The sequence below is a fragment of the Opisthocomus hoazin genome, chromosome 6 (genome assembly GCF_030867145.1).
Source record: "Opisthocomus hoazin isolate bOpiHoa1 chromosome 6, bOpiHoa1.hap1, whole genome shotgun sequence".
Lineage (NCBI taxonomy): Eukaryota > Metazoa > Chordata > Aves > Opisthocomiformes > Opisthocomidae > Opisthocomus > Opisthocomus hoazin.
The window spans coordinates 43,948,359-44,020,447 of record NC_134419.1 but is presented as its reverse complement, the minus strand read 5'-3'; positions in this window follow the sequence as shown (position 1 = coordinate 44,020,447).

Here is a 72,089-nt window from a genome sequence, read left to right as displayed (position 1 = left end):
TGAGAATAGATCTGCCATTTACTACAAAATCTATAAGCATAATAAGCACATCTGAATTTTGGTTTCAGCACGGACGTGAAATTTAGATGAAATATTCTTAAAAATTTTAGTCTTTAGAATTTAATATGGGATTTTTCAGGAATAAAGGACCTTTTTAGATTAGCATGTTTGGGTAGCAGTTTTAAAAGGAATTGAAGAGAATGTTTGTTTTTTCAGATGGAGAAACAAATAACTTCACAAATCCCTTTTACAAAAACATCAATCCAGCAGAAACCACAAATATCACACAGAGAAATAATTTAAAACTTATGAGTTGTGAATCTTGGACTATTAACAGCTTACAAAAATTGCAAAGACTCAGTAACTTTATTAGATACAGCTATTTCGTCTGGGTTGTCTACCTGGAACTCTTATCCCTTCTCTGAAATTGTCAAAACAAAATGATAAAACAGGCTCTCATCTGTTTAAAACCCAGTGCAGAGACTTGAGGGAGATCTTTCTTCTGTCCTGCCTTCTTTTTTCTAGCGTGACTACAAGTTAACTGTCTAAAATTGTGGTTGCAGTAGAAGCTCCTGTCATTGGAATGGAAAGGAAAAAATATTTCTGCAACTGACTGAGTAACTTTAACCCAGAGCACATGCGTTACTTAATGTTTGGTCAGAGTATTCTTCCTAAAGTTCACCAATGTGAAAATCAAACCACCTATTTGGGAGCTTCCAACTGTGAGCAAAGAAGGAGTTTCCTACAATTTTCCAATTGCATTTTGAAGGACAAGGAAATTGCAGCATTCACTTATTTCTGGCATTGAACCTCACTTCAAAATTACAGAAGACATTTTTTTTTAACCAAGCGTTGCATATATCATTTAAACGTAACTCTCAAGAAGACAATTAATTTGTCAACCTGGGAATCTAGCAAAGAAAGAGAGATTAAAAAAACCCCATATAGATGCAGCAAGCTATAGAAAGGTCGCAGAAATGCAGGCACAATTATGTAATGTGCAAGTTAGGAGCAAGATGACCCAGAAATCCTTAGTTGCACTGAATACAGAGACTCAGATGAAAGGATGAAGTAGAGAGCAAATCCTCCAGGAGCAGACTGGAGTGAAACACAAAATTCCCCCAATCCTAAGGTTATGTCCGGAAGGTCCAGGCACGCGTCCTGGCGCCTCTGAGGTCCTTTGGCATGTGCTCAGAAAGCAGTTGTGTCTGGGCATGAAGAAGGCAACTCCAGCCTCTACCTGCGTGGGCTCCAGCTATGTTTCTGGTCCGCGGTCTCTCCCAGGAGCCACAGATCTATTCCTTCCCTCGATGGAAACCTTCGCCACTTATGAAGAGCCATGCAAAGGTCCACTATTTTCCCCGTGTTATCAGTCCAGTGTGCTGTTAGACACAACCTCACACACAGAAAGAGAAACAAATAACACATAAACATTGTAGAGGAGGTTTTCAGCTAGAATGGAAAAACCTAAGCCCTTGAAGAGTCTCACAACATAGGTCTGCATGTGCACACACTGTTTATGAGTAAACACTCAATCAACAGCCATGGTCTTGGATGAAGCAGGCATCTTCTGAGTTTCTAATTCCTCTGAGGGATGCTGAATATATGGTTTCCTCTGTAGCAGGACAGATCTCCTGAAGCAGCCCCTTTCCACACTTTTGAAGGGACTGGACATAGACAAGTGCATTGTGTTTGCGCTGCAAGATTTTTGTAACCGGGCGGCTACAGGGGCGGCTTCTGTGAGAAGCTGCCAGAAGCTTCCCCCATGTCTGACAGAGCCAATGCACCAAGGCTCTAAGATGGACCCACCACTGGCCAAGGCTGAGGCAGTCAGCGATGGTGGTGGCGCCTCTAGGAAAACAGATTTAAGAAAGGGGAAAAAGCCTCCAAACCTGACAGCTGCAGTGGGATAGAGGAGTAAGAATATGTGAGAGAAACAACCCTGAAGACACCAAACTCAGTGCAGAAGGAGCGTAAGAGGTGCTCCAGGCGCCGGAGCAGATTCCCCTGCAGCCCGTGATGATGACCATGGTAAGGCAGGCTGTCCCCTGCAGCCCGTGGAGGTCCATGGTGGAGCAGATCTCCACCTGCAGCCCGGGGAGGACCCCACGACAGAGCAGAGGGATGCCCAAAGGAGGCTGTGACCCCATGGGGAGCCCGTGCTGGAGCAGGCTCCTTGCACGAGCTGTGGCCCTGTGGAGAGAGGAGCCCAGGGTGGAGCAGGTTTGCTGGCAGGGCATGTGTCCCCGTGGAGGACCCATGCTGGTGCAGCCTGTTCCTGAGGGACTGCACCCCATGGAAGGGACTCATGCTGGAGTAGTTCATGGAGAGCTGTCTCCTGTGGGTGGGACCTCATGCTGGAGTAGGGGAAGCATGTGAGGAGTCGTCTCCTTGAGGAGGAATGAGCGGCAGAGACAAAGTGTGATGAACTGACTGCAGACCCCATTCCCCATCCTCTGCGCCACTCAGGAGGAGGAGGTAGAAAATCAGAAGTGAAGTTAGGCCTGGGAAGAAAGGAGGGGCGAGGGGAAGGCATTGTAAAGATTTGGTTTTGTTTCTCATTACTCTACTCTGATTTGCTTGGTAATAAAATTAGACTAATTTCCCTGAGTCAAGTCTGTTTTGCCCGTGATGGTAATTGCCAAGTGATCTCTCCCTGTCCTTATCTCAACCCACGAGTCTTTCGTTATATTTTCTCTCCCCTGTCCAGTTGAGGAGGGGGAGTGATGGAGCAACTTGGTGGGCACCTGGCATCCAGCCATATCAACCCACCACAGAAAGACAGCATCGCTATTTAGTAAACTTTAGCTAAAGAGGGTTGCTAAATAGCTGTAAAGGAGAGTTAAAGAATTCACTGTTTCTTATTTCTAGCAGAAAGAGAGGAGTTTCTTGACGCTGCTTCAGAAATGGGAATCTTCTCCAGGGGAGAGGGAGGGGGGGAATGGGCAGCAAGGACAGAATCACAACAGCTGAGTGTCTGTGCAATTTATGGCATGATTTTTCAGAGAGAAATACCCTGTCTGTGCAGACTACAGAAGCTGCCAGCACCAGAAACAGACAGGGGATTTTTTTTCATACTTGGAGGTGCTGGTGACATTTCGCGCTTGAAACTAGGGACAGAAATGTGCGATGGAAAAGTAATGGTAGAATTATCCCCTGACATATTCAGACATGGTTTCCACAACTCTAGGGCCAGGGTCACCTAGGCCATCTACATTTTTACTGCAACTGGTCATTTGGTTTTAGCATGTTCTGAGAGTTCATACCCAGAATTTCCATCCTTGCTTTCCCCCTATGCAAATGCCAGCCCGTTCTTCAACCATCAATACACGAGCGGTGAATTTGCACTCTTGACTTGCATGTAAGAGACATACCAGAAAGTGGGTGAGTTTTGTCTTTGGCAGTGCAGCAGAGCTTTTAAGATGTCATTCACTTATCAGCCTCACACCAGCCTTTGAGAGCTGCTGTGGTTATCCTTTATCTTAAAAATGTGATGTCTTTTCCTACTCTCTTGCTGGGTATGACAGAAAAGGACATTACTCAGGTTTTGCTTTCAACATCTCAATAGTTCAAAGGAGTACATAAAAAATAATTACAAGAAACAAAGGAAAAATCTCAAGCAAACCTCATCATTATTTTCTCCGACCCAAACTGCCTTGATGGCATTTGGAATTTCCTCCTGCTATCAAGATAGCACCTGAATTTCCCTTCCCATTGTACGGTTTAAGCTTTCTATATTTTTTGTGCACTCGGAGCAAAAATATCTGCCTCTGTGCCTTTGCAAGCAGAATTAGTAGAAATAAACTGACGATACAGTAGGACGTTGGCAGTTTCCCAGTGAAATCAAAGCTGGGAATTGCTGGGGACGCAGCTGGTGAGTGCCGTGACCGCGCTGGGCTGGCAGCACCCGCAGAGGAGCAGGGATTGCGGGGCAAGGCGGAGCAAGTGAGGGGGAAAGGTGGCTCTTGGCCAGCTCAGGGACCGGAGCTTGGGCTCTGCTCTACATGTGTGACAGGTACTGCGTTCAGCCATGGTCACCGTGCTGGAAAGGGAGGTGGATGTTGGCCGTATAACTGCTTTTCCATGTACCACCCGCCACAGAGTCAAACCAAGCAAACCCAGGAAGCTGGCTGAGCTTCGGGCAAGTCAGGATGGTTATCATATCCATAGATCATATTGTAGTATTAACCTTGGTTTAGCAAAGTAGTGGTTTTTTGTCTGAGTCACTCAAACACCAAAAAATGTGCTTGAATATAAGCCTGGGACTAAATGCAACTGAAACACTGTTTAGGACACAGAATAGTGACCATGAGCAGTCCTACGAAAAGCCAGATTAAATTTAGAGCAATAATATACATATTTTTTAATAAATGCAGGTAATGAGACCTAGCAGAACAGCAGGAATTGTGCCTGGCTGGATGTGTTTGTGCAGCCATAAGATCTAAATTTTGACAAGAGCAAACATAAACACAGAAAATCTGTAGCAAGTTTTTCTACTCCCCTCGTTTATACATGTCATGCTTTTGTCCCACTCAGCATCCTGCTCCCTTCCCAGTCTGGGTGCTGCTCTTTTTTTGTTCTCCACTGGAAGCACTTAATTTTGAGGAGCTGCTGGAAGCGCTCTATTCAAATTTATCTTCTGCCAGGCATCCATACAATGGGGGACTTCAGCTATGGAAATGGTGACCCTGTTCTTACAACTACATTACACAGACCAGTTCAGATACAAACTGTAAGTGAGGAGTTCTGCAGTGGGGTGGTATATGTTCATGCCAGCATCATGCATTCAGAAATCTAGATTTAGTCTTCAAAATGATAAATCTGGCTTATAATGTTCTTTAAGAAACAGATGTTTGTCGTGACTATCACAACCCACACAGAAACTGAGCTCTTCGTAAGAGAAGACAGGCTTCGTAAGTTTAAAGGAAGAAAAATCAAGGCCCAGTTAAAACTATCTTGACATCTGAAAAATGAAAGAATGAACTGGTAAAACCAACGCTATCTAGATCATAAATATTCTGGATACTTTCCTGGAAGGGAAAAAAGTAGGAAAACAGGCTCCTTTGTAGATATATGTAAAAAGTTGAAAGTTTTGATTTGATCAGTTACTGGCATGATGCCACAAACGACAAGATCCTTCAGTAAGTTAGATTATCCAACACTAAAATCCTGATATATAGGGTTATTTAGATCCAAAGCCTTGCTGAAACCAAAGGAATTTAGGATCCAGTCCTTAATTCAGTTTAGATTTACAAGGTAGGACTCTCTATAGAGTTGAGAATCAATCCTGTGGACAGGTAGTTCTGGCACGGTTCCAGCTCTTGTAAAAGCTGCGATGTCTCTGCTGGGAGGTCCAGAAACCCATGCAGCTTCTGGAATGTCGTCCTTTTGAAGACATCTATGGAGTCACAAATGCACTTGCTTCCTAGACCCCACTAAAAGAACAGCAACTCTTAAAAACAGTCCGCTGATAATAAAGCCTCTGTCTTAAATGGGGATTTAGCTATAAAGTACAGAAATGGTTTGAACATTCACAGCTTTTACTACCTTCTACATGCCCAGTACTCAAAGTTCCACGATACGCCTCTTCTTACACGTGTACTCTGTTTCTTAAAACTCTCTGTCTCTGCACTTGCCTTCGTTATGAAATTCCATTGTATTTGGACTTGACATCATAATGACCGTAACTGACCTGTCAGTGTGGGTCAGAGCAAATCGCATTCAGCACGGCAGGTACCTGTGGTTAAACCTTGCTCCTATTGCACTATACGATCAAGCGTCTCAAGACCTGACTTGGAAGGGTCCTAATAATCAGACCTCCGTTTTCGAAGGTCCAGAAATTCTGTTGGTAGAAGACAATAATAGGGAGACGAGAATTTGAAAACTCAAAGGAATTAATGTGCTGTGCATGCTGCAGACTGTAGCTCGATCTTTGAGAAACACAGCTATCTGCAGCATTATTACAGAGGCATATGGGAGATTTTTAAGGCAACAAATGGGAAAGGAAAGTATAACTTGCTTTCAGAACATCATCCTGTACATTTAAAGTCACTGCTGGAACAAGCCAGTGCTTTCAGGCTGCTCTCTGCAAAATGCCCAACGTGTCCTATGATCTGCAACAGCGCGTGCTATTCTTTCACAAATCAAAGCAGGTATTCAAAATTGGACACGTATGAGTAACAAGTAGAATTGTCACATGCAGTATTCTGTGCATGTGAATGGAGCAGGACCTGAATATGGCTCAGGAAAGATTTTCCGTACCTTAAGATCTGAGCATTTTATTCTTTTGGAAGCTATTTGTTGGTGATTTTTTTTGTGTGTGTGTGCAACATAATATTCTCAGGCACGGCTCAGAAGTTAGCATCGTAACCATAGGAGTGAATGGATCTACATCTACATGGCCTCACTAGACACTGATCGTGTCTTCTGGGAATATGCAAGAAAAGAAAAGAAGGCTTTTTCTCTTTAAATCTGTGTTAGGAATTATACAGTCCTCCAGCGGAGCCCCTAGCTGGCTGTATGTGCTGCTTTGTTTCCTGTAGGGAGAGGGATATAAAAAGTGCAGATAACGAAACCTAACTAGAAGGGTAGGCCTCTCAAAAGTCTTCATTGTCTGGGGAAAGAGGGAGGAAGGAACTCACCTGACCTTGACCACCCAAGCTTTTAACACTCAAAAAGACTTTCAAAGCTTTCTGAGGGAGATTTATAGCTGTGAAAGGACGCTGGAATTGCACCGCGGCAGAAAGAACATAATTCGGCTTTGCTTCCTCCCCTCCCCCAAAGCACCCAAGCCACTTCTGCAACTTTAGAAATTTAAACACATTGTTTTGGGAACTGATAGACAGAAATAAAGGAATTCCTGGCTTAACACCCTCACCCAGTCCCTCCTGCCAAATTTCTAGCACTTCTCTAATTCTGTCTGCCTTTGCTGTGAGAACCAGTCTCCACGTCCCCTCTCCCTGTGCCCTCCGTAACAAATGAACCCATTGCCCAGGGTCTGTAGCTGGTGCCATTAACACATTGCAGCCATGATAAGTTCCTAAAAGCCCTTTTTGCACTGATAAAAGCAGCTGCTGTGGGCAGACCGGAATTCTCAGCCTTCTGGACTCTTGCTACCAACAACAGTTGAGTCTGGATGCTAAACTATGGCAATGTTACTGCTGGCTCTAACCACAGAAAGTCCAGACAGGGTTAGAGACCTACAGTGCCGCACACTCGAAATTCAAAATGTCATAATTGTGTACAATATTATTATTGTACTAATATGCCCAAATAGCAATAAACAACAACAATGTCCACTTCCAGAAACGGTGAGAGCATGACTCCAGCCACAGCAGATCTCCCTTGGAGCCAGCTCAGCCCTCTGTTCAGACCTCCAGCAGAAGCCGTTTTGTCAAAGACTTCTTGAATAACGGGGAATACACAAACACAGCTCCTTGACTTCTCAGCGGCTAAAGATCCTGTTTCAGTTTTAATACACACAAGCCCAAGATTGTTCTGGTGGCAAAAGCAGGTGCTTTTTTATTTGTATTGTATTTGAACAATTTCAGGGTCTTTGGGGTTTTAGTGCCTCAGGTTACAAAACAATGATTCAGTGCCTCAGAGAACATATCTCTAACAGTTTCTTCCAGTCAGAGATGCCACAAAACCAGAAGAAAGTTTTATTTGTTACACTTCTTTCCACACATCAAGGAAATGACGAGAGGCTGGGGCAGCTCCGGGCCAGTGCAGCTCCCAAAGGGGCCCTGTACTACTTATCTCCGTGGTAGGCGATGTGTCACATACTGTGCCCAACCTCACCAAGTCCCAGCCTGGCTTACCGTGCTGCTGCCCAAAGAGATGTTTTGGAGCGCTGGGATCTCTGAATCGGCTTTGAAGTTCTTTACTGAAGGTACAAAACACCACCACAAGCTACAGGAATGTGATCTCTTTGCTTCGCTTCTCTCCTCTCTCTCTACTACGATGTATTTTAATGAAGATCCTGGGGTAAACCAGTAGAAAAACCCTGAATATAAGCTTGTGTGAAAAGCAGGAATTAGGGATCTGAACCTTTCAGCGGACTCCTACACTTAAAATATCAAAATGGTAGGTAGGACTGTGTTCCCTGATTTTTGGAAAAGATTCTACAAGTTTACTTGCAAACTTTAGAGCTAAGATCTTCCTGAATTATTTCATTCATTATGTTTCTTCTTTACAATCAGTATTCATTTCAGAAGTCAATAACATATGGGATGTATCCATATACTCAAGCGAAGATGACATGTTCATAACTCACGCAGCTGCTTTTTCACACCTGAGACAGAATATAATGCTCCATATCAGTGCTCAACCACAGCTGCACCACATCAATAAAAAAGCAGAATGTGAGGAAAAAAAAGAAACCACGACTTAAAAGAAAATTCAGCTTTGTAACCGCAGGTTGTTGTGCTCTGTTTTAGGAAAGCTAAGAATCTGTTAAGCGCAGTGGTGAGAAGTTGTTATTTCGACTTTAATTCTTTCTCAGGGAACACCGCACTGTGGACTATAAGCTGTGTGATTCAAAATGGGATGTGTAAGGTGGCATGTGTGGAAGAAAGTACCAGGAGGAGAAACGACTCTGCCCCAGGCAGGGAGCGCTCCCAGGAGCTGCGCTACATCCCCTGGCCTCGGTCCTTTCTGGACCAGGAGGAAGGGGCTGCAGATTTTGCTCTGTGTGCCTGGCACTTTGCCGAGGCTCAGCTGTGTCTTCCAGACCTCGCTGCAATTCTCCAGGGGAACTCAGAGAGCCGAGACCTGCATCCCTCACAGCCGCCCTTCCCAGAGCAGAACCAACTTGCCCTTTCACCACCAGCCGCTTCTGCCAAATGCTAAACCCTCCCCTTTCTCATCTTTTCTGCCCTCCCTCCAGCACGCCTTGCTCCTAAGGCGATGCTCAGAGGCAGGAGCCTCTGCTCACCAGGCAGCACCCAACCAGTTCCGAATGTTTTGTTCAAGATTGTTTGTAAGTGCTTTCCACTCTTGTTTTTTTGCCAGCACTGTTTGATTTAAAAACAACATCTGTAGAAAGAAAGAAAGAAAAAAATCTGTCTTTTGAAATATCTGCTAAATATGAGACTTTAGAAGTACAGAAAGAATTAGCCACTGTTTATATCAAACCTAGCCAGGACCAAAGCTGCATGTTCTTGCAGCAAGTATGTTAATAAATGCCCCAATCCCAGAACAGCGCTGGCCTTTGTTGATCGTGTTCACGAACAAATAAAGTAGCAGACAGAGAGCATGGTAATGATCACACTCCAGCAGGCACAGCCAGAAGGTAATCGATATTTGCCAGATAGACTGGGAGACAGCTGGAACTGACCTTTTTCCAACCTTTTTTCAGGGTCTAAGAAAACAACGGAGGCAAAAATAACTAGGAGTAAAATTAATCTACTTAAGGTTTATGAAACTCCTTCCTGTTCCTTCTTCCCTGCTGTCTGTTACAACCCATTGTGGGACTGTGACAGCGTTTAAGAGTTTAATGCCCATGGAATAGAAAGTTGTCACAGGTTGATGGGCTCCTGCTGCTAGATAGCGTCCACATCATTAATCATCGACACTTATCTCCTTTGCCTCACAGGAGAGCCAGGAGTGACACTTGCTCACTGTACAGCGGAGGACACCAAAACCATCATCTACCAGTGGTAAATTTACCATGAGATTGTGACAAGGATCATAGACAAATACGGGCTGCCTCGCAGCTCCAGAGCATGTTTCTCACCCAGCGATGAGGACTCCTGGCCTTCCCCACACATCCCCTCTCACACCTGCAGACTCGGCATGGTCGCCCGGCCCCCGCGCCGGGAGCCGCACTGGGTGCGGTGAAGTGTGGTCCCCGAACCGCCGCTGCGCAGGCATCTCGGTTTGCAGTTTGAGCCGATGGACCAGTAAAAAAAACCACCACGTTTAATTTTGAGTAGAAGGGAACTTCTCTCTTTGCATTAAAAACTCCCTTTGCTTTCCTTCGACAAAAAACAATTTTGTGCAAAAAAAAAAAAAAATTGCTTTATTTTCTTAAAGACATTCCTGATGTAATTAATACGAATGAAAAAAAAGGCTGATTTTACGCTGCAATCACAAGAGAGAGGCGGAATGAGGGGTTCTAATTCTTCTTAGAGTCAGTACCCCAGATGCGTGGAGAAGTAGAAAATGAGTCAAAGATGCTAGTAACCCAGATTAGCTGAAGTTCTAAATAGGATTTAAGTTTACAAGCCCATTTTCAAAAGACTATAGTAACTAATATGTTCTAAAACCTTTAAAATGCTGTTAGTATTTTCCCTTCAAGCTGCCCAACACTATAGGGAGAGCTCTCAAATACTCATTTAATGAGAAAAGAAGTGAAGGACAGGTAGTCCCTTGATAATCTGGTAGTCAAGTCACTTTGAGATTTGGGAGACATGCATAAAAACCCGGCATCTGCACAAACCAGAGCAAACACCTGAACCACATTATACCAAGCTACCAAGACAAGATGCAAACACACACATTCTAAAATATTCTGGGTATTTCTTTAGCACTAGCTAAGACAGGGACTGGAACCCACTGCGTAACTTACTCGTCATAATGGAGAGAATAGCACTACTGCTATCCCTTCCGTCTCTGGTTTTTGGCACCCATCCACAGAATTTTTTAAAAGCAAATTCTTCTCGCAAGTGCAACATAAATTCTCCAAGTGGGATGAGTTATCTTGGAGTCATAGCTTCAGCACATACAATACCGCTAAGAAGAAAAAACTAATAATTACCCACTTCCATGTCTTACAGGAGGGAAGGTAGATGGTGGCATATTTTGTTTCTGGAGATATAGAAATCAAACTACTTTTACACAGAACATACCCAGAAATTTAAAACAACTAGATATGAGTATTTGGGGAGAATTTTCGCATAGGAGGTTGGGGTAACTCTCACTCCTCAAATGTTTATCAGTCAGTTGAATGAGACTTTGTTTCTGCATTCATCAAAATTTTAATGTTCTGCTGTACTACGCATTGCTTAATGAAAAGAATCCTACACATTGAAACAGAGTAAGCCTATGAAATGGTGCGGTGTTTATTTTTTTTTTCCTAGAAAAGATTTTTTTTGCAGGCCATACTTCTCTGTAGATAGCTGATAATTGAACCTTGGACACTTCCCATTACATGAACCAGGAATTCCTTAAGATATGGAGTAGTACTAATGAAATACGACACGTTTATAGCAAACAGCTCTCTTGACACTTGCAGCTTGTATCAGAGGGCTGGTCAGTGTTTCTCTCTGTTTCTTTGGAATAGCTTTTGCATTCAGTAGGCAGGAACCGGACATCTTGAATACCACAGAAAGTCACAACTGATTCTGTAATTTCAAAGAGAATGATGTTTTTCTTCATTATTTTCTTATCTATTGCTTTGACTTGTTCATATGATCGATGATGTGTCCCATAAATAGCAAAAATAAGCCAATCCTTCCTGCTTTTTAAAACTGAAAAAAGATCATGTTAGATGACTGTTCAAACAAATGAAGAGAAGAACACATTGATGAGGATGAAAAACTTTGAAATGATTTTGCTTAGAATTTACTGTTAGAAACACCAAAGGTGGGATTTTGATCTCACTATCGCTTAAAATTGGTGTAATTTTGCCAAGTTAATTTGACTATATTGAGACATAACCGAGGTCAGAACTGCATCTTGATGCTGTTGTGAGTGAATAAAAGATAAATCGATATTAAGTTTGTTCTTTCCACATTTGTGGTTTGTTGATGGCCTGTAACAATGAGACACCAGTGTGCTACTATTACCCTTCATAATGAAAACTTCTCTTGGCTTGGACCTTACATTACAGATCTTCCTTTTGATCTTTTCAGATAGTTTCTCTGCAAAGATACGCATACCAAGCTATGTCGAAGGGGAGCAGTAAGATATTGTTCTAGCTGAGATGCTGATACAGCTGACTCCTGGAATTTATTTTTTCCTAGTTTTGCCTTCATGAAATTCACACTGCTTGATCCTATTTTGAAAATGAAGTCAACTCAGTGATACCAGATCACAGAAATAAAAGATCCTCCTTCTTTCTCTCCATAAAACAATTCATTTCTGCATAACATAAAAAAACATGCAAACCATACACAAAAGAAAAAAGAAGGGTTATGTTCCCAGGTTCTGACCTGATCAGCTATGATCACTTAGATGCTGCATATAGCTTAATCTTTTGTGCCATTGGGTATCCATACTATAATCCATGGTATAACTTCACTAGAAGCAAAATAAGTGATCTGAGAGAAGCCGTCTTTATAGCAAAAATGGAAATATTCAAGCAGAAGATAATCATTAACCTTTTCAAAAAAATTGAATGTTTGGTTTTGAATTCTTTTTGAGGTTACTAGAAAAATTCAAGTCACTTTCGCATTTTCCTGATTTTTTCACTTGCAAATTTTCTGACGTATTAGCCTACTGCAGGTATGGTTGTAACCTCCCGTCATGCAAACACAGCCTAACAGACACACTCGTCTCTTGCTAAAGAATTAATCTGAAAGATATGCTTTGCACATATTAGCCTATCTTAATGCCAAACCTATTGTAAACCTTTATTAGTGATAATGGGTCAATGCAGTAATGAAACAGTCAAGGTAGAAAGCACGAATACTTGTTCACTTTGAATTTATTTCAGGTTTAGTAATTTTTCCCATGTTTGACTGTCTCCCTTGATCTTGCAAACCCATGAATGAAACCTAGAATTTGTGCCCAGGAATAATTTCATATAACCGCATACAGTATGTGAAAGCACAGCCTGGCAAGAAAGAATAATGCAACACGAATACACCTGTCTTTCTGACTTCAAATGTCACGTATTCCACTGGTCTGATAAAATGTTCTATTTGCAGTGCAATGCTCTGGTAGCGATGCGCTCCTGTGTAACTCCATCCGGTTTCTTAACCACAAAGAATACACCAAATCAAGGAACGGCTCATGCTTTCTTTCTCGTGTTTTACTTGAGATATTCTTAGGAACTTCTAGTTATTTTCAACACTTTTAAAGATTAAAATATTGGATATCAACAAACATTTAGAAACTGAACTCTGGCTAGTTCTGACTAATAAAAAGTAGAGCTTTTAAACTTACAAAATCATTAAGAATTGGATTGATTTAGCTGGGAGTGTGGTAGATGTTCAAGTATCCAAAGCCCATGAATCAATATTTGGTGTCTTGCTAAGAGATCTCTAACAGGTTAAATGGAACTTCATGCATCAATGAGCGAGGTTTAATGAAAGAGACCTAAAATGTCACACCCTGATGTCCTTCTGGGTATGAATTTACATAATTCTTTAAATTGTCTGAAAGCTGTGTCCATCTAGTGTCTGTTCCAATATTCACACAAGAAGCCACAAATTCTTTGTGTATCGTCGGGCAGGCGCCCAGCAGAACTGGTCCCCAGCCTTCAGTCACAACTGCAATACAAAACAGGTGACAGATCCTGATGACCACTCCTGGGATTTGTCTTCACCAGAAAATCAAGCAGTCCTAGAGGAGTGCCACTAAATAACACTACGTGAAGCACAATATCCAGTGCGAAGACGTAGAAATTTAATTTCATAGAGTATGATCAGCTACTTTTATTTAAAAAGATCAGCTGCAGTGTCCCCAGCAACAGCTTTTCTCATATTTTCCACCAGACTCTCAGACAATCAGAATCCTGGAGAATTTAGTGCACCTCTCAGTACTTGCTTGATTTCAAAGTTTAAAACTGTCACCGTTCAAGAAATCACCACTCTATATCTGGGTTGTGGTAACACACCACATGAGTGTTCCAGGGCCATCTCAACACAAAGTAAGATTGCTTAAATTACCTTTTCACAATGGGTGAAAAGAGAAGAACTTTTTAAACAGCTATTTCAGGGGGAAATATGTGAAAAAAGCCACACAGTTTTAGGTCGGGGCTTTCAAAAACACCTGGGAGAATTTAGCGTCTTGATTTTGTGTCATTTCTGCAGGCTTACCCCATTGAAAACCCCAGCCATCTATAACGAAAAACTCACCCTATATCCTCCTAAATACTCACAGCGAGAAGAAGAGTTTGTATTTTATATGATTCTTTTACTATCCCACTAGTGACAGGTATGAGGAAGACTGTCTCACAGAGAAACCGTATCCTGCTGGATGAACGCAGCGCTCCGCAACACCAGCCTTACACATACAAACACTGAAAATTTTTGACATCTTCTCTACTGTTTTCCTGGGAGACCAAGCTCACTTCAAATACTCAGATAAATATTTAGTTTATCTCAAGGAAGATTGTGCCTTAAGGAATAAAAGTTAGTATGAAGCACCAATAATGTGAAGGTTATTTGTGAAACCCAGTCACATTTGCATTTTTCCTCTGTCAATTGATACAGGGATGTTATGGTGCATTTTAGGTTTGCAGATAATTGACAGGAAATAACCACAATAATGAAATCACTGCTGGATTATATTCTGATAGGTGACAAATCAATTCATTTATGATACTTCCTTTGTCATACTGAGCCATTTTATTGTGCAGAGGAAACCTCTCAAATTAATAAAACTGTTAAATCCATAAAGTCCCATGTACCAAATAGCACATCATAGAAAAAAGTATCAATCATGAAAAGAATAAAACTGATGAATGCTAGCAGGAGATCATCTGGGAAAAGAATCTTCCTTTTAAGAGGATTATGCTACAACAGTAATACACCACAATACGTATATATGCTTATGACATCAGTGTATACACATTTATAGATATATAGACATATAGACACATATACACACTGATGTTGTGAGCATCTATTATCTGTTTTGTACTGTAGTAGTTCTGCAAGCAGGGACCAATTGCATGGTACAGAGAAAGAGCACAGTGAATTCCAAACAGTTGCATCTCAATGTTATTTAATAATGTTCTTGTGATGCTTTTGCTTTTTAAATAAAATATGATTTAATACCAAGAAATAAAGCTGTTATTATTCTCCTTCTAACATGATTTAGCTCAAATAGGATTTTGTAAAATTGCTAAACTTGCATAAAAAGGAAAGAGATTAGAAAGACTCAAAAATTATGTAAGAATGTATTAATTCATTCTACCCCTCCCTCAGCCTGGGTACATTTGCAAAAGCCTCATTCATGCTGCATGATACGCTTTAAGAGGTCATAATGAAGCCACGACACCAACCACCTTGTCAAAGATACTGCACAGATAACCATGGCAAATGTAGAATACAAAAAGCTCTAAAGCAATGACCTCAGTATTCACAGGCTCTCTTTAGTGATCCCACCAACATTCGGTTATTTGGTAATAGCAAAAAAAGTCTTTCTCTTTTTTTTTGTAAGACAGCGCAAAGCAACATGGCACAGACCAGGCTAGGATGAAAAGCTGAGAGAAATGACATATCCTTAGGAAACAGAATTATTAATTACTGAAAGACTGAAACTGCCCAGCCAGTGGGTCAAGATTAACTCTTAATTAACTCTGTAATGAGTAGTTAAAATTTTTGCAGTCTGAAGGCTTTCAGAGTGCACAAGACAAGAGTGCTAGCCAATACTTTTCAAAGCACAGCTTTTGTGCTTTAAACAATAAAAAAAAAAAAAAAGAGAAGAAAAAAAGGCTTTTAGTTGTTTAATTTCAGTACTTTTTCCATATTTTCAATTTTTCCAATTTTATATGGTGGGTTTTCAGTTTACCACAGCGTTTTTTAAAAGAGGAAAGGATGGGTGGACAGACAGAAAAAGGGGAATAAGGAATCCCAAGGCTCAGTCTCAATCCTGACCGCACTTCACAGCTGAATAAATGATGAAACCTATTGAAACTTTCTCAACTTTAAAAAATTGAAATAGAAACATCTTGGGAAATCTTCATAGCTATTTCCTCTGTTGCTCAGTCTTCTCTGCTTGGACTCTTTTCTTAGTAAGCCAGCTGAACACCAGGCTGACCAGCAGCACGAATCCCGCCGGTGAGCCCGTGCGCTGCCTCAACAGAAGCAGCAGGGTAGGGAGGAGAGCCTCTGTGGGCAGCACCCCAGCCTCCTCCAAGGTTGAAAGGGATCCTCACTGCAGAGATAGCACTGCTTTCTGTTGGACCTGTGCCTACGAAGCTGTCATCAGAAGTGGGATTTATCCTGTTAGTTGCCTTCCAGCTTGCGTGCAAGCCCTTATTATGCAGAGATGGGGATGGCAGAGATTCGTACACTTGTTAGAGGCTTTCACAATCACTTTTGGATCAGGCATTCTTACATTACTTGTCATGTCACAAGTTTACCTTATAAGTACTCTTTGAAACTGTCATGTCCTATTTGACATCCCCATGTCAATGTGTGTAAGATGAGCAGATAGCAAGAGCAGTATTTTTTTACCCTATGCATAAAAATGCCAAGCATGGGCAAAAGGGTAAAGACAACATACGTATTAACACTCAATAGGCCACGAAATTTTTTCCATGTATTGGAAACCCTTGCTAGAGAATCAGTAGTTTCATAGTAAGTAAACAATCAGTAGTCTCACAGTGATCAAATAATTACAGTATCTACCCAGTAGCCCTGAAACAGAAGCCTTCTAGTGCATCCTGGGCCACCAAGATCAAATCTTGCTCAAACAGAACATACATTCACTAAACAAAGGAACAGCTGAAAGATGAGACATTTCTATGATCATTGTTTGTTAAATTGATGCACTGTGAATATGTTCCATGTGATGCCAGAAGAATCTCAGCCTAACTTCAAAACAGTCGAGGAGAACGTAAGCTGTACTGTGGCACATCTATCGGCGCTGCTGGTACGGGAGAAGCTTGGCTCACTGGACGTTGCTGGGATCGCCGGTACCAACGCCAGCCTTGATTTGCACAGACATAACTTCGTCTGTTGAGTTTTAAACCAGCAGAAGCATACGTAAGTCATAATTCAATATATTCCTGTTTCCAAATGGTACCATAACAAAGGAAATGTCTTTACTAGGCCCTTTTAAAAAATTATTTGTATTTCAAATGGAAGCACAAAATTATTTTTTTCCATGTGTCTACTTCTAATGAGGCAGTAGTGGAAATTGATCTGATTTACAGGAATCTATAGACAAACCTTTTATAAATTTTTCTTGAAAAAACAGCGAGTTAAAAGAATTAAGAGTAGGGCAGGCTCTACCTGTATCACTTGTGGCAGTGATCTGAAGGGAGGTGACAAACAGGCATATAATGAGACACATGGCTTTATACCTGACAATCTCGCACATAAAAAGAGCGTCAAAGTGTATTTGACAGAATGAAATGAAACTAAAATGTTAGCATTAATTGCTACTCAGTGCTGCATTACCAGCCCCACAATCCATATCAATTATGAAGATTTGTACCAGTTGTGAGACAAAGAAGATTTTGGAAGCCTGTCAGCTCTAGGGTGTCATTACCTAATGCTGATATGACTGCTCTGGGCTCTGCTCAGAACAGGGAGAGTCACAACCACCCACTTTCACGACTGCAACCTCAACGGCACAATTGGAGTGTTTTAAAGGAAAGATGACAGGTGTATGGTTAAACATCACGGCTTTGGGGAAAAAAAAAAAAAGAAAGTATTTCCCACCTGGGAACCTCAGATTGCTTACTGGAGGTACCCCCCATCCCCACCCCATCTAAATTAAATTAGAATTACTTCTGTGTGCTCCTTCAGCAGCCATCACATTTATTTGATTACTGAAATTAAAACACTGATTAAAACACTTGCTTTTTCTTAATATTGTGTATATTTTGGTACCTCAAAGAAACAGTTGTATAAGAACTTATCCAAGTTCGCTGCCTTGATGAATTAGTCCGGGGATAACTCTTCAGTGGTGACAGTAGAGACTGATAAAACCTCACAACACATTCCTGTTAGGTGAACTTCAAGCTGCCTTTGTCACTGAGAAAAAAAATCCATTTTAGGATTCATTCCGTCAGTGAGATCAAACAGATGGTGACTGAGGTAACAAGAGGAATGTTCATGTTAAGGAACACTAGATGCGGGTCTTTCCATGGATCACCCCACTGTGTCCGCAGAAAGATATGCAGGACTGCTTTCATTCAAAAAAAAAAAGCTTCCTCCATTTCAAAGGAATAAATTGCTCTCACTTTGCAAATGTAAAACGCACAAGACCATCTAGGAAGTGTTGACTCCATCATCCCTGGTGAGTAGCGTCAAATCTCCAGGCACAGTGCATTGAAATCCTATGCATCCCTATCATTATGTTTCTTTCAAGAGAAGTCTTTCTTGTATATTGAGGAGAAGATACTAATTAGAGCAAAATATTTTCTGCAAAGCAAATCTGCGGAATGGAAGAAAGATAAGAGCAGAGCTACCCAGAGGCTCAGCTACTTCCCACTCTCAGGGTTTCCTTTCCAACCCAGCTGAGATGTGATGGAACAGCAGCATGGACAGTTGTTAATATTGTGTTGGTTATTGGCCTGATGCACCAAACATCATCCAGTTTGAAACTGCAGCTTACTGCACAGTGTTGAACACAAATAACGAGTTAAATCACACAGTCTCTGCATCCTACTAAGGCTAACACGTCAGCATCCGCAGGAGAAGGGAAAGGAGAAAAACCTGTCATCAAAGTATGACTTCACAAGTTCCCAGTGGGTTTTGCTTCTTGTTTTTCTTGGTGTTTTGTTTTGGTTTTTTTTTTTAAAGCAGATTGAAGTATCTGAGCCTAGCTATGTCGTATCTTGTGAAACACATTCAAACTACCCTTATCTGTCCCTGATCTAGACTCTACATAAAAAAAGAAAACAGAAATGACAAAGGGGCAAAGTCACCATAGGGTGAAAAAATCTGTTGGAGAGGGATTATCATTTTAGACATAAGTAGCTTAAGAAAAAGAATGTTTAGCTTTTCTTCCAAGTCATCAAAGCATATATTATTCTTTAACAGAAAAATGAGGAGGACTACTTTGTGTTATTCTGGACTTAGAGCTCACCCAGAGTTTACCAAATAAGGATGTTATTTGGATGGCACTGGAAATGAAAGCATTCATGTCCAAGCTGAATGAAGCACTGTTTTACCCTATTTGATTCTTGCTATAGAAAACAGCCTCTTGATTTGCAGCTTGGGACTGGCTCATCAGCACTTGACCCACCCATCAATTATCAGCTTGCAATATTTTTACAGATGTTGACACTATATTCTGGAAGACAGCAACAGTTCACTGAGTGAAGGAACAGCATCCTTCACGTTCCTTAGCACAGAAGTCCACTGTCCACTTCATCTCCCTTCACCAGGGTATATAACTGAGGTCAACAAGATTTAGTGTTTTGAAGTATTTCATTCAGCCAAAGAGACATTAGAAAAGTTGGAGAGAAAATTAGATCAAGACCCATATAACTTATGCTTGGACCATGTTCAGTGGAAAAAAGGACATGAGCCCATCACACGGAAAAGCTAGGGTAATGTTTATGCATTTGCAGTGGTTTTTCCCTCCATATGTAGTCAGGATAAAGATTAGTCACATAAGACTTGAGTTTTGCCCCTCAAAGCCTCTAAACAGACTAGCAGTACAAAATATTGATTGTTGAGCCCTTGTGACGGCTGGGCTCTGAGCCTACTACAGACCTTGAGCCTTACTGAAAGTTGCTTTTTATTGAGCTACATCAAAACCTGTTTTATTTTCTTGACTCCTTTTCTTCTGAACTGCAAATTCACCATTAGGAAAACACAGACAGTTTAAATAAGATACATATAAATAATAATAGAACTGATAATAAAGGGATCGAAAAAAAGTAATTACCTTTTCAATAGCATTAAAATATGTAAAAGCGGAAGGTATACATTTATGTCTTCCAAACTGTATGCCACAAAGTGTATTAGAGACCAAGCCTGAAAACCCTGACTTTATTAATTGCAGTAGTCAAGGACGTAAAACAATGTACCAAATAAAAGGACTTTCAAATTTACCGAATCTTCATAATGCCTGTTTACACTTCTATTTCAGACTACTATCACTAAAATGGTCAATGCTAACCAGCACTGGTTCCCTTTGAAATTTGCCGTGTTGTCAAGACATTAAACATATCTTGCACATACTTTCATGCTAAACAGCACAACACAGCTGGTTTTCTGGTAAAATTACCTACCACTCCCCCATCCCCAAATTAAAATGACCCTTCTGGAATCAACATTAAAAGTTAGCAGTGTTCCTGAGGGACATTTTTAATGTTTACCATGTAATTTTTTCTGATTATTTCTTATCTTGCATGCTTTGAGAAAACAGTATCAGGTGCTTTGTAAAGAGACTCTAGGAAAAATGTTAAAACCATGTGTCCCGCTAACTTTCCTGTGACTATGAGGTATTCTGCTAATCAAGAACACGTTCATTCAGAAGTAAAATCTTGTTATAGACTTCCTAAAATAACTTGTTATACAGGGTTAATTCTTCAGCTAATAAGTGACTATTTCGGTTTCTTCAGTAATTCCTAAAGGTCTTGGGCATTCTTTTTTTGATTACATTTTTGGAGTTCAAACCAAACCAAACCAAGCAAGTACACAGCTGTTCACCAGAAGTAAATTCACTCAGATGTGGTTACTTCTGCCTGCACTACAAGAGCAGACTGAGGCAGGCGGATGTTCCAAGCTGCCTCAAAGGTTATGACCTCTCAAGGATAACGAACGGTGCATTTTAACAAATAAGATTCAGAAATGCACCCAGTTCTTAGGAAATGAGCATCATAGAACTGTGTAAAACAACAGACTCTCCGAAGGATGAATAAGAATCCTTGCCCTGGCCTTTATTAAGTCGCTAAGGCTTAGTAAGATGTTGCCAGGTAGCAACTGCAGTTCCCTTTTCCATTATAGCGTTCAAGCCTCATGCATCCAACAATTCTGATTCTTCCTCGATCTCTGCTTGAAAACAATACTAGTTACCAGTTTCGGTATCAATATCATTGATAGACATTGCCCATGTGTGTGAAGAACTAATGCTTTTACCTGCCTTCACACACAGCATTACCAAATCTTTTACTGCAGTTTTTGGTTTTGTAATTTGAGATTGTGACTCGTGGTTGAGTCACAGGACCGCAGCTCACTACCAGGAATTTTCCATTATACCGCTGGGCATCATGCACACACAGCAGGTGACAAACCTTGGTGCAAGCCTATTCCAGGGAGACACCAACCACGGAGTAAACCCCTGCACCGGGATTCCAGTGCTCCTACACCCGGGCAAACCTGGGCAAGGCTGGGACGTGGCTCTCGGCAGGCGCACGCCAAGGGGCAGCTGCAGCAGTGCCTGCTGCTCTCTCCTGGAGCACTGCTCTGCTGTGCTGCTGCCTCAGATCTTCAGCGAGCACTTTATTCCTTCAAGCACTTGCCTGCTTGAGATACATTCCCTCTGAATTTCATGTCTTGTTTGAAAAGATTACTCAAAATCAATGCAGAAGACAGGCTAGGAAAACAAGCGTAGCCAAGTAATTTCTTAAGCACGGTTATCTTTACCCTGAAGTGAACACTAGGGAGTTACTAATCTTTACAAAACAAAAAGGATCCCTGAGACGTGCTACTTCTCTCTGCAGCCCTTCAGCTGATATATGAGCCCAAAGCCTGGTCAACACTTAAATCCAGACAGACTCCCTCTTGAATTCTCTGCTCTAGCTGGCTGTTTTTCTGGCAAGTTGCAGTGGGTCTGTCTTCAGCCCAGACAGCATCTTGCCTTAAACGCATTTTTTAATCCTGTTTTGCCACATATTCAGTCTGCATAATTTGAATCCTGAGCCTGAGGAAGCAACCCAGTAGAATAATTACTGAGTCTTTCGTAAGTGGTGCATCAGGCCAGGCTGACTCAGTGTCTAGCATTAGCTCCCAGTCTCTGCCCCTCCTTCTCCCAGCCTCCAAATCTAGCTGCTTTTTAAATCAAAAGGTGCCCAAATGGCTTTTCACAGAAAACCAAAACGAGGATCAAAACCCAGAATTTACAAACCAAAACTGGGATTCAGTCTGATACAATAAAACTCGACTAGGACGTACGAGCTTTGCTCGGCATTCTTGCTGACTGCTTCCGGTCATTAAAAACGCCAGTTCCCAGGAGTATTGGTGCCTTTTCTAAGCTGCCATATTTCAGTGCAGCTCATGAAATTATGCCTTCCAAAGCTGTCTGTTCTCATTTCAGATGGATACAGTATTTATTTACTTTAGGAAGCAAAATTCCTGCTCAAATTGACTGTTGCAGTGTGTGTCAACAGCATCTCCATTTGATTCCAAGGGGAAGAAATACACATGAAGACATTCTGATTGCTTCAGAAAGAGAGAGTCTTTAACCTCTTTAGCAGAAGCAATACTCAAATAATTTCCATTAAAAGGACCGTTGTAAAGAGTTTGATCACAAATACAAGCAGATTCAGAAGTTTACCTTTATGTCAACTAGGTAACAAAATGTATTGCAAAGATTTCAGTGATGACACCTAGAATGGTCTGAAGGATGGATAATGCTGATATACAATTTATTCAGCTATCTTTTCTTACCAATTTTGAAATAATGTGTTTGTGAATAAACATGACTTTACTGCTTCAGACAATATTTCTTCATGGATTAAAGTATCTACCTCCATGGCGTATTATTTGAGGTACTGTTCAAATGCATGCAACAACATAGTCACTGTCTCAAAGAGCCTACAAATAAACTCCCCCCCCCCCCCCCAAATGAACCTACTTATTTTTCATAATTTCTATTCTCAGTATTCAATCAGTTCTTGGGGATAAGTCATTTCTGCAACTCCCATGAATAAGAATAAAAAAGGTGAAATTCAAGACTGCTGCCATATCTCTACTGCTGATTTTAAAATTTTTCTGTATTTCAGGATAGCGATGGTTAGAATAAGCACAGAACGCAGCATTATTTCAACTCACCCCACTAACTATACGCTTTAAAGAAATAAGAAATTACATCGCCTTGCAACAACAGTAGTATCTAGTGTAAACTGTTGTAATAAAAAAAAAAAGCTTCCAGATTATCATCATAAAAAAGAAGTTTAAAATCCATCGGAAAATGCAAGTAATTTAAAGACCCTTTTGAAAAACAAGAGCTACTCTGGGCAGATCAGCATTGTATTTATTACTGTAACCATGGAAACAATATAAATTCCCATCTGTTAAGATATTCATTTGTTGCCTGCAAATGATGAATACACGGTACTAAATAGGTGAATGAAATGGTTACAATTTCAATAAGTAGCCACATTTGGGATTTTTGTTCTCTGTAAAACACAGAAGAGATCTCCTGGATATGATTTAAAGCTCTATGAAATGATTGGAACAAAATCACAAACCCTGGGAAATTTGCCTGGTTCCAAGCTTTGTAACAAACCAGAAACTCAGACTCTGTCTTTATGAAGGTTCTTGGTAAGTTTTTGAGAACCTGGAGTCAGGGAAAAAAGGGGGAAACCACAGCCAGCTTAAATAACCTTTGTGCCATCACAAGGCATGTTCAGTCAATCTAGTCTGCTTGGTTGAGTCCTGCTTCACGGTTTGGGCTCATGCAACGTGTGGCTAGAGCAGAACTGTCTGCTCCAAACTCTTCTCTGAACTTTCCAGGTGCTCAGAGTCAGATCAGAGTTTGGGGTTTGAACTCCACAGCTCAATCTCTCTGTAAAGGGTTGAAATGAAACAGAAACTCAGCATTTCAGAAGTGCATTCAGATTGTGGAATTCAGGCCTATTTCTGGTTGAAGATAGAAGTCAGAAATTCAGCTACGTACTCCTTATTACTCTTCTGTGGGCATGTTTTGAAATACGAGGCACCTTGCAGACATTCAAAAAGGTGTAGACTGTCTATCTGACAGAGATAGACTGTGTTCATCTGACTCTTTTGTCCTAAGGGAGCCAGAAGCTAAAAGATAAGGAAGCTGACAGAACTAAAGAAAGATGAGAGAGAAGAAAAAAAAAGTTTATAAAATTCTATGTAAGCATAAATGTTTCTTTGAAAGAGATTCCAGGCAACCTTTGGGATTTTGCAAATAAACTTCATGTTATAATACAGGTGCAATATGGAAAGAGGGAGGCATTCAGAAAGAAGCCCAGAACTGTTGTGTAATAATCCTTCTCACTCTGTGTACATAATTATTTTTCTTCGTATGGAATAATGATACACAATGGAGGTTTCTACTGGGCAGGATTACTTTTGAATGTCTGAAAAGGTTGCTATCAAAGTGATCAACAGTCTCAGCTTTGAAACACAGTGCCTGTTACTTCAGGGGGAAATCAATGCTGCCAGCAATGACTCTGGAATAGTCAGAAGGTGAAAATGTTGAGAATGTCTGAAGACTGTATCGACCAGCAACTTCTTTCCCTTTCAGAACATCATCAATGATATTTAGTATTAAAAAACTACTTTAAAATGTACTGTGAGATGGTATACACTCTCATCTTAGAGACTGTTTTTGGTGAAGAAAATGATGCTGAATGTCAAAGAACATGAAATAGAAAAATAGTTGAAAAGTGACAACACAAAAAATTATACATTTGTTACATGTAAAATCTCTTTCTTAGTGTTTTTCAATCAAATAGACTAGGAGTGGAGTCTCAGGATGATAACAGATAGTCCCATGTAATAACTGAAGTATAGACTTGCAAACTGGAATCTGTCCTACTTTTCACATCAAAGGACTTTTTAACAGAAATTGGAAGTGATAAATATTGTTTGGTAAATATTTCAGATACAGAAAGAAAGCAGATTGAGTGTTAGATACTTCATGGAGTCTGAAGAGGCAGAATCTATGGAAAAAACCATAATCCTTGGACTTTGGGATAGAGTGTGGAATCTGACAAGCCACTTGAATAAAAGCATGCATTAAAAAGATCCTTTATACCTATTAATTTAAGGGTTGTTTGAAAAATCTTCCTGCTTGCTCTTACTGTGGTTTTAGTCCCTGCATATATACAGATCTTGAAATCTAAAAATAGTTGGAGGGACAAAAAAGAGTGCCACTGGAGTGCTGAAATCCACACCCAGATTTAAAGGTAGAGGGAGACTTAAATTTAGAGGGTCCTCTCTGACAAAGTGGGTAGCTTTGAGAGTCATCTGCATTATAACAATCTAGAAAGTACATCAAGGTCCTGTTGGCTTTGGCCACACGTATGCTATTAGATCAGAAAACATTTGCCTTAAATAATTGTCAAACTTTTAATGCAACATCTTTGCAAAATTTGTTGAGCATCTATTTGTACATTCTCTGTGAATGCAAATGAGTATTTACATGTGTTAATGTGCAGTTTAATGTAGAAAGAAGCATTTGGGGAGCACCAACAAATTTTGTGGGCATGTTTAAAAATGTTAATTTGAATATGTGTGTTATAAACTTTGATAATTTTAGAATGGACCCTAGAGAACTCTGAAGTGGCAAACACAAAACACCTACTCAAAAAGGAAAGAAAAACAAAGGGCACATCAACTCCATTACAGGCAAGCAAGCTAAGCAGAGAAGGAAAATTACTGGGGACAATTCTCCAAGACTAAATACAAGAATATCTGGAAAGCCAGCACCTACTTACCAGTCACGATGGGTTTATTGTCTGCAGAAAGACATGCTTAACTCATATAGAGGGAGGTTTTCTTTCCACTGATAACCGCTACAGTAAACGTGGAAAACACACTCATCACTGTACATTTTGATTTTCAAGAAACATCTGATACTCAGTTCCAGACCAGAGATTATTGGCTTTGGTACTGAGACATTAGGTAAGGTACAAAGCTGTCTCTTGAGCAGGGAGCTGTGCTGAGCAGCAGCTTTCTTGACAGAAAGGTGAAGAGAGCCTAACACAGGATTTAAGCAAGTCTCCCCTCTCCTTGGAATAAATACTGATGCTTGAGACAAAGAATGACTCTATGAGCTATGAACTATGAGCTAATGACAATTTTAATGTTACAAACAAAACAAACTGTCCCAGAACATTCTCCCCATGGTGCTACTTGTACCAGGTGGGGAAACATAGGACTACATAATTTATGCACTTCTTTCACTAAAAAATATTCATGCATTTTAACAGATGGACAAGCACAAACCTTATTCAGATGTAGAGATTGAAGCAGACAGTCCAAGTATATAACAAAGCTGGAACTGAAATACATAGAGGCTCTTCTGCGTAGTCCTATCTATTCTCCTTAGAATCAATACATACCATTACCATTTCCTTCTTACTGCCAACTGGAGACCAGATCCAGGTTCATTTGTCACATCAGCCATATAAGACTAGGTGGCGTGTTCAAACTGAATCCAAGACCTCCAAACCCTTTTTGCACCCACTAACTCTTTAGAAATCTTTAAGTATATGAATGTTAGATGTATTACAACATTTCTTCAAAGTAACTAGAGAAAGTCACTTCTCTGAGATCGTGGAAAAGAGGATTATAGTAACTCAAAGGCTTTTATCTTGGCTGCTCTGATCATGTGTTCTAGTATTTCTTTTAATTTTATAAAACACAGCAGTTGTGTCTTGAATATTTGTTACTAGTAAAATAAATTATTTCATTTCAAAATAAAAGGTATGGCTAAAAATAATACCTGCCTTAAACCCACAATCTATTTACAAATCATTAGTGCAAAATATCTCTCGGACTATTAGCTGTTTTATGACTTGCAGGAACAATTCCAGGGGTTCTTGCTTTCAGAGTAACTTTTTGCTGTGCATAGCGAGATTATTCTCTTAGTAAGCTGTTAGATCCTTTTTGCCCCATCAGGTGTTAACAGGCTGTTTACTGTCTTTCAGGGGATTCTGAATAAATACAGTCTTTGAATTTAAAGATTTTTTTCTTTTATCCCATTAATATTGTAATCAGTTAACATGTATTCTGCTTCTTTCTTTCACAGAATCAGATTTGATTTTCTCTCTTCCCAAAGCTGGAGAAGAAGGGAAAGGACAAGGTCTTACACTGCAACACAGAGGATTTTGTTACAGATAAAGCACGCTCTCCAGTACCTCTAGAAATCTCTCATTTTTTGCATCCTAATGCAAAAAATCAACTCTGCTCTCAAATCCAAATGTCAGGCATTGGGACTCTAGGCAGACTACAAGGAAAGAGAAATCAAAACTTACTTCGGTTCTCTACGACCTGGGGTTGGGAGAACTGGCAAAGACTCTGCTGACTGATGGCATTTCTCTGCTGGGCTCGGCTCTGCAATAAATGTGACAGGTAGGTAGTCACCTCTCCTTTCAGTGCCTTCCTAATGATCTATTGCACGTCCTCTTTACCTCATCAATTGACAGAGAAAGTAGACATTTCGGATGATCCTGACCTAGGGGTGTGTGTGCAACATGTACTTAGCTTGCACAATAATAAAGACATGAGCAGGATAATGTATCTTCACAGCACAATAAGCCACTGAAAAAAAAATAACCAAACTTTAGCTTACTCTCAAAATCAATAGCTACTGCTTCTGATTTCACAGCTAGCATAGATTCTGCTTTGAGTCTTTGTATTGCTCACCATTGCGAGATGTGTACGCATCCTCCTAATAATACGTTTATGTCTGTGAAATGCTTCCAAAAACTTCTGTTATTGGTCATGATCGCTGAAGGAGCTTTCGCTAAAAGTGGAGCCAGTGGTTACCTGAGGCCCCCAAGACCTGGGGCAATAGTCTGCACTCTGATGAGATGCTGAAGCTCAGAGATGGGGCTACAGTCTTTCAAAAGACAACTATACATGTCCAAGCAGCCTCTCCGATGTGTGCATGAAATTGCATAATCTCACGTATCTGCCATGTCTTCCTCTCCCTGCCCCTTGACCACAGCAAAATGTCAAACTCTCTCTTCACAGAAGCCAGATAGCCGAATGTCTATATGGACCCTGAAGGGCAGGATCAATAGGATCATTTATCAGCTGAAGAACTTCAGCTCTTGCCTGTTCTAGTTTATGTAGGGTAGCTCCTAACAACACTGAGTGGCTTGCTTTAACATGGTGGTAATACAGGTTGGAGGCTACAGGGAAAGGTGTCAGAGAGGTATTTCTGGATAAACACCAGCCAATGTGTTCCTTTGAATTGCTAGGGAAGAAACAGGACAAGTCTGGGCAAAGCTGAGCCCGAGCCAGCTGTATTAATATTTTTAAAAGCTCAGTAAGAATAAATTGCTTTGATGGGGTCACTTGGTTGGATTTGTATGGCATGGTGCTCAAAAGCAAAATGCAGGAAGAATTGGAGGAACCGGTGTGATACTCCCATCCTAAGAGAAAGGGGTCTGTCGAGGGTGCTCTGTAGTGGCTCCTGAACTCTACCAAGTTCCTAGCTGAGAAGCAAGAGTCAGGAAAAACGGGAATCCACTGCTGGCTTTACTTATCCCATCTGGTGCACAGCAGTGGACCACTACCAGAGTAAAGCCAGAATTCCGGATTTACTTTGGGTCACACAGCTAGGAGAGAGTGCCAGATCTCTCATTGTAGAGACAGTTAAAGGGCTTAAAAAGCCAACTGGATCTTTACAGAGACACAATTAACTATGCAGGCCACAAAAGATGAGCAATATAGCTTCTGGAGGGAGGGAAACTCCAAAATACAAATGCCATAAACAGACCTCCCACATGCAGTCCAGTAGGCCCAAATCAAGAGATTTATCTGTCACAAACTTGTGCTTAAACACTGATGTCACCAGTGGATAACCATTCTCAGCTTCGTTAGTCTGACACACCAATTCACCTTGAAAGTCCGTATGTACAGAAAAGAATCGCCACAAGAAACTGGAGAGATCTAATATCAGGCAACAACCCAAACTTGCTTTACAATCACAAAACCAGAAAACAGTTTCAGATACTTTCTAACTAGCCTGTGAATGACACCCCCTCCCCCAAATCCCCCACACCTCAAGCCCTGTCACGACCGATTTATTTCTGACAGCGTGAAGAAGATGCATTTATCAAAACATGCTTTATTTCAAAATGAGAAAATTTGCAGGTGATGCAAAGGTGTTTTTTTCTTGATGGTTTTACGCAATGTTAACTAAGGTTATGGTCAGTCATAATTAAACAAAAAGCTAGTCAAGATACTTTCTAGGCTTGCTTATCAAAGTGTATGAACACACCAACCTTGGCCTATTCAAGTTGTGAGATATTGATGATGCTAGACAGAGATGCCACTGAACTCGACATCTGTACTGTATTTGTTCAGCAGAAAGAAAAAATACTTACAGACATCTTCATTTTTCACAAAAAAAAAAAAAAAAGAAAGAAAATCCAGTAGTATTTGCTTGTACCAAGGGTCCGGTATAATTAATCCAGCAACTTAACCAATGGCCCCAGCAGCAGCTAAGATATGATTATAGACATCATCTATCTGGATTTTTGTAAAGCCTTTGACACGGTCCCCCACAACATCCTTGTCTCTAAATTGGAGAGCCATGGATTTGATGGGTGGACTGTTCAGTGGATAAGGAATTGGTTGGATGGTCGCAGCCAAAGGGTAGTGGTCAACGGCTCAATGTCCGGATGGGGACCACTGACGAGTGGAGTCCCTCAGGGGTCCGTACTGGGACCGCTGCTGTTCAATATATTTATCAATGACATGGACAGTGACATTGAGTGTACCCTCAGCAAGTTTGCAGATGACACCAAGCTGAGTGGTACGGTTGAGACACCAGAAGGATGGGATGCCATCCAGAGGGACCTGGACAAGCTGGAGAGGTGGGCCTGTGTGAACCTCATGAGATTCAACAAGGCCAAGTGCAAGGTCCTACACCTGGGTTGGGGTAATCCCCGCTATCAATACAGGCTGGGGGATGAGAGGATCGAGAGCAGCCCTGCTGAGAGGGACTTGGGGGTACTGATAGATGAAAGGCTGGACATGAGCCGGCAATGTGCGCTGGCAGCCCCAGAGGGCCAGCCGTGTCCTGGGCTGCATCAAGAGAAGTGTGGTCAGCAGGTCGAGAGAGGTGATTCTGCCCCTCTACTCTGCTCCGGTGAGACCCCACCTGGAGTACTGCGTTCAGCTCTGGAGCCCTCAGCACAAGAAGGACATGGAACTGTTGGAGCGGGTCCGAAGGAGGGCTACAAAAATGACCCGAGGGCTGGAGCACCTCTCCTGTGAGGACAGGCTGAGAGAGTTGGGCTTGTTCAGCCTGGAGAAGAGAAGGCTGCGGGGAGACCTGATTGCAGCCTTTCAGTACTTAAAGGGAGCCTATAGGAAAGATGGGGACAATCTTTTTAGTAGAGACAGCAGTGACAGGACGAGGGGTAATGGTTTTAAACTAAAACAGGGTAGGTTTAGGCTGGATATAAGGAAGAAATTCTTTACAATGAGGGTGGTGAAACACTGGAACGGGTTGCCCAGAGAGGTAGTGGAGGCCTCATCCCTGGAAACATTTAAGACCAGGTTGGACAGGGCTCTGAGCAACCTGATCTAGTTAGCGGTGTCCCTGCTCGCTGCAGGGATGTTGGACTAGATGACCTCTAGGGGTCCCTTCCAACCCAAAACTTCCTATGATTTCTATGATATCTTTTAGAAAAATAGCGCAGTACTGTCTAGACAGTAGCGGGTAGCTGGAGGCCAACAAGCAGAGACAAGCAACAGATCCTGTACTGTCCTTCTTGGTTACTGAAAGAAAAGACTATCAGATCCTTCAGAAACAATTAGGGTAGTATTAAGTTGTGGTAGAGAAGCCTGAGAGTCTACATTGTACCTCCTGCAAGGGGTGCACCTAGACCGTGTATTCTGTGTGTGTTCCTGAGAGAATCACGCCATGAATTTTGAAGACATTACAAAGCAGGCAGGCAGAAGGTAAAGACGTTCAGCTCAAGGACCTAAAAGTTCATAAAATGGCAACTCCTTCCTTTTAGATAAGGCCTGAGTAAAATTGTCCTACGTGCACGTTATCTATATGGCAACTCATATTCCATCGTAATGGCGCAAACAGATACGAATGTAGTTCTTCCTCTCTATGAGACTTCTGGAACCATTGCTTATCATTAATAGGGATAGTTCCTACCCCTGTAGGGGTAGATCCTGACACAGTGCTCTGAAGTGATGAGTTAATGCCTCCCCTTCCTGACACACAAGACGGAATGAATTAGTAATTACTCAGTGTTAGATATGACTAGAAGTAGTCCCTAGCAACAATTTCCTCTCACTACACCACAAAGCGTTCAACTTCATGGGTCAGTTGCCATGATTTTCCAGCCCTACCATCAATAATCACAAAGTGCCTTCTTTGGAGAGAAAAGTAAAAAGGTCGTGACATAATTGTTATTTCTAAAACAAGATGATTTTTTTTTTTTTGCGCGTGTTTCGTAGTGGAAATCCCTGGTATTACTCCTGCACTGTAAGCAATATATCTACCCTTGTATCACCCGATAATTTGTGTACAGTGTGAATAGCAATAATTTTATAGAACACACAGAGGAACACTGCTCAGGCTCTTGCATTCCTAGAAAACATACGCTTTTTAGAAGCTCAAATTTTTAAACGGAAGTAGGGTAAACACAGGTGACAAACATTTAGGACATAGAAGGACACAGGATCAAATCCCTTGTAGCTACAAACTGATGCAGATTCCTTGGTAATTCTGCAATTAGATACTGGGGAAGTATCTGCTGAAGTTTGCTCATGCTGTTTTGTTCTGTTGATACAGACAAGAATTACCACACCAGATGAGAAACATGGTCCATTCTAATGTACTGTTTCAGGCCAAGGATATTCAGGGGACAGCATAATCACTTTGTACAAGGTACTTAAACTCTGTTCTGAAATTTTTTCCCCCAATTTACACAGTATCCTGGATTTTGAACATGAGATTTTTGTTATTAGGAAAATATTATTAGTGATAGAAGTACTGTTTGTTTTGTTTTTTTTTAATTGGACAGAACATATCCAAACCTCATCATTTATACTGATATCTTTTCTAGAGGTGTTTATGATTTAGTCTTGCTTTAAATGATTTTTCTGATGTTGCCATAGCCTTATTTAACATCTTGCTACTATACTTTTCCCATAAATGCTCATTTGTTCTCAACAAGTGCATACCCTGAATAGCATTTGATTTTAAAAAAAGTATAGGTGATGAAAAGATAGAAACGTTTATAATTTTCCTTTGGGATGTCAATATTTTTTTCCTGCAACTTCCCACAACAGATTAGAGAGGGGTACGTTACCAACATGTGCCATCTTTTGAAACACATGAACATGAACACGCATAAATATGCCAGAGAGAGAAAATATGACCTAAGTATTATTAACTCTGAAAATCTTTCCTTAAGCTTCATTGGCCTTTGACTCGGGCTCTAGACTCCCTGTTTTGCATTCACTTGCAGTAGGTTTCCTCTGAGTGTGCTCTATTTCTGTATTGTTTTATGGCATGTGGGTACTATCGAGTCTGTAGAACAAATGACATGGTACAATTAATTTCTGTTTCGGTCTTTTGAATTTCCTCAAATTAAAACTTACCATCAATAACTTCAAGCTATTGCCTATCAATGCTTTATTAATCCAACATTAATACTCTACAGACTCCTTACTGGCCCGAAGAAGACACTTAGCAAAGTTTGGGAGCATGAAGAAAAGGAGTGCCACTGATATAATTTATTACCAGCTTTTCTCAAGAACAATTTTGTAGACCATTTATCTTGGCTCACAAGTTATTTTTGAGGGTAACTAATCCTTTGGAATTTATAATATATTTCTTTGACTGAAACAACAAGACTGACGATTCTCTCAAGTGGAACTTTCCATTTTGTTCAGTTATCCATATCCTCAAAAGCAGCTCATCACAAAAGCCTCCGCATGCTCAGTCTCACAGTGCACTATTACTTATGTCATTGCTCTAATCCAGTTCTGAAGGATGTTTAAGAGGCCCATGGACTAAATTTTGTTAACAAAATAGATCTGAATCGATCACATTTCAGGAAGGTCCTCTGAATTTCCCCCCCCCCCCCCTTTACTTGACAAGCCCTATGATTATATCACAATTTTCTAAAACTAAAGAGAAAGTCGACCGAACACTGCATTTCTGGTACAGCAAGCAAAATGTTTAATCACGACAACTATTTCTCCTTCCCAAAATCTTACCTCAATGCTTAAAACCAGGAAATTCCAGCCTAACTCCAGAGTTAACCAAGACTGAGAAATAAGAATTTAAACACAGTACTCCAACACAGTAAATCTGCACCTCTTCAGCCAAGATCTAAGCGGCTGTCTCGTACTTTGCTTACTAAAACCTTTTCTAGGAACGTGAGAAATATTTTTACTCGTCCAGAGTAAGTTTGGCCCTGTATCCTTTTTCTTTCCTCCTCTTCTCCTTGGAATTCCTTGGCATAAAAGGGAAGAGAACCCTTGCTCCCCCATTGCCTTTGCCTTTGGGTTTGAAAAGTAGCTTAACTAGAGAAGAACTTCTCTAGTTTTGAGACAGACATAAGATATCTACAACTTTGGGATCTGAAGTCCTTAGCAATAAAGCCCACAGCAACGTTTTACATGAGAGGTGAAGTTCCTAGATTCTTCTGACTACCTTCCCTCAAACTTTACTCAGGTGCTGACAGAAGACTCCCAAAATACTTGCTGAAGTCTATTTTCATACAATTACTGAATTCCCTCCCACCAGCCCCGCAGGACCACCTCCATCTTGGCTGCTACATACCTGTTCCACACCTCCATACCCATTCTGATTTCGTGACCAGGAAGCTCAAGGAAATGGATACAGCTGAAGGAGTCTTTCTCTTTCCCTTCCCCCATCCCTGACTTGTCGTCAATAACATTCACTTCCAAAGACATAACCGCGGTAACCCTCGTGCTGTGAAATGAACAGCAAGCGCTGCTGCAGATGTCCTCGGCATGGTGATCTCCTCCGCAGTCCTCGGTGCACACGCTGACAAGTGTTACGATTCATTTCCGAGTGCCTGGTTAAGGCAGGTCGCTTATTGACAGGGGGCATAAAAAGCAATCTCTGAACATCCTACCACGTGGAAACAGTAAAGAATTAAATAAGAAAGACAACAATATTTCTCTACCAAAAAATTCTTCAGCAAACACATGCAGATGGATCCTTTGCAAAGGGCTGGGGAAGGCTACTGGAGCGATCTATTTCAAAAGCGGATGGTTCATTTAAAAGATTCAGTCCAATTTCCATTAGCAAATCCTGTTACACAAGCAACATATTTTTAAAAAGTGCTCAAGGATTTGGGTATTCCTCAGTTTCGGGGTTCCCATTCTAGAAAGCTTTTAAAGAAACTAATTTTTTGGGAAAACCATTTTTTCAGCACTTTCTGTAAAAGTAGGTCACTGGCTTTCTGTGACACCGGGAGCAACAAAATGAAGCTTAAACCTCCCTAAACCAGGCAATTCTGCAAACGATGCCATTCTGAGCAGGGTGAGCAGGTTGCAGGGGAGGTGTGGAGCTCCCAGACCTCCCGTGCAGAACCAGGAGATGACAGACTTGGGGCTGACGAGGGTGGGAGCTGCAGGTGGGGTAGAAGGCACGGTGCAGGGGCGGTGGGCTGAACTGGTGCCTCTGTAGAACTACTTGTCTTCTCTCTGGACTCACGGCTGCTCTCCTTGAAGCTGATGAAAATTTTACCACTGGTAAGAGGAGTTAGATCTGTAAGTCAGTTATTTAACTTCAAGTACACAGTTTCATCTCTTTTCCCCTGCAGCAAAAAGAATTAGCTACACTATTACATTTTACCATTCGACAGCGCTCTGGTAAACAGTGCTCAAAAGCAAAAATGGGAACACTTTTAACCAAAATGCTGATTTACAGCTCCAGAGTGATAGAAAGTAGCGTTAATGCAAAGAAAAAATTAAGTCCTACACATTGGCTTTTTTTTTTTTAAATTAACAGTCTCCATAACTGTAAGAGAAATTAATTACACCTGGCCTTACATCATGCTCAATGCATACTGATGCAAAAGTACCCTATTTTAATTCCTCTGAAAGTTAATAATAAAGTATTATAGATTATGTTATACAACAGCTATGGAAGTAATTAAAATTCATTTAATAAAATCATCAGGGACACGGAAGCATTAATGACTTATACTCTTCCTCTGCAGGGAGTGGAAGACGTGCTGGTACATAGGACCCTGAGCACCCCTGAGACGAGAGCAATGTAAATATATAAACAGGAATGCTAAGGTAAGTAGTGTATCATATATGAAAAGCCTTAGAGTGAAAGCCCCAAGCTACAATAAATTATTTACTTTAAAGCACCGGGAAATAGTACCATCTCAGGCAAATGACAGCAAAAATATTTTCCATCCTATGAGAGGCAAAGCACCAGCACCGAATTACTTTTTAAGTGCAAAGCTGGTTAAATGTGGTACTAACAGCGTCTGAGAAAAAATGTTCAAACTGTGAATGGTTGTTCACTTTGTACAGCCTCCTACCCCTCTATAAATTTGTGTTCACAAATAGCATTGTATTTGCACGGCTCTTGTCTGAAATCGCTACAGGCTCTGTGAATGCTCTTACTTGGCCACAAAACCATATATTCATTTTTTACAACCACGGACACTGGCTGATCACAATTTATTTCTCATTTTCACCCATCCCCAGTCATCATTTTTCTGTTGAAAAAAATACAATAACTGTCTCCTAGTCAGGAAGGAGGAAAACTACCATCTTAGTTGATCAATGGCGTACCTCAATTGATAAGCTGTAAAAACTGCTTATCAGAAAGATAATTTAAAATCAAAAGCAGCTAGATTTGAAAGAAAAAAAAAAAAGAAACCCCTCACACACTAACAAGAAGTACTATTTTATCTGAATCGCAGTAATGGAACCCACTTCTCTGCCACAAAAGCATTCCTCCAAAGCTTCCTATGACTACTCAACCTCCAATGAGGGCAAGAATCTGCAGAAAACTGATCTAAGTAACAACAAATATTTATTTCTCTTTGGATTATGTGGTTTTATTCTAAGTGTCTTGACTGCCTATAAAGGATTAATGACAACTGATGGTAGTAATAATTGTATTTTTGTAGTTTTTCTATGGGGAAAACCTTCCTATATGTACGAACCATTCATGGGAGAAAAAGACCTAACTGGAAAGCAGATGTCAGCTCAATGCCTTTGGTTTTTAAAGGTTCTAAGTAAATCCGGTTACAAATTTCGCAATTCTTTTCAAGCCTTTTTCAGAAAGTGTACTCACAGTCTAAGGCAGTGCAGTGGCACTTTGCTGCTGTGGCATTTCACCAAGAAAGAGCTGCACTTTCAAATTTTTCATAAATAAGGCAGCCACCCCTGACTGGTATAAGAACTTTCATTTTAACTTGAATTCTAGAAAAAATAGCTACTAATATTTTGTACAACATCATCTGTCTGTAGATCATCATATTCAATGATAAGATTTTCTTACTTCTCTAGCTCACCAGTTCTTTTTTTTTTTTTTAATTTAAATGCAGAAAAATTTTGATGTTTATCTCAGCTCAGGTTTAATCCACCTTCTCACCTTGGGTATGTTATACAGTGCAAACAAAAGGGCTGCAGGGATTTGTCCCAAGTTTATCTATGTCCATATCCAGCACTTCCTAAAAAGAGTTGAGGTGACACAAACTGAGCATAAAACATCTGTTGCACAGAAAGTAGTAGCTGAGTTATGGGATGAGGCTTTACGTGATTTCCTTAAAAAAAAAAAAAAAGCTTTTATGAAAATTAAATGTTGGTATTACTGCTCATAACGTGTTGCAGAAATAGCAATACATTTGGCATAGACATGACCATTAAGAAAATGCATTGAGACTGTGACATACATCAGTGTTTTGCGTTATAAGCATCAATAATAAATAATAATAAATTTTTCACTTCTGCGAAATGGCTCAGCACTCTTTGCAGCACTGGTACATTTGATATACTGCTTCTCATTAGGTAAGAAATAAAGCTTGGAGGCCAGGGGCTGGAGCTTGACCCCAGATTCACAGGCCAACGTTTGGAGCAATTCCTTCTGCTCCCAAGGAGTTACTTTTGGTTTGCATCACCGTGTCCAAGATCAATATCAGTCCCCACAAGTACAGCAAAGGGTGATTTTCCTTCACTTGACGTGCAAAGAAAAAGGGGTCATGCTAGGAACACCGTTCTCTTGAGGAAAGACAACAGCATAGAAAACTAACGGCAGGGAATGTTCGATCAATCCGGTGGCGTTCAGGTGGCACATCAATTTGTGCAGCACTAGTTGTCACTGTGGGGAAGCTGGCATTGGTGCCATTGCTTATCCAAACAGATTGGACTGATTTTGTGAGCAACGAAAACTCACGCAGCACCTAGGACCCCCTTCTCCACTATGAGCAAGCTGAATTATTATTTCTATGACATGAGAGATCTATTTCAAGCTTGAGGTAGGCTGGAGAAAAGCAAGGAGCTCAATCAATAACAGGGTTCCTTTCCCACTTATATTAAAGAATGATTGAGGAGATGTTAAACACAAGTTGGTGAAGACAATTTCAGCAGTATCGCTGAACTCCAGAGACAAATCCTGGCCCTTTTAGCTCCCTCTGACCAAGAATTAATCGTCTTCTATTTTGTTGAATATGCAGTGCAGGAAACAAGGCTGTGGAGGTGTCCTCAGATTTACATCAGCGTGATTGCGATCTGTATTATCGTCAGGATAGCATTCTTATATTGCTGTGCTTCTGTAATTCCCATTAAAGAGCATCTGTTTGAGCAGATACAGTAAATAGTACCTATTTTGAGAAGCTCCTTACATTTCTCTACTTGAAATATTGATGACTGTTTTAAACTGTCATAATAGCGTATCATATTTCATGAAAGCATTGCAAAACTACTCACGCAGATAACTACCTAAAGCGATCTTCAAGGTAAAGATTACAGAAGCTTTTAAGAACGGCAAGAAATGGAGAGAGTTAGTGCCGTTGGTATGACTCATTTCAGAGCCTCCTTGCTGAAGTCTTCCTCCACCACACACCTTGTCCTTGACTCTGCCCTGGTGGTGCAGCTCATCTGGTGCGCAAGGCACCCGCTGCCTGGAGAACCCTCCCAGTTGAGCCCAACAGAAGAATGAAGGGCGTGGTGCTGAAACGAAGGAAGAGATATCTAGTCTGAACTGTATAATCCCGCATTTCTGTAGGTTTAACACTAGCATCCATTCTTCTACCTCATTTGTAACTTGTGACGCTACATGTTCCACTATATACTTCAGACGTATTGAATTGCTGGGTGATTTTACAGACCATACGTGCTGTAATCTCCCGACTCATCGCAGCATGCTAAGGATGGAGAATCAGATGCATTCCTCAGTTTGAATTTTTGGTTCCTTTGTTTTTGTGGGTTTCTGATGGATTCTCCATAAAGTTAATTGAATTTTGCTTTCATAGGGCACTACGCAGATGGGTGAGTAAGATTATTTCATGGAATTTGTCAAGAAGACTTGAAGAAAAAGGTAAGACAGCCAGCAAACAATTGTTCAGAGTTCATCCAGCACCAGGATTAATCAAGTTATTGATTCTTAAGTCACGTTGAAAGTTTCAAAGTCATCTGCATCTTCCATGTTGCCATCAGAGTGCAAGATACTTAGCAGATACTATTAATTTCTATTTTTGTGCACTCTGGCATGCAAGATTGGCTCAAAGTTATGACTGTTATACACTATAACGTAGAAAGAAATCAGTATTACTGTGAAGTCTTAGCCAGTTTTAGAAGCAATCTATAGCCAAATCTTTCTTGAATTTTTTATGAGAATCTCAGCTTGAATTTAAAGCATTAGCAATGTTAAGAACTTCACATATGTTTTAGAGAACTAGCTGAAATGTAGAGAGTTCTCTGCATGGGTCCCTGCTGAATTGTCTTCATATTTGGCTGCATGTGATCATAGAGGATGGTCTTTTTCATATTTTGCCTTTTATAGTGCTTATTAAAAAAAAACAAAATGATTCAACAATTAGTCAAATCATTTCAGATACCTTTATCTCCACACCTTTAAATATTGTATCCTCCGTAGATTTAAAAAGGCATTTCTCAGAAATCACATGCACAAACTCTCTGTTGGAAACAGAAGCTCATCTGATAACAGTTTTGCAAGACTGTTCCCCATCATCATTTTATTACAGTAAGCATGCCAACACCATGCAGATATAGCTCCAGTCTCCACCCCAGACTGACCTTCTGGATATTAATGGTCTATTTTTGCTTTGTCTCGTTGGTCCATTTTAACAGCCTTTACTCAATCTAAGTAGCTCTTTTCTTCCTTTCAAAAGAACTGTTTCCAGAAAAACATTTCCAGTGTGGTTAAACAGATCTTAGAAGAACACATTTAACATTTAGTGTAACAAAGTATTATAAATACTGAAAGGAAGTGAATTCCAGATGAACGAATATGGAAACAGATAGCTTCAAGGTTATTCTAATAAAATTACAACCTGGGCAGATGAAAGAAACCAGAGAATTCTGATCTAAATGAGTGTTTGGAAGTGGGGTTGCTCCCTGTTTGTACTAGACCATATCCACCGAAGGTCTGAAACAAAAGCTAAATAATTTCATTTAATACAAACTCAGCAAGGAAAATTGCAAGCATGTTAATGTTTTATGTCCAATGGTACAACGCTAGTGTGAAAACTTTAATGACTTGGCAGGGTTGGGTCCATCCCCTTTCCCCCCCAGTCCTTCACTTCTACCTATGTCTCATTCTTGAAACTATAAACCGCATGACTTTCTTAGGCTAGCAGTCTGTCAAGTTATTGAGACTATTTATATTGTCTTTAAATGGCTACCAGTTCAGTAGGTTCAATGAGGAAATTACACCACAGGGAGGTAACAAACCTGGGTTTCCCAACCTATGGAAGATGACTAAAACGTAAATGTTTGAATGAGACTGACAGCAAAGGTACAATTCTCTGCAGAAAAGATTAGGTTTTAGTTAGTCACAAGTCCTTTCATACCCTACATCCCAGAACATCTACACTGTAAGGCAGAAGATATTATTGGTGTACTGGTGTCCAGCTCTGGAGCCCCCAACATAGGAAGGACATGGATGTGTTAGAGCAGGTCCAGAGGAGGGCCACCAAGATGATCAGAGGGCTGGAGCACCTCTCCTGTGAGGACAGGCTGAGGGAGTTGGGGCTGTTCAGCCTGGAGAAGAGAAGGCTCCGGGGTGACCTTAGAGCAGCCTGCCAGTACTGGAAGGGGCCTACAGGAAGGATGGAGAGGGGCTTTTCACAAGGGTGTGTAATGATAGGACAAGGGGGAATGGCTGTAAACTAAAAGAGGGCAGATTTAGCTTAGATATTAGGAAGAAATTCTTCACCATGAGGGTGATGAAACACTGGCCCAGGTTGCCCAGAGAAGCTGTGGCTGCCCCCTCCCTGGCAGTGTTCAAGGCCAGGTTGGACGGAGCTCTGAGCAACCTGGTCTGGTGGAAGGTGTCCCTGCTCATGGCGGGGGATTTGGAACAAGAGGATCTTTAAGGTCCCTTCCAACCCAAACCATTCTATGATTCTATGATAAGACATGACATGCTATCTTATCATGCATCAAGTGTAGTTTATTAAACTTGCCCTCAACCAAGAACTCCTGCGCAGAGTTTGTGTATTTATTAAAAAACCAAACCAACCCAACCAACAAAAACTCCAAACCACCCACACCTTCATGATCTTTACCATTCATTTCATGAATTGCCCTGGACAGACATAAACATAGTAAAAAAAAATTCAACATAGTACTGGAGACCTACTCAATGTTGCATGGCTGCACTGTAACACCATCAGTGGTATTTCAACAGCTGTGCTGGGAGTAACAACTGAACTTGGGTCCTTTAATTAAGATTTAAGAGTGCCGTTGGCTTTGCCGCTATGGTATACTGAAGCAGATCACCTATTTCCTGCTAGGCAATGACCACACGTAGGTATTCATAGACAGAGATTTGATGCTGCTGTTCCAGTCTCCAAAAAGTGCTACCAAATAAAGCCCTTAAGCAATGTTTTACCAATAAAGACTGTGTGCTGATGCTCCTACCTGCCAAAAGATACACAGACAGCATCCACCTAGTTATTACTGATAACTGTGGGAAGGGGTGCTAAAAAACTTATCAAAGCTGCATATGGGAGGCAGCAATCTAGCTGGTGCTACTTCTATACAGCTTAAGTATTTATAAGGCAGCCATCACCTTGGTATGCAAGCAGCGCTTAGGCATTTGTGAGCCAGTGAGACGTTAGTGGACCAGGTTTATTTACAGAAGCTACAGAAATATTTTTGCTGAATGCATGCATTTGAGCAAGACACTTCATAGATATTCTGTATACGAGATAATTTTCCTGACCATGCACGAACACTTACAGGAAAATGCACATTTATATTCAGGAACATGAGTTGGCGCAGCTCCCTCCCCGACGAGATGAGGGAAGCCGTATAACCACAGAGGAACACCCCTGCTCCCAACCATACCACCATCTATCTTTAGGAATCACAGGGTGCCTGTCAGCTTTACACTGGCCAAAACTAGTTAGGCTTAATCTGACATGCTATTATCACACACATCAGAATGTTCCCTCCCCCCACCCCCCGCTTCATATTGTTCTGCCTGTGAATACAAACCAGAAATTATAGCTGGCTAAGACGATGTTCTTGGCTTTTGATGTTATTTCATTTTGATATATGACAATTTCAGGGTAGGACTATTCCCCCTTCTTTCCCCCTCTGCCCTCACCAGGCACACTCTTAAACTAGACGACAGGTCTTAAATTAGTACAACTTGTTTCTCTAGAGATGTAAGTAAAACTAGATTTTGAAACCAGAGGAGTCAAATCGGCAAAACCCCATACGGATACTTTTATTTTAAGCCAAATACCTTTGGAATTGTTTTTGGCTAAGGTAAAATATGCTACTCCTACAGTACAACCTAGGGGATTTACATCTGTTGAACCAATTCCACAGAAAAACGTAAAATGCAGCCGATGAAGCAGTAGACAAGAGTCCTTAGTGCAGTTACTTTCATGACTTCCAGTGTTGGTTCAGGTGGTTTCTCACAGTGTAACTCTTGCCCCAGAGTGCATAAGGATGTGGAAACTTTTATTCTGGTACTGGGAAACAAAAGGAAAGAAGTGACCTAAGGAGGATTCACAAGGAAAGAAAAAGAACTTCAGGAAAAAACTTAGGCTAAGGATTAAGTTGTGTGGCTACCCCCAATACATTTAAGCCTATATCTGTCACAAAATCATAGAATCATAGAGGTTGGAAAAGACCTCCAAAATCATCAAGTCCAACCATCAACCCAACACCACCATGCCTGCAAAAGCATGTCCCAAAGTGCCACATCTGCGCATTTTTTGAACACCACCAGGGATGTTAACACCACCACTTCCCTGGGCAGCCTGTTCCAATGCCTGACCACTCTTTCAGTAAAGAAATTTTTCCTAATATCCAATCTAAACCTCCCCTGACACATCTTGAGGCCATTTCTTCTCATGTTATCGCTAGTTACTTGGGAGAAGAGACCAACGCATCTGAGAACTTGTAGAAACAAGCAAGTTCTATGTACAGCATGAAATGAAAGAAAAATGGTAATTGTAAACTATGCCCATTGTAAACTAGGCCCACTAAATACACTTGTAATTATTAATTGACTTTGCAAGTGCTCCAGCAGCACATTCAGAAAATTAGTAGGGAAAAAAAACGTTCCGTACAGACTTGAGTCTCATGGTTCAACTGCATGCTTCAGAGCCCTACCAATCCGATACTTTGACAGACACTGCTGTGGGTGGGTTTGAGGACTCGCCCTTGCCAACTGGTGCTGGAACTCAGAAACAACATGCCAAAAATTTGGATTGAAAAACTGGAGAAAAAGAAAACGCTAACAATACCCTATGCTTCTTGCTCACGCATACAGCTTAACAAGTCTATTAAATGCCATTAATTTTTAAAAATACATATAAATATGTACATGGAGAGAGATATATTTAGTCCATGTTGAAGATACAACATTTCAGGAGGGCTTGGAAGCCCAGAGTCAGGAAAGCATTATATCTTTGAAGTTTGAATATGCGTTTTTTAATGATCAATATTTAGCAAAGCTTACTGTTACACACAGTAAGCCCCACTGACGTTAACATAAACTTCGTCAGTCACTTCTGATGCCAGCACATCTTTAGCTGACCTGGATGTACAGGAAGATGAAGCTCTCAAACAGGCTTAGGGAACACATCTATTAATGGTTTAGCATATAAGAACACATGGAGATGGAATTAAATTTCTCTCAGGTTTTAATATTCTTTATCATAAACCTAAAAATTAACTATGTCCATATCGAAAAAAAAAAAAAAAAGGCAACATAAATTTGAATTAGAACATTTCCTCCAGACCTCCCTTTTCTGGGGCAGGTTCTCTGCTGGTGCAAATTTCCATAATTCATATGAGCTACAAATGCTTACACCAGCTAGACTCAGCCCCATCTATCACCTCTATTATCTAGATAATTTGTAAATAATCCGTTCAGAGTTTTCATTTCCAAAACAATGTCGTGTTACAATTCTCAGCAGAGCCAAAAGGCTCCCCAAAGCCATGTATGAAGAGTAAACTGTAACCTTTTAAGATTTCCAAGCTGTGTGATAAATAATACTGAACTAATAATAGAGAGAAAGAGAAGAACCGTTTATCTTATTTTGCTGCTTTAGGGGAAAGAATCTAGGTAGCAGATTTTGTCATGATTTTATTGCTCATTTTCAGTTCTGCAGGTTTCTTTCTTTGTGCTCATAGATTGTAATGACTTTTGCAAGAGAAATAAATTGTATTTCCATGGGAGCACGGAGCCAGGGCATTAGGGAAATTGCAAAAGATGATGATGAAATTTGGACTAAGCTCACAACATGCTCTGGGTCTTGATGATTTAAAAACATTCCTTTAGTAATAAAAATCAAGTCCTTAAGTGCAATCCTAGCAGCCTGTGTGAAAACAAAAACATACACAGATTATTCTGGTTTGATTTATAGTGCTTTTGCCTACTGGAAAACTTAGCGCAAGAAGCTTGCCAAGGTCAGTGCTTCTGCTTTCAGATTTCTTTATGAAAAAGGAGAAAGCAAGTTGCATTTTCAATTTTTTTAAAGGCTCTGGCACAACGCCAGCCACTAGGCATTCAAGACGTGTCCCGCAATCCATTCAACTGTAACATAAAGTTTTGTTAAAGGTACGCTAGGATAGCCTGTGCCGGCTGTGTTAATCAGTTATGTTCCATTAAATTGGCCACTGTCATATTAAAGAAAGATCTACACACTTTGTGCCCCCTTGTAACAATAATGTTTGACAATAATTATAGCACTACCAAGGTGTAGGTGGTCCAGTTGGCAAGAATAGCACAATATTTCTCTTTAATAGTGACTTGATCAAACATGTACGGGTGTTCTGTTGAGGCTTGAAGGGGATTATGATAGCCAAAATAAGCTGAGATAATTTGCTGACATGTTTTTTTCTTCTTTAGGAGAATACATCCTTCTCTGCAAGTGTGTGTGTGTGCATGTCCATACCCACACACAACCACCTCCCAGAGAAAACAACCCTCATGCAGCCGTTCACTGAGAAAAGCTGGTGAGGCGGAGTGCTCTGCCAGAGGGAAAACAGAAAGCACGCCAGGCTTTGCTCGGAAAGCGGCTTCAAACAAGGGCACTGCGTCGAGGGTTCTGCCCTCAGCTGAAGAAATGGTGACTGCGACATGGCAGACATTGTTCAACAACACTTTTTTTAACGCCGCAGGGCCACCCCTCCCACATCTGGACAACCACGTCTGCTGTTCACTACAATTTTCCGTAGATTACTTATGCCAGCGCAATAATTAATACAAGTCAGAGCGCTGAAGCGATCACCAGTTAAGGCGACAACAAGCCTCTCTATCTCCACTGCCCCAAGAAAATAGGAGTGAGCCACCAGCAGCGAGAGCTCCCCATCCAGGGTGTCCCCCCCACCCCGCGCACATGGATTGCCCCCTCCCACGTTGGACCCCCACCTGTGGGGCTGTATCTACCACTGGGCCACACTGCTCTGCAGGGCAGCCCCACGACGTGGGATCAGTTCTTACCAACAGCTTAGCTCAGTTCCTAATGGTGTTCTTAACAGCCCACGGTGCGACAAGGCCCTTCTGCGCCCTTAGTCTGCGATGGCGTGATGGGTGGTGATGCCAGTAAAAACCAGCAAAATGAAAGGCTGCTGCTGCTAGCTAAAAGAAACGGTGTGAATGGGGGGACCTGGAGTTGTGCATGTGCGCAAAATGAAAGAAACCTGAGTTTTTGGAAAAAGATCTTCAAGAAGACAGAGGAACGCAGAATGGTTGGCGCTGGCAGGGACCTCAGGAGATCATCTAGTCCAACCCCCCTGCTCAAGCAGGGCCGAATAGAACTGGTTGCCCAGTACATTGTTGTCAGGTTTTGAATATCTCCATGGCTGGAGACTCCACAAACTCTCTGTTCAGCTTACTCCAGCCTTTGATCACCCTCACAGTAAGTACGTGCTTTTTGGTGTCCAGATGGAATTTCACATGTGTCAGTTTGTCCCCACTGCCTCTGTCCTGTTGCTAGGCACACACAACCCGAGCCAGACGAATGCACTGCTGACCCACATTGAGGGCTCTGGAAGTCTGCACAAACACCGCAATCAGCCTAACAAAGAAACCTCTGCAGTTACAATCTGCCTGAGGGGAACTGTATTTTCTCCTCCAGTTCTCTCCCCTCCTTTCCACTATCTCCTCTGGGCAGTTTATCAGGAAAGCCTAGTGTGGACATCTGCACAGATGACATGTTGAATATATTGAAGTGCATGGAAGAAGTGGACATAGGGGGGTTTATTCACCGGTGCAGCATGGCAAGGGTGCTACCTGGGGCATCTATGGAGGTGCCAGTGTTTCTTCAGCTGTGCACAAAAGGTGAATCAAACCAATGCTTCAGACTAACTTGCTTATCCAGTTCACAAACTAGAACTGAATCTGTACCAGGATGATTTAAATCTGTTGGTAATTTCTTCTTTCATGGGAGGAATAAAAATTCGTATTCTGGCCATTTCCAGATGTTCTATCCTCTCCTTAAAACAATACCATAACTAAAATTGGCTGCCCTGTTTCAATGAAGCCCTGTATTCAAACGCTGGTAGTGTGCACCCACCACCTCTAGCACTTTGCAATGCAAAACAGTTGCTAGCAATCAGAAAAGAAGTCTTAGCCTAGACTCAGTAACTAGTATTTCCCGTTATACCTACTGGCACTCACAGTACCTTATGAGGTTATTAAGAAATAATTCACAAGTTCTCTGCGATTTCCCCTCCTTCTCCTCAGTGTCTCACGTGCATACTCTTTGTGGTATTCAGAGGACAATGTGCTACCAAGTGCATACAAATGGACAAAAGTTCACAAAACATGAATGCTGCATCACACACCCACAGACACAGCAATACATTGTGATGCTGTTTTGACACGAATGCAGAGAATGATGACTGCTGCTGCTCCAGCATGCCCACCAGCTCCCAGGTGGCCACTGAGGCTCTCCAGTCCACCTACTGATCTCCTGACCTGACTTAGTGCACGGGGCCTCCCAAGATCACAGCTTGAGGTAACACGGCCACAGGCATTTTGTCCTGCAATTGTTCTGTTTTTCACCTCCACCTTCATGTCATGTTGTGACTACTTTCCTTCGAGACAGTGACATGAACTGACAGACCCCAGAAATCACCCGTTATGGTTTGTGCTCCAACTTCCCTTCTGTCTTTCCCCAGGCAAGACAGGAGATCTTTTATGGTGTACAGCTTCCCCCTCCTACCCGCTCAAATCTGGAAGACATCCCTGGGTAACTTCCAGCAACTATCCCATATATCAGAACAGAAATGGCTTTTTCTCTCTTTGTCCTAGAATGTGTTGAAATGAAGTGACCATACCAAATAAACAAATTAAAGAAACAGAGACAGCAGTCGCCAGTGAAGGATAATGCAAGTTGGTCCCTGGTTAAAATGAACAGGCCAAGTTTTACCCAGTCTTCAAAGATTTAACAGAACCATTTCACAATACTAATATTATAAGGTCAGTAAGATGACGTCTGGAAATTTCCAGTGCAGACAAATTGAAGATACAAATTCTTATCCCTTCCTCAATTTGTTAATTCTCTATAGCCAGGAGGTGTGAACAGGGCTATTATTAAAGCCATCTGAAAGCATCGAGCTGAATTTTAATTAGATGATGTTATGATTGTGTGTGCTAATTTTGACAAATGCTTTGGTAACTTGTTTTCTGAAAGAACAACAAGAAAAAGAATATTTTGTTTCTTTTGAGTTTCAGTGTTTTGATATAGTTTGTCAGCTATTGTTGAATAACTCCAGCCCATGTTCCTGTTCCGCATATCTTCCAGAGAAGATCATGAGAAGTGCATGTTCATTTTCCATAGTTATAGCTATAAAACTGTGAGAAAGATTTTAGTCACATCAGATAAGGCAATTTGCCCTTTTGCAAGATAAAACCCATCAACAAAGCAGCCCAATACTTATAATTTGGAAGAAGTATTTGAAGAAGAACCCAATTCAGAATAAAAAGCAGTTCTAAACCCAGTTTATTCATTAAATGCCATACCTGCGTTAGTAAGTTAAACACATCTGATTCATAGCAACGAGATCAGATTTAAAGCGTTGATCACCCAGCATGGAAATCTCATTTTTTCAGTTCTTAATGTGTGCCAGAAAATAAAAAAACAAAATCTGGATTTTTGTCCTCCAAAGAGGAACTAACAATGAACATGAAAGAAGAACCAGTTGTCACAGGGGAGCGGGTAGTTCGATTTGGCTTATCAGACTGCTCAAGGCACAAGACACCCTGCTCAGCTAATGGATGCTCTGGCCTCCACTCTTCACAACAGCGGGCATCTTGTTTGCATAGGTGGTGAAGCTTCATGTGAGGGTTGAACAGTCAGCAGCCGAGGCACCCACCGGGTGGGAAGCCCCAGCACACAAGGCAAAGCTTCTGGGGAAGTTTACACTGGTTATCTCAAAAAAAGCCAGCTGACCATCACCACTGGAAACTGCAGCCAACACCTTATTGCAATCAGACCACAGGCACTCCATCTGTGATATGCGGATGACATTGAACTGTGCAACTTCATATTTGCAAGGTACCTTGAGACTGGGTGGAAGGCCAAAAGGGAATGCCAAAGCTTCTGTTATTATGAAAAGCCATTCAAAGACAAGCAAGTGTTGCTGTTAGCAAAAGCATCAACTTCTAAAGCTTTTTCTTCTTCTTCAATGAAGTAAATTAATTTACATATGAAATACATCAAATGTATTTTCTTTTGATAATGGCAAATTATCTTACCACCAAGTAAGTACAGATTGCAGAAACCTAATTGGACTTTAACAACTTGTGAAAAACTCCAAGCGTTACATTTTATACATGTAAATGTTTGATTTTGTTTAAAAAACAGTCCCCTACCAAAGAAAAAAATCAATACATTTTATGTAAAGGAAGCTAAACATAAATGGCCCTATTGTACCATCAATTTGTACACGAAACTTCTGTCGGCAGAAATGGATGCTGTGTATGAAGCCAACTGAGCGAAGTATTGTGTTAGCAAGAATCTCACAATTACAGACAATTACCTTGGTTTTCTCGCACCTGGTGCTTACAAGGATGCTTTGTTAGTTGGATTTCTTGAGGGAGGAAAGATTTTCTATATGTAAATGTCTAATCTCTCCTGAAGTTAAAAAAACCCCTACAATAACATCAAAAACACCCAACAGAAGAGCTACAAGAAGCCACAAACAACTCTTAAAACACCACCATGACAAAACAAATCCTGAGCGAGGAATACCAAAAAAATACCAGTATTCTGAGCCTCTAGTTTACGCAAACATGTACTTTAGTGTACAGGGTTTAAGAAACCTTTGTCCACCCACTTTTCTGTGCATGTTGCCCCTACAGCAATTTGTAACAAGTCAAGTTTCAGTGCTCAGCTAATGCAAGAGTTACCCTCCTTCTTCAAAGCAGGAAAGAGAAAGGTCTCTCAAGAGATAATGACCCCTCTTCCCAGATGCCCATACACGGGAGACAGTGGCAGTCCTGACATCCAGGCTGAATAATAACTTCTGGTCTTTTTTGGAAGGCTGCAACACTTCCACCGCTTAAGGCAAAATGCTAAAAGTTGACAGTGACAAAATACCTATCATTAGAGACATGCTCTTTGCTCAGCCTATATATTTCTCTTCCAGTTTGGATAAGTTTATCATTTTTGAACTTTACCACTTCCTTTTAAACACTTGCAATACTTCAGAAATTTTGTGTGTTCAGCCAAAACCCTAACAAACATCGCAATGCTAGGCTCATGCCACTGCCAAAGTAGCAGAAGTGCCACATGCTAAACTGGGAACACCGGGACACCGCAGAGAGGGAGAGAAATAAAAAATGTCCCCCCACCCTCAAGGCTTCTGCTAAATTCTGTCCATTCCGGCACGTCTGGTCCTGTGGGTATACTCCTGCTATGGCAGAAGTTTTCTCCCCACCCCCCCCAAATGACAAGCTTCTTTTGGATTTCCTTGATGAGCATCCAATGCTGGACATTCGATCCCAGAAACTAATAAGTCTCTTCAGAACCACAGCTTCTTCTGCTGCAAACCAGTTTCAGTTTAAACAAACTAATTGCAGTTCAACAGAATATTCCTTCCTTGAAAGGGTATAAAATGACATACACAAAAATATATTTAAAATAACATTTCTAAAGGAAATTTAGGTACTTGAAACTTATAAAGTGGCAGATCAGTCTGGCACTTGACCTCAGTTCAGCCCCCTTACATGTACACGGTATGATGCAGTCTTTAATTATAGGGTTACATAATTATATTTCCACAGAAACCCAGATTTCTTCAGTGGAGTGGGATATAGAATGAAAGCATATGGCTTTAAAAATGTATTTATGGTAATTTAAAGAGATTAAAAAACAACCAGTACTGAAAAGATCATTTATCTCAGCAGTAGCAGATGTGGCTCCTGCTGAGATCAGGACTTCATTGGGCTCTGCTCTGTACATGCACATTAGATCAGACAGCAGTTGTTCCAAAGACTTTGCAGTCTAAGTAGGGCACTCAGGCAAAACTATGGGAAAAGGAATTATTTCCTTCATGTCGCTGACAGGGAAGTGGACGTACTGAAGCACAAAGAAGTTAAAGCAAGGTCAAACAACCGAGTTCAGTTTTGCTAACATGCAAACCATTTTCAACCAATTATCACTGGCCTCCTGTTCTTACAGTAGTTAGAGCTACTGGTCTATAACAGGAATGTAATTTCAGGAATTCACCGATTTTGAGGTTGGGAAGTATTATTACCATGATATAGGCTAGTCTCAGTAGTTTCCCGGTATCCCACACACATTGTTCTACTTGTTTATCAATGTTACAACTGCAATAGCTTTGCTTTTCCCTTCGTGGCCAAGCCAAGCCAAGCTGCTCAACTAACACTGCCCTAGTAGATATTTTCATTTAATTACATAAAACTTGAAATTATCAACTAACATTTCCTCCTAAGAGACACAAGTTCAGAAATGGCTTCACAAAATAGAATAGGTTTAGCAGCCTTAAAATTTATACATTGCCTGGTAAACGTGTTACACAAGTATGACGCGTTTAAACTGAATTAACAAGTTCTTTGCAAGGCGCTGCTAAGAGTGCTGCAGGTCAGGGCTAGGGATAATTTGCCTCTGGTAGAATCAATAGTGCCTAATAAAACCACAAAATGGTCTAGCCCCAGCACATCGGATTCAAGCATTTCAAGATCTGAAGGAAATGCGATGAGAAAGGACCACCGAAGTTTGGCTTATCCACAAAAAGGTTTGTCAAAGAACAGAGATTTCCTCTAAGCCACTAAAACCCTTCAGTTCACAACTTCTAGACTGTCTGCCAAAAGATTTCTTCGTTCCCTTCGGTCTACTTTCTCTCAGCTGAATAGGCTGAGGAACAGTTAGTTAGAGGGAGTTCTTTGGAAAGGTATGTGCAGGTTAGAGGAGATTCTGAACAGAAAATGAGCTAATAATGTCATGTTACTGCAAAAGAATTAGTCATTATGCTTGGCTACTTACGAGCTCATCGGAGCTGCAAAACCCAGTGTATTTCTTCTGCTTTGGGAAAGTTGGAGCTAGAGTATTTTAATTCATTTTTTGGTGTGTGTTCCAGGCAAAGTAATTAGATACAACCCATTACTCACAGAATCACAGAATGGTAGGGGTTGGAAGGGGCCTCTGTGGGTCACGCAGTCCAAACCCCCTGCCAAAGCAGGGTCACCCAGAGCAGGCTGCACAGGACCGCATGCAGGCAGGTCTTGAATATCTCCAGAGAAGGAGACTCCACAACCTCCCTGGGCAGCCTGGGCCAGGGCTCCATCACCCTCAGAGGGAAGAAGTTCTTCCTCATGTTCAGACGGAACTTCCTGTGCTTCAGTTTGTGCCCGTTGTCCCTTGTCCTGTCGCTGGGCACCACTGAAAAGAGTCTGGCCCCACCCTCCTGACACCCACCCTCAAGATATAAGCATTTATAAGGTCTCTATAAGCATTTATAAGGTCCCTCAATTCAAATATAAGGTACTCAATTGAATTAGTATGGTTAAAAAAAAAAAAAGTTTTGAAATCCAGATCTCACATTTACTTTACAGATACAAATGTCCAAACAAAATCTTCATCTATAAATCAACACAATCAACTACAGTGCTTTTCAGTCCTCAGTGATACAGGTAACAGAGAATATAGCTAAACTCATTTGCTCAAGTAGAAAAATCAGTTTCTCGTTTTCTGCGTGCTTCCAACTATCTGTACGACACGCAAGATGTCTACAGGTCATCGTAATATTCTATAACTTGTATACATGAATGTACCTTTCAAAAGAGGAGACCTGATTCAGCGCACAAGGAAAGCCTTTAGTCAAAATAGACTCATTCAGACCTTTTATAATCATCTCTATCAGACCTTAACTCAGAAATAGCATTCTTAATATGAATATCTTCATGAAATTGTTAGAAGATTCAGGGTCAAGCCTTTGAGTCTACAAGGGAAACTTGAAGTCCAACTCTTTTTCTCTCACTACTCTTTGTTATAATTGATAGAAGTGGCAATCTTCCTTTACACTTACCCCGCACAGTTCTGAGAATGAGACTACCTGGATTAAACAGAATGGGAAAGGGTGTGGGGAATGTAGAAATTCACAATGTTGGCAAGATCCCAGCATTTATAGGGCGGACATATAAAACTGTTACTTCTGGTGCAAAGTGTTGCAATCAAAAGCAGATTTCAAGAGATATGAAAGGGACAAAACAACGGCTGAAGTCTCGCAGTTGATACACAAATTAAGCTTAATACAGAAGAACAGAAAAGGCAAAGAAACTTACAGATGCCCAGTATTTCAAAGGATTTTCAAAACTGAGGCCTCTTCAAGGAGCATTAAAAGAAACAAAAAATCACTTGCCACCAAATTAAGTCCCTTATCTGTGCTTTCTGATGTTTAAAAAACTGAGCCTGGAGCTCTCGTAACAACAGGCCTTCTTTCCTGTGATAGCTTTATTTCTTTGTAGAATTTCTGGGCTGGAAATATCTATAAAATATCAGAAAACATTGCTCAATAGGTAAACGCTGCAGAGCATTACAGTGTAGTATTCTGCACAACAAAGTTGTGCTCTACAAGATACTCCTGAACAAGAGTATCTGAGTTTGTCTCTCAAAACTTAACTAGTTAAGATTTTAGTATGAGTCCTCGATGTGACCTGGAACACTTCAGCAGCAAAAACATGAACAAAGCCTTCAAGAGGAAACAGATACCCCACTGTCTGCAAAAGTTAGTCACATTAGTTTACACAGACAGTTAATCTCAAGTAGACAAAAAAGATAACACGTACTACCTTGAGAGCAGTGCAGTCACTGCCTTCAAGTAATTTGGGTCCAAATTTTGTTACATTTACTTTACCTATCACAGTGAAGCCAATATCATCATGGTCACTAGTTAGGTTTTCGCTCTGAAATTCCTACTGATTAAGAGATTTCAAAGACTGTATTTGTTTTCTCAGCAGCTTCTGTCTTTCAGATTTAAAAAAAAACACACCTGCCTATCATCATTTACATGGATTTTATTCAGAACTAGACAACTCCTTAGCAGGTAATTAGACGTAAAACAATAAAGACTGTTCATCTGGCTGAAGTGAGGAAAATGTTATACTGAACAGTAGGGATGATTAGCTCCTTGAATAGGAATAAGGGATACAAGCAGAGAAAGTCAGCTTTAAAGAAAAGCAGCAGAGACACAGCATCATCATGAGGTATAGTGAAATCTTTAACATAAAGAAATAAACCACTATGTAACACATCACCTGCTAAACTGAAGATAGTTTAACAACAATTGCTCTCTTCTATCCTCAGTATAACTTTTGCTTACTAGATAACCCCCAGCACAGACTTTCTCCTCCACAATGTGAATATTTATTCCATAGCTGTACCATAAGCCCAGGTTGCTTTGCTCAGCCACCCTCCCAGCCAGATGTTTCAGACGATTTCCAAAGGGACACGGCTGCTCGCAGGAGACAAGGGCACATCCCATGCTCCGACTTGGACAGCAGTGTTGTCCGAGCCTAAGCAAGCGGCAGCCAGCAACTGCTGCCAGCAATTCTCTTTTGGGGTGATCACACCAACTCTCTGGGTTAGAAAAGAGCAACTGATTTCTTTTTGTTTGGGGGGCAGCAGGAGAGTTGGTAGCCTGATGCAGGAAACTGGAGAGAAGATGATGGGGGTTATTTTCTAATACCTCAATCCACATTAGCTATGCCAAGAGCATAAAGCTAAGCTGAGAGAGCCTTACTTTTCAGGTATCTTCTTTCATCAGTTTTCCAGCCTGCTCCACTTGTGCGATGGGGTTTTATCCAGTCAGTTATGTTTCGATAGCTGTGCTAGTTTGCATAATTGCTGCCCTTAGCTCTTCATTTCTGCCCCTGGGTTATCCTGCTCTCACACCAGCACCATCATTTGTGCAGGTGATTATCTCAGTTGGCTTCACTGTGCGATCTGGTTGAAAGTTAACAGGAGAAAGTGGAGGGTTTTTTTTGATAAACCGGTTTCCTGAGCTTGTTCACTCTGCCTATGCAAAGAAAAAGAAAAAGCCACGCTATTGAAAGCCTAAATTCTGCCTGACTGCAAAGGGAAAGGCCTTTCTAGTATTTCTCTCTTAGGGAATATTCCAAATTCAAGGCAATGGTCAGTCTGCAGTCTCTGGCTCCTGAAGGGACAATGGTTATCACACCAGTTATGAGCTGACTGGTGACAGCCCCTGCACCTCATAGGAACAGACCACAGACTTGTGGATTCAGTGGCACTGCTGCACGGAGAAAGCGACGGAATATCTCCATTTGTACCAGTTCTGGATCTGGCTCGGTATAAGTGAAGGGAAAGATTTATCCTAGACTGGTTCTAACTTCATTTGCCTGCACGAGATTTCTCCAGTCTAAGAAGGGCCAGCCAAGTTTGTGCCCAGAGACAGGACAAGGGGCAACGGGCACAAACTGAAATATAGGAAGTTCCAGCTGGAGCAGAGGAAGTTCCAGCTGAACATGAGGAAGAACTTCTTCACTCTAAGGGTGATGGAGCCCTGGAACAGGCTGCCCAGGGAGGTTGTGGAGTCTCCTTCTCTGGAGAAATTTAAGACCCGCCTGGACAAGGTCCTGTGCAGCCTGCTCTGGGTGACCCTGCTTCGGCGGGGAGTTGGACTAGATGACCCACAGAGGTCCCTTCCAACCCCAAACATTCTGTGATTCTGTAAGCAGCAAAGCACAATAAAATGCCCAATTCAAATGCTAACCCACGAGAAGAGCATCAGCTAAATCTGCTACAGTTAATTACGTATTCATCCTCATCTTTGGGAGACAGGGTGCAGGGGGGCTTCAACAGCAGAATAAGCCCTTTCCACTCTTTGCCTGTTTTTCATCTTTTGCCTCTGCGCTGAAGATCTAATTTCTCCTGCTAACATAGCTTAAAAACATGACTAATAAAGCAGTGTTTTCCTTCAACTAAAATTCATTTTAGAAACAATTCTCTGCATGTAAAGTCTAACTAGATTTATTTTTCTATTATAAACTAAAGCTTACTCTTGGCAGATGATGAGGGAGAAATGGGTTAGTGGAAAGCAAAGATATATTCTTCCCTTGACTTGTTTTGTCCGGTCATCTTTCCTCCACTTGCCAGAAATTACAAAGCGATTGAGTTCAAAGGCACCACACATCGTGAGTCAGAGACGGACTTTCCAGCATATTTACCTTGGGTGTATTTGTATACTGGTTGTAGCGAGTGCTGCGGTCCCACACCAGCGACAGGCATGCCTGCGCTTCCGCTAGCAACCTCCCAGCACCTGATGAAACAGGAATTCCCTGCTGGGTGGGACTCCCCGAAACCCTGCTCGTTGGGAAGAAAATGCTTTCCTACTGACACAAAAGATTCCTCGTTAGTACTATGTGTGGTTGGACCTGGGGCGGTCTCGGTCGGCGACGTGGGTGCAAGCAGGTACCCGAGCTGTCATGCTCCAGCCGGCCATTCCTGCCTCAGCCATGGCTCCGGGGATCATCGCGACGGCTGCCACGGCTGGGGGTAGCAACGGGGCATCACAGCATGCTGGCATGCAATTAGGCCAGGCTAACGACATGCCTCGCCCTGCTCCCCACCCTTGGCACGCACTTCTGTCGTTTCGGGTTGAGCCAAACCTTGCACTTTTCTCTAACCCCACAGTGAACCTGCTCGGAGCGCTGCGCTGCCAGAAAACTCACCCTACCAAATGAACAAACAAAAACTTCGTCAGGTCTCCGCCAGATCGCCTCCTTCCACTGCTTCAGCAGAGCGCTGGTGCCGCGGCAGCTAGCCACAGGGCAAGGAGAGCAAGGCACCAGTCATGATTCACTCATATTGTGATAGCACTCAGCAGTGGATCAGCTTGGCTCAAGTGTCAAACCGCATCCTGATGAGCCTCTCACATTCTTCACAGCCTGCCAGAGCCGTAATGAGGGGACGGATAAATGTGGCCTTGACCAACTTTGAGTGGTGTTCTTGAGCAAGGCTTCCAACAGAAAAAGCTGCCCTGACAAGGCTTTCACCTACAGAGGTGGTTAAAGCTGGCAGATGAGCTCTGTACTCTCTTTCTCAGCAGGAGGGAAACCCAAGACCCTTTAATAAGCAAAAGGGTTAGAAATAGAGGAGACGCTCATACAAGACACCAGATGGTATGGCAAGGGCATTTTGGAAAGCTTTCAGATTTGGAATTTTTTGCATTTGTATTGGTGCCCCTGCAGATGTTTGAGAGAAACAAGAGAAAACACAGATGTGGAAAAAATACCAGCCACGAGTGTGGCCCCAGGGAAGGGCAGGGAGGGAAAGCTCTGCAGCATGAAACTGCTGAGCAACTGCAAGAAGCCAAGAGCACAAGACTATTCATTTGGGACACAAGACTGTCTTTAGTTTTGGTCAGTAAACGGAGCCACACAAGAGGTACACACTCGGTGTGCACACTGAATCCTCCCCTTCCCCATTTAACAGGCATGCTTACGCAGGAGCTCTCTCCGGACTAATTGCTTGAGCAACGCTGGTGTCGGGGAGACCATTCCCACTTCTTACAACCCTGCACATTCCCCAGGCTGTAACCAGCACAGATTCCACGCGCAGAATCTGACCTTTCTAGAAGGGGATGCCACATTGCTGCAGACAGCAACCAAAGTCGTTGCTTCCTCTGATTGCCATCCAAGGAAAGTTGAGGCTCTTGTTTCATTCTTTGGATGCAAGCAGCTTGTGCTAGGCAGCTGCTGTTCTTTCAAACGGAAAGTGTGATCAGTGGGACTGGTTAGCAACTTGTGTTGTCCTGTTTCTGACGGGTATCATGTTATCTTGTGCTAGTGCCTACAAATGACACGGACACAAACACAGCTTTTGCCAAAATACTGTATTAATCTTCAAATTCTTGCGTGGTAGCAGTACTAAAACAGAGCTTCTCTTTCTCTCCATGAAAGAAAGAAGGAAAAAACTCTGTGTGTGTGTGTGGAGATCCCCCTCCTGTAAGGTCTCTCTTTTCCACCCTGACAATTTTCGTGTGTGTGAGCTACAGTAGCTTCTTGTATTCTTGAAAACCGGCCACTCCTAACTGATGAGCTCACTGCTGTTTGCCTCCAGAAGAAACATTAGGGCAGCACCTCAGCAACAGCAAATCAGCATAGCTTCACCGAAGCAAAGAGAGCAGCGGTGATTTATGCCAGCTGCGAGCTGAGATTCATCCTGTTTAAAGACCCAGCTTATTCCAGTAAGGAACCTCACTCCGCTTACAGGCAAGGGATGAAGCAGCATTTAACTGGGGGGGGGGGGAGGAAACCACAGACATTTCCAAACGTACAGAGGAAAAAAAAACAACAACACAACACTGGAATTTACAGATACGCTGTACACAAGTCACTGGTTACACCACTCTGCTAGTCCTAAAAATTGTTCAGAAGAGTCACACAGGCCCAGGGCAGCATTTGATTGCTTCATGGCGGGAGTATGAAAACGTGCGCCCAGGAGCAGCAGCAAAGGCACAGCTCCTCAGACAGCGCAATGCCTTCTGGAGCTCATTAGTACTGGCAGAGCGAGCAGCGCGGGGTGGAGCAGCTGCAGATTTCCACATCTACTGACGAGGTGCAGCGCGTTTTCCACCGCAGAGGAAAGGAGGATGTGGAAGCAGAGCCTCCTCTCATCATCCGCCTGCTCCCCATCCCTTCGGAAGGCACACCTCGCTACCAGCTCCAGCTCACCCCTTCCCAAAATGCACGTGCTGCAGCCTGCCAGCAGCACCCCACGTAACATCTGGGGGAAACAACATACTCATTTCTGTTGTCCAACTGATAATAACCGTGTGTGCTCACCGCACTCTGAGAATCTGCTCTTCGATCAACTACTCCCATCACTGCAAATATCACTAGGACTATAACACACTCTGGCATTCTTGCCCGCCTGAATTTTGTTTTTGCATTCGTCTGGTCAGTGCAGCTTTTTCCACAGAATCCAGAAGGCCACAGCTAGTTCTCATCATTTTCCTCAATGCAGCTATAATCGGGTTTCTAACTGGTTTAGGACAGCAAGGACTTGTTGGTTTTTACTTCCCCCTCTCTCCTATAGATGCAGTCATTGGTTTAAACACGCTATAGCTCACTGTTGACAACTGTGTAGTTTTCTTTTCCAGTATTCTAGAAATTACAGTTTGTCTTTCAGAACTCCTACTACACGCCACCCCTACAGCTCAGCTATTAGGCACCAAAGCACATTCTAAAAAATAAAGATAAATTAGAGGGTGTCAAATAACCCCGTTAAAAAAAAAAGTTCAGAAGAACATTAACCGCAAAACCATGGCACTTCATTCTTGTTCAGAAAAGGTCATGTTCACACCCGGGCGATAGCGCGTTTAATATTGCTACGCTGTGCAAGGCCTTGGTGGACCTGCACCACAAGGTAACGTGCCCCTGCCACGCTGCTGCAGGGGAACACATGACGCCATCAGGCAGTCACAGCAACACTTTGAAAAGTTCATTTCCTCAGCAAGTAGTTTGCCACTGAGTAGTATCCTATTTACCTGGATTTTAAAAATCCATTTGGGCATCTGTCCAGTTAGTAGAACTGGTTGAAGTGTTCTGTAGCAGAGTTACTTTGTGGAACTGTTCTTTAACTGAGGTGGAAAGGGTTTTTTCCCCAGGGACAGTAAATATTTACTCAAGGCAGGGGGTAGCAGTGAAAAAAATAAAAACTCAGCAAAGAATTTTTCATTCCCCCTCCCCCCCCCCCCCCCATTCTAGAAGTGTTTTGTCTTGATATATTTTTGGGGGTTGGACTAGATGACCCACAGAGGTCTCTTCCAACCCCTAACATTCTGTGATTCTGTAACATTCTGTGATTTTGACAGTCATTTAGAAATTATTCAAGCCTGATATTATAAAAACTGAAGTTATTCCATAGTATGAACAGTCTTTGCAGGGCAGGTGGGAAAAAGAGGATATCATCGTGTCTTTGAAAGACGCAGCTTATCATTCCAAATTAGCACAAAACCACAACAAATCAAAAAATACAAAGAGAGCTCTCAGAGTAACGGTTTTGTCTCCTGACTGATAATTAGCTTTTAAGGCCTCTGTGTTTTTTGCTCCATGCCTGATCTGCCGAATGGCCTTGTACGAGTCACTTCTCTTTCTGCCTCAGAGCACACACAGCCGAGGGAGACACACGCTAGCTATAACCATATGTCATTACGCCAGTGCAATGCACTGTGTCAACCCGAGTATTATCTTCTTCTACCTACATGGAGCACATCCATGCAGATTTTGCTTACCTAGACAAGTCTCCCAATTTGTAATAAATGGGGTAAGGAACATTTACTGCAACTGGTCAAATTTTGGAGGAATAAGCCCTCGCTACCCCCCCGAACAGCAATCATCATCTTTCCCTCCACACCTACATCTCCCGTGACTCTCGCTCTCGGAGCCAGAGCTGTCCACAGCCTGCCAAAGGCAGCAGGTAATTGTTTTCAAATATCCGAGGCACTGCTTTCAGCTGCATAGGATGTTGTGATCTCCTGTTCCGAGACAGCGAGAAAATTCAATACCTGGTTTTACGCAGTGGCGGAGAGATGCGGTTGAAATAGCAGATGCGCTCTAAAAGGAGCAGCCACTTCCCAGGAGCGCAGGGTGCGTGAGTACGTGGGCAGCAGCCCCGGAGCATAGGGGTCCGAGTGGCAAGACCACGCAAGCAACGTTCTCAGGTGTATTATTTTCAGCCGCCTCTGAGGTGGTGAAGTTTGTGCAGCTAAAATGCACCCTCTAGTTACAGCGCTTCCCTCCTGGGGAAGCTGCAGGCTTAGAGGAGCTTTCCCGCTTGGCTGAAGACCTTTCATGCTAACTAAATGTTATACGTGTTAAAAGTAATACGTGTTACCGACGGCACCACCTTGGAAGCACTTCATCTATTAAAAGCAGAGCGTTAGAGGAGGTTACTGTACACAAATGCAAAGTCAGAAAGATTATATTAAGCACACATTAGGATACCTGACATTAACTACAGCATGTTTACACGGCATATCTTCCCACAGCTCGCCTGCCTTAAATGTCTTTGGTGAAGCGGCAGGTTTCCATTCCACGACTACCTGATAGAGACATGAGCAGGAAGAGACTCCTGAAGCTGCAGCTCTGTGCTAGCCATATGTCACTTGCAGATGCATAAGTCTTACCTATTAAAATGCAGAACAGCTGTGTTCAATGATAAAATGATAACTAGTATCAGCTCTTTCTCCCAGGAGCTGAGCCACCATCACCTGCATAAGGGAAAAAGAGTGAACTGAATGGAAAGTCATAGGCAGCCAGCAGAAGGACACAGAATCCCACAAACTGGTTTTGTTTTCAGCGCTTGTTCAGGTCAGCTCACGAGGTGAGGAATACTTAAAGGACTTGGATGCGCCACAAAATCAGACGAGTACATCCTCAGCAGTTTCTTCAGTCTGTGTGCACAGAAAGCTCCCTTTTAAAGCTGCCATTCCTACTGGAAGCACTTTTATAATCTTATCCCTTCCAGTTTCAGCCTCAGCTCAACACCCACTATTTACCGGCAGCTGAGCCGCCAACACAGGCCTTCCTGCTTTTCTTCTGCTACTCTTTATTACAACCGGAGCTGAAAAATGAGATGACAAATCAAAAGATTCTGGCACGGATTTCAAATTTCTTAGTATTCAGGGCATTGTTGATGCTCTGGTTTTGGATTCAGACTACTTTAAGAAGTCAATCGCCAACTGCTCATTTCATATCTGGATCTCAAGTTCCCTCACCCAAACTCCCAGTATGTTTGGATACACAGTCCTTATCCATTTTACTCCAGATCAGCTCTTACACGGTGCCCCTCACCATGATGACAGGTCTCTGGTAGCGTTTGATAGTGACTTCCAGTATTTGTCTTTGCTTTGCTCTCACAGTTGGCATCGTCCTTTCCACCATGGCAACAAGGCGGCGTTGTGTGGGCCAGCTGATCCCTTTAGGCTGGGCTGCGCTTGCTCCACTGCCGATCCATGTTCTCTTGAGTGATATTGTTTTCATTAAGGATTCAAATCCATTAGTGGAGAAAGGCTAAGGACGTAATGCATCTCCAACATGTTTCTTTTTGTGAACACTTCTTTCCCTCCCCTCTTGTAATTCTTCAATTTACTTTAATTAAGCCCTGAAACAAACCCATTCAGGTTTACTCAGCAAGTATGAATGGTGTTCCCAAGCTGAATCATCCCACCAATAAAGCTACTAGCATCCATCCTGGTGGGCATGTGTGTCAGCCTTCTGCCATTGAGGGAGATAGCCTGGCACTGGCTGCCAGGGTTGGATGAGGAAGCAAGAAACTCCTTTTTCCACGCCACTGTGCACAGGCAGCTGGAGGCCGCACTCTCCCCTCTGAGAATTTAATGATTCCTTCATTTCTGCTCCTCTCGGGCAGCGAGTCCAGAGTGGGGTGACAAGAAGGCAGAATGAGTCCTGGTTCTTTCTCTCTGCTTTGGGCATGGTAGTCTACAGCATCCCAACGCACAGAGCAGCTCCATCTAGTTTTCTCCGAGATCCATGCTCTCCTGCTGCTCTCGGTTCACTCGCGAGCTCCAGATCCAAAGTTGCTCTCAGTCCGTGCCTGGAGATTTCTAAGTCACTATCAACAGGCTTCTGATCAGGGCTTAACTGACTGCAAAACTAGTCTCAGAAATGAAAGATTTTCCCCATACTTTTTATCTTTGGAGTTCTTAACATAAATGTGAAAGGCTTCAAGATACACAGCTAAGGATGAATGGCTATGGTGGACACAAGACCACTCCCACAAATACAAGTGCAGGGCTGTTGCACTTCAAAAATCTCTTCTCCTGTCAGGAGATCAGACTCACAACCCTTACTTCATTTAAATCCATACTTTTGCCACTATATGTCTAGATGACAACCTAGGCCTTCCCCCGATGATATTACTGCTTTGACCAAAATGCGGTGGTGCCACACGAGCCTCTGCACCTCTTCATACAATGACATTTGGCATTCATTAGTTTTAGGTGAAAGCTGATGTGGCCACAATCCTTGCTTCACTTGTTAGCCAGTGCCTACCAGTAACTGAGTAGTAATCGGTGACTGGGAGTAATCACCTCAGGAATGTGGAAAACAACTGACCCACGGTCTGTGTAGTCCTTGGAATTCACCAAGACAGCAGCCAGCACGTCATAGCCACCACAAGCAGGTGCATGCCGGAAACTCTACCAGAGCACCCAACACTGTTCCAGTTCCTAGCTCTTGGCATTTCTTATATTTGATCACAGTTCAAGAGACCTAATTATGTCAGTTTTGTACTAGAGTTTACTGACATTTTGTGGCTGTCATTATGAAAAGCAACAACTGTTCCTCCAGCTTATACCCTTCAGCTATTCTCCACTCCTACTATCCTTTGTTTCCTCAAGGGCTAGGAGTCAATTACACTACTTTTTCTACTCTGGATATCTATACCCCCGGTTTTCATCCACGTAACTGCTCTCTTCGAGTTGTCCGGTCCCCTCAGATGTTTCCAACCTACACGCCATTCCATTTATTTTCCTCCTCCCCTTGTAAATCAGGAACTTTTTCTGAAGCCTGTCTCTCTTATACGGTCTTGTGTCAACACACGACCTGACAATGAAAACTCCATGGCTTTTTGTTTTTCACAGCAAATCTTACCTCTTCACTCTGCCCTTACCAAACAAACAAGCAATGCAAGAAAAGCTTCATTTGTGCCTTCTGAACCAAGATCCAGTATTGTTGTGCATACAAGGAGTCACTATCTGCTCAGAGAAGCCGTGAAAAAAAGAGCAGAACAGAATAGTCGAAGGGACCAAAACGTGCATTTAAAACCAGGGGAGAAATGAAAAGGCCAACGGAGTGAATAGTTAGGACTACTCAGTACAGAGCCTGACGCGTGTTTTTATTCAATGCTCATTCAGTGTATTCTTCCGGAAAAAAGTATCAATTTCTCAAGGTCTGAGAAAACTCCACTAGCTGTTAAATATGATGTTCACTAGGTCTTTTGCTTTGCAGGCTTAGTAATGTTCCCTCCTCTTTGCAACACTGAAATAAAAAAATCTCAGTATTCACAGTTTTTAGCACACTAATGAATCACTTGAGGCAGAAGCACAATGCTTCTCAACTGAAAAACATTGTATGGCTAGAACACACTGAACACAATTTAATATCTGCAAGAGTAGATTACAGTAAGCGTATAGGAACTGTATTTTTTTCTTAATTAAAAACAGATTCTACATAGAAGAATACCTATTTTCTTTTGAGGCACAGCTGATCTAAAAGTGAAATTTAGAGGCTGCAGAGTGGGAGGGAAGATGGGACACTTAGCCTTACTCCCAGACTATAGTCACACAGAATGAAGAAGAGAAGAGAGAGAAATATTAAATTCAGTGATTATTTGTTTTCTCTCATTTTGTACTACTGCTCAGGAACAATCATAGCAGACAATGCTGGAGATAGATACATTTTTAAAATTATAAATGTAAGACGCAATGAGGCAGCAACCTCACAGTTACAGAATATAACAACATAAACCAAGGAAAATATAAATCTAATATACATTGTTACATAATCAGTGATGATGGAAAAAATTAAAATTGTAAATGGGGCAAAGAGTGAAAGCACACAGATTACTAAAGCATTAATATGTAGTACACCTGTAGTTAATTACTAGTCTGAAGATGTTCTCACATCAGTTAAAAGTTGAATGTCTCCAACGGTCATTCTGATTTTGGGTGTCGATTGACTAACAGTAGCAATGGCTGTTTGTTTTTTTTTTAAAAAAAAGAAAACAAACAACAAACCTCCACAAACAAAAAACTGCCACCCCCAAAAAACCCCATAAAACTATTTTAGCATGATCCTGTAAAATAAAGTCAAATTCTATAATTAGAAATATAGCCCTTACTTTTGATTACAGTTTCGTTCCTGTTTTGTAAAGTGCAAAGAAGACACTCAGAGTCTCCGGGAAGGAGAGAAAGAGTCAAGAGTCAAGATCAGAGAGTTCTGGACACAGTCAAAAGATCTGGCAGTTCTGACACAGAAGAGTTTGAGGTGAGTGTTTTATTTGCTCCTGGAGATATTCTGGATTGTTCAGAAGCAGAAATTTAAGTCCTGGCACAGAGGGACCGCAGCTGATTTTCCGTTATCCGCTATTACTGGGCAGCGGAGCCATGAGGAAATAAAAGCGTTCAGGCCTGCCAGATCTCAGGCAAGTTAACTTCAACCCGAGCGGCCCGAATTGCAAGCTCCTGAAAAAGATCACCGGCCTCACCTAGCCCCACACCTCCGTCTCCTCGCTCCAGCGGCAAGAGCGATAACGAAACAACGCTTCATTATCAGGCAGGGCAAGACTCAGCTACGGAAGAGGAAGGGAGACCGGTATTATGAAACTGTGAAGCCACACACAGCGAGCACGAGATGCAGCACAACCAGCTTTGTTTGCCTTTTAAGAAGGAATCGAATCCTTTTGTAAAGAACATTTGCATCAGCCAGCAGTAACAAACTCACAGACGGCCTTGACGGATCACCGACACTGCCCTTATTCCCTTCAACAACGGGGCACGCTGCAGACCCTCAAAGGAAAGCAGAATGGATTTGGAGAACAGCACACGGGCCAGTATCAGCTTCCAGGCCAGTGGTCAGACTCCCAAATCTCAGCCAAATCACATACATGTGGCTTTTCACATCTCAAATCTCACTCGGCCAGAAGACTCCCTTCTTCTAGACATCTAGCACCAGTAAAAATACATCTCCTCAGGAAATGAGGTGAAAGGCTAAAAGAATTGCATGCCACCAAACTTTGGTGCAGAAAGGAGAAAAAGAAGAAAGAAGAAAAAAAGGGAAGGAGAAACCCCACCACAAGTGAGCCTTACCAACCTGCATTTTACCCCAGAGGCTCTCTAGGTCCCGGTCCTGGCCAAGCACTGTCCTGGCCAAGCACCCTGCAATGAGCATAGAGGAGTCAGTTAACTCGCAGCAGCTGACCCAACCACCCTCACAGTCCTGTGAGCACGTGCCAGTCCTTCCTTGAGGGGCTCACAGAGACCATGTTCACTCCTCCCTTGTCAGCTTATAGGAGGAAAACCTTTCTTACATGGATTTTTCAGTGCTTATTTAAATAATTTTTGAATAGCTTTATTCAGAGATACTACACTTTATAAAATATTGTGGTAGAAGTACCTTAAATTCCAGTTTCTCTACTATTTGTACCTGATCTTAGCCCAGTGCACTGGCTGAACAGTCGCCTACATTCGCATCAAATGTGACTGGGAGTTATGTTTGGATTGTCTTGGGGCTCTCTCTGCACAAATTGGAGCGCATACAGCCAACCGTTCATTTACCTGATTATGCAGATAGATGCTGTCAGTCATTGAGAAAGTTTTATTGATTCAGAAATGGATGTATTAACCCATACGACACAGCAAAAGGTATTAAGACAACTGACAAGCGTCCAGGCAGCACAGAGATCTCTGCTCCCTAAATAGACAGCTCTAAATCACAAGTCTGATGTTCCAGAGTTCCCAACCTGTAAGAATATCAATTGCTAAACACGCTAACTTTACAGCTTTAGAAAGCAGAATTTTAGTTATGAAGAAGTAAAGGGACAATAGTATAACTGCAATCCTAAAGGCACACAGGATTAATTTTACTCTTACATGCAACACCAAAGTCTCTGTAAACAGAAGTTGCACAAGTGAAATCCGTCTCGCATTGCAGCAGAGCTGTTTGAACTGGTGGGCAGAGACTCCAGGTTAACACACGCACAGGGAGCGGCAAAATTGCTCCACAACACTGCAGGCTGATGGCTGCAAAAGGTGAGCCCAATACTGAGTTTTGCTAGCTCTGGGAAAGAGCTGTGTATCTGAACAATAGCAACTTTAAGGCTGAAGATCAGCAGAAGATGCAGTAGCAGTAATGCACCCCTTGCTCTGTGTTCTGGACTCTCTTTTGCACCATCAGCCCTTATGGCTGAAGGTCTGGACAGCTGTACCATCCTGGTGCCCACTCTTACAGGCATATCCCAAAGAAGTGAACCAAGACTACCTCCCCATCAGAATTAGTACCGTATGACTCAGTAATATATCAGCAAACACTTTTTTGTATTTATATTCCAACTTCTAACACTATTATTAAAGGTATGAGATCACTGATGAAAGAACAGAGAGGTTTAATTTATTTATGACTAAGAGTTTTGCCAGTTTTAGCTAAATCTATGGTTAACATAGTTTTTTTTTCACCCACTTGTGGTATTAGTTGCTTTACATGTCCTACGCTGATAGAGCACATGGTGCTTCTGCAGATATCAGTAAGAACCTCAATGGAGGGCAAAAATGCACACAATAAAAGTCTACACATCAGACCTTTGCCTCTAGCAGAAGAGTTTACATCTGTTCCCACTGAAACGCATCCACCTCACAGGGGGCAAACAGCAACTGTTCAACAAGCAACTCTTCAAGGCTAAGCAACAGTTTAAGATGAGAATTGAATAGACTTGACTTTCTACCACCTTCTGGTCTACTCAGCTCGATTCCTCTCAAGTTTTAGAGAAAAAAACAAAAAGGCAAATGACAACAGAAAGTATTTCACAAGAAGCATCACAGCCAAATATACCACTAGTCCTACAAAAGAAACCACAGATACAAACAGTTTGATGAGATAGACAGGAATCGGATTACTCACAGCCCTAGCAGCCTTCCATCTTCTTCTACAGCAGAGTGGTCTTCAATTAAAGTTATGTATTTTAGTAAAGTTCGTTGTCTGTGTTAAAAAAAGAGCACTAAAACCAGCGCACATAAATCTGTTTAGGATTAACCCCTACCTTCGAGAGTGTGGTAACTGAAGTATTCCAACTCCCTGCCTCCTACTATGGGACTCTGAAGAGCAAATGAGCTGTGTCATCTCTCTCACATGCAGGGCAAACTCAGAACACCATAAGCCATAAGATATTCTCCCACCAGAACCTCATCATGCAAAGCTCTTGCAATTAAGCCAATCTGTTTCACCTCAATACTGCTGTAGCTCAGCCCTGCTGTTATAACCCTTTCTTGTTTACGTTCTTTGTGTGGCTCTTATTTATACAATGTAAATATACATTTTATAGTCAATGAGTACAGCTATTTTTTGAGGAGGGACTGGATCAGTTTCAGATAGCAACAGAAAAATGTGCAATGAGCACAGAGGCTGAAAAATTGAAATTACATATCAAAGCACACGTTAGAAAGGCATCCTCAAGGTTGTAAAGCCAAGTACTTTAAAAGTTACAAAATACTAAAATAGAATTTGCTTATGCAACATTTTTGTGGGTCCCTCTGTGGATTTATGGTATGATAAAGTCTCTAATTACCTGATCACATACAATTGTTTCTCCTGGACCCCTGTCCTTTTCTCTGCATAAAATAGACAATATTCACTTAACAAGCAGCTACTCAATCTTCTGGCTTTTCTATGCTACTCAATATCTGACCCATGTCTTACATACAACATAACAGTATAGCCCTGATGTAAGGACAGAATTATTAATTCTCTCCTGGGCTGTTCTATCTTGCTTATTACACTGACGTCCAGGTGTCACACTGGTAAAGAAGAATTAAAATTTACAACATACCCCTGGTATGAAAATGAATGAGCCAGACTGCAGATGCAAAAGTGGTTCAAGAACTGGAAAAGTACAAAACACCCCGTAATTTTGGTGTCTGGTTCAAGATATGTATGTTCTGATTTTTTTTTTAATTCCCTTCTCTTGATGACTGTTTACACACATTAAAGCAGCAGGTGGTAAGCACCACAGTCCATTTAAGCACCTGCATATTGAAAGTGAAGTTTCAAATGAGCCAAATGTTACTTTTGCATCGCTCTTGTTTTGCAAACAGAGAAATCAAGGTCAAATGCCAATTTAGGCAAACTAATGCAAACTCCTGTGTGGACATCACCTCGGTGGTAAAGCACCCTTCAGTATTTTTATTACTTCTGCAACAGCCAATATAAAGTTCTTTGGTATTCACACCTCAGCTTTTATTTCAGACAACTATAAAGAAAGTTCAAATTGCTGCAAGGATTTCCATAACCAAAATATATTTTAACAAACACTCGATAATTGAGATAGATTGGTGTGACTCTGTGTACGCCCTGCAAGACCATTTACTTTCAGAAGTCTCCGTTTAGATCTGTTACCAGGTTCCCACAAAGTACTCCAAACAAGCTGAACCACCTCTAGTTTTGATCACGACTGCCTTACTCAATCTACTTGAGCCTGTAGTTTCTTTATTCTCTTTTTAAAGCCAGTTTCTGACATGAGACTGTTGCCAACATATCAGTCACAGTGTTCCTGTTCCAAGTACTTTTGGAGTAGATGTCACTGGAAGCTCCAGTCTCCTCGGACCAGAAGCTCAGGTCGGCATTGCGTTGTATACCCGCGGACTAAACTAGTACACTTCAGTTCGGCCAAACTGTTTAAGACTTGTGTTTGACACAGCCCTTGATAAATGGGTGGCTGCCAGAAACAGCACAGTGAAAATCAGAACACCAGCTGAACACAAAAATTGCTAGTAAGGTAGGAGACTGCAGAGGTTTCTGGGGATATTTTCCAAATGAAATATTTTCATGTCCTCTGTGAACCTGGCTCACCTCCCTAGTGCTGAACATGAAGACTGGCTTTAGACATCAGTGACTTATGTGATTTTATATTGATCCAAAATCAGTGGCCTGGAGCTTTTCCTTAAAGATCATCTAAGTACCACAACAATGTTTTCATCTCTGCCTTCAGTCTTGGTTCTTCTCAGATAGTAACAGCTTTCACAAAAATGTCCTTTGGATAACAGGGAAAAGAGGAAATATCCTCTCTTATTAGGGACTGAATCACAGGATCATGGAATCATTTAGGTTGGAAAAGACCCTTAAGATCATCGAGTCCAACCATAAACCTAACACTGCCAAGCCCACCACTAAGCCATGTCCCTAAGCAGTACATCTACAGGTCTTTTAAATACCTCCAGGAATGGTGACTCAACCAATTACCTGCACAGTCTGTTCCAACGTTTGATAACCCTTTGGGTGAAGAAACACTTCCTAATATCCAATCTAAACCTCCCCTAGTGCAACTTGCGGCCATTTCCTCTTGTCCTATCACTAGTTACTTGGGAGAAAAGACTGACATCCACCTTGCTACAATCTCCTTTCAGGTCATTGTAGAGGGCGAGAAGGTCTCCCCTCAGCCTCCTCTTCTCCAGACTAAACAACCCCAGTTCCCTCAGCCGTTCCTCGTAAGACTTGTGCTCCAGACCCTTCACCAGCTTCATTGCTCTTCTCCGGACATGCTCCAGCACCTCAATGTTCAGCCGGCTGTCAACCAATACCTCCAGGTACTTTTCTGCCAGGCAGCTTTCCAGCCACTCTTCCCCAAGTCTGAACTGTTGCATGGGGTTGTTGTGACCCAAGTTGTTGTGACCCGGCACTTGGCCTTTTTGAACCTCGTATAATCAGTACAGTTTCAAAGTTAATGACAAGTAGTTTATCCAATACTTTGGAACCAAAAGATGCTTTGTCTTTTGACCTTGAATGCTTATCTAGGCACCATCTTAATTACGACAGATTTTATTTAGAAGCAACTGAGCCATGAGGAGAAGTATCATGCACAAGTATATTACCAAAGCAGAAGAAATTGTGGGTAGATGAAGCACAGGACAAGGGCTAAGGAAGCAAAACATCTGCCTTGCCACTCACTTCCCAACTACGGGCATATCACTTCCTCTTCCCTTCTGCCTCCTTTCACACCTCTTGTTTGTCCCGGTCCCCGAGTCTGAATGCTCATTTCAGAGTTGACTGATGCTGGACTCTGATGCAGTTGAAAATGTTTTGGATCCAGTACTTGGAAAGTAAACTGCACTTAGGCAAGGTATAATCAGGGATAACTTCATATAAGCCCATAGTAATTACAGGTGAGCTTAACGCAGCCAGTTGTCTTGAATATAATGAGTTATGGGCATAAAATGTGAAGTCATGCAATTTCCAGTGCACTGGTTTATTAACAAAGGCAAGCAACTCGAAGTCCTCTAAATGTCATAGCAGCTTATTCTTTTAAATATCAAGTGGCAACATCCACATCCATTATGGATTCCATGTCTGTGTTCAAGCTCTCATATGGTAGTAAGATAAAGCTTATGAGTAAGATTTTAAGAAAACCATTTAAAGCTGCCAGACTCTGGGAGCTAAAATAGTAAAGAAAATTCACTGCCTCTCAGCACAACTTGTTATACAATTAATTTGATCTAGAAACAGAGTATTTACAGGGTAATTTGCAATATGTAAACTGTTAAGCACAAAATGGCACTCTTTAAGTCATTAAACACAATTCACCTTCATTACAGGCACAGTTGGGATCCAGGGATTTCTTTTTTTGTGAGTGTGAGCAGAAAAAAAGGTTGTTGTCAGGAAGATGACTTCTGTAGAATTTAATCAAGTCTAATACCAAGTATAAGCAATCAAAACGATGTTTGATCAACACAACTTACAAAATACTTCCTCTCAACAAGACTCTGATATAAACTAAGCTTATTAATACACTCAGGAATTCACCTTTAAAGTGTAACTCTAGGAGCACAAAGCAGTTAATGTGATCACAGTCAAATAGCAATTAGGTTTCATCAAGACTGATATCATGGTATTTTCCTTCGTGCCAGATAAACTGTTAGTTAAGGGACTATATCATTGTTTCCCATGCTCTCTGGTTTTAATAAGCCTACAGACTTGAAAAAGCCCAGTAGCATGTTTTAATCAGCCCAAGTAGGAATTTCTAAACTGATATCTAAGGCTATGTAAAAATTTAACACTTTTACTGCACAGTTTTAAAGAGTCAAATTCCGTTTTTCTTCCTCTGATTTATATACTTATAAAAGCAAACAACATTTTCCTAAGGATCCTGGACCCAATTAAGTATAAATTGTCTTTCCTCTTGTGAAATCCATGCTGATTTCGACCAGCAGAAAGTCTGGATGCAATATCAAATGGTACCGTCTTGCCTACAATTTTGAAAAGATGTATAGACCAACGGGCAAGTTCATTTGTGTGCGCAGTTTCCGAGAGAGCTCTTCCAAACTGGATAATTGCAACCTACATGTGTGATTGTCCGTCTGTGTTCACAAGCTAAAGACGAAATCCAATGTCCTTACAACACTGTTGTTTTGTACAAGCAACCGAAAGAACTCCAGCGCCAGTACTCACCTAGAAGGCAGTAGGCCCGAGTTCTACTCATGCAGATGGCAAGAAGCAATGAGAAAAGCATTTCTGACTACAGGAAACCCTCAAAACCCAGGTCATGGAAGCCTCCTGTAAGGATCCAAGAGATTTTCGTTCTGAATCATAAACAGTATAATGAGAAAACAGAATTTTCTTTTCCTGACAGATACGAAGACAGAGTCACCATTGTCTTACCTTCCTATTCGAAGTAAATATGATCTAGTGAACCTAGAGCAACCAACTCAAACCCAAAAATCATTATTAGACAAAACATTATTTGCAAAAAGGGAGAACTGGCAACTGCCAGCAATTTTGATTAAGTAAAGGGGAAGAAATAACTTCTTACTTCCCAGCATCCAAGTGAAACACAACTCATACCTCCTGGACTTTAAGAAATAACAGTAAGTATTTTGATATCTTCCTTGTTTCTTTTTAATTTTATTGAAGTATATAATGTATCTTGAAAATGCCATTTCTTTCACTTCATGATTATGGCAAGACAGTTTTTAACAGGATTTTGTACCCTAGCTTATGGAGTTACTCATGTCTCCCAGATTTTAATTTGATTCATAAAAATTAATAGAATGACCCAGACATTTTTAGAGTTCCATGTAAATTAAAATCACAGAAACACAGGACTAGAAGGGATCTCAAGAGAGCACTTACTCAAATTCCCTGCATGAAGGAAGAACCAAGAATACTTCAATCATCCCTAACATATTTAAACTGTTCTTCAAATTTCTGGTTAAGGAGATTACCAGAATGTTCCATGTAAACCACTGCAATATCCAAACACCCAGAATTCAGAAGTTAAGCAAATTTAATTTTGCCATCATTGTGGGCCAATGAGCATAATTATTCTCAACTTTCCAAAATATCTGGGTAATATTTGACAGATCTGTATTTCCTGTAAGTCTTCTACTTTCTGT